The sequence below is a fragment of the Liolophura sinensis genome, chromosome 11 (genome assembly GCF_032854445.1).
Source record: "Liolophura sinensis isolate JHLJ2023 chromosome 11, CUHK_Ljap_v2, whole genome shotgun sequence".
NCBI lineage: Eukaryota > Metazoa > Mollusca > Polyplacophora > Chitonida > Chitonidae > Liolophura > Liolophura sinensis.
In genome coordinates, this window is record NC_088305.1 from 7,050,299 (window position 1) to 7,106,868 (window position 56,570).

The 56,570-nt window shown below is 39.9% G+C and overlaps 1 protein-coding gene across 1 annotated transcript; it reads right to left on the reverse strand.

Annotated features, from left to right (window-relative positions):
- Window positions 1–20,579: 20,579 nt before the first annotated feature.
- On the reverse strand, window positions 20,580–26,485 carry LOC135477804 (ryncolin-4-like). Its single transcript, XM_064758008.1, has 4 exons — window positions 26,217–26,485; window positions 23,268–23,364; window positions 22,702–22,866; window positions 20,580–21,836 (listed from the first exon to the last, which is right to left on the reverse strand). Exons 1-4 carry the CDS (start codon window positions 26,241–26,243, stop codon window positions 21,571–21,573), a joined length of 555 nt encoding a protein of 184 aa, XP_064614078.1. The 5' UTR covers window positions 26,244–26,485; the 3' UTR covers window positions 20,580–21,570.
- Between the last annotated feature and the right edge of the window lie 30,085 nt (window positions 26,486–56,570).

Below are 56,570 nucleotides of genomic sequence, written 5' to 3' on the forward strand. Positions count from 1 at the left end.
TCAACTGCCAAACGGCAAGAAAGCGAGTCACTGCATATCACAGCCCTCTGGGCACGCTCAGAAGAAATATTTGATAAGGCCAAAAGTACAGCCCTGACCTCTGCAAAAAAGTTTAAAGATGAGGATAGAAGACGAGGAAAGGTGACCCGCTGTTCTAAGACAACTTCAGTAGCAACCTTGTTCTCATCCTGCAACCCGTCAGTATATATAAATCTATAATCCATATAATTAGCCTTAATTTCTACAAAATTTTGCTGAATTATCAGAGGGTTTGTGTTATGTGAATAACTGCAGTTAGCTTCTAAATTTAGCTTGCCACTGTATGCTGAGTTCAGAGCCTGCTGTCTGCCTCTGCCTTAGAGTGTTCCAGAATACGCTCAGTTCGGGGCCTGTTTGTTTACAACAAGTGTTCAAGAATTTTCTTATTCTAGAAAATTCCACCAGTCTATATAAGACATATGAAAGCAGGTCAAAAGAGGAGAAAGGAGAATTAATGAGAGTTTTGGATGCTTTCGCTGTGTGTTACTTTAGTAGGCCTTTGTGCTGAATTTTGGTGTCTTTATAGCCTTGGCTTTGTTATATTATATCTAAACCGAGCACTTGTTCAGTCTGAACTTGTATGTTTAATTTGTGCTCATGTGTACACAGCACTTATTAGTACGCGGACTCTGTCGGTGGAATTTTGTGCATATTTCGTCATACACTCAGTTATACTGTGGACTTTCCCTCTTGTGAATATTGCCTCTGTGCATTTTTTTAAGCATTGTGGAGTATATGTGTCCGTTTGGACTTGACACCGCTGTATATGTAAGTACTTTAGTATTTGTATAAGTCTTGTTATCTGTTCTTGTTAAAGCTAATAAATTGTTGAAAAATAAAATCTGCTAGTTTTGGTTACTTTTTTGTGCGGCTAAACCGTCGTGTATTTCGAGCAAGCCATCGCTTTATAATACAGACAGTTTGGGTCGTAACAGTTTGTATCTGATTTATTATGTCGACGAAGATCCAATATCAATTCAGGTTGCGGAAGAAGCCATGAAGGAGACTTCAGGAAAGTCACCTAATCTATGTCCTCAGGGTTGATGCCGGCTTCTACAAGACCGTCTCGAATACGAACACCGAACGAGAGGATCTTGTTAGGACATTTATTATATTTGTCTACATATAATGGATTGAAAACACAGTCATTGGCAGGGTTTGTTGGGTGAGCCTTAGGCTTTGTAGCATATTGAACGTTCAGTTTTATACGCCTGTAATGTAAAGAAGGCTTGTTAGCCTCTACGTACAAACTCTTTACTGGTGAGGTTCTGAAAGCACCAAGGCTGAGCCTCAAACCTTGGTGATGGACCGGACCCATCAGTTTAATATACGACTTCCTTGAAGAACCGTAAATAATGAACCCATAGTCCAATTTAGACCACACCAGAGAACCATATAATGAATTAATGAATATAAATTAAGTAAAACTGATCAGTCAGCATTCCAGTCGGTACTGGACACGACCTTAATTATATCCAGAGCCTTTGTACATTTAGCCTTAAGCATTTTTATGTGAGGTATAAAAGATAACTTTAATTATAACCCCTAAAAATTTCTTCTCCAACAATTTTCACTGGTTTACTATAACAATTAAGTTCAGGGTCTAGATGGAATATCCGTTTATTACAAAAATGCATACCGACAATTTTAGAGGTAAAAAATCTAAAACCATTTGCAATTGCCCATTCCTCGATTTTTTTGAGACAAAGCTGCAACTGACGTTCGATGTTATTCATAGTTTTAGCTCGGTAGAATATAGGGAAATCATCCACGTATAAAGAACCCTCAGTGCCAGATGTCAATGTTTTAGCCAAACTATTAATTTATATGCTAAACAGTCTTGGTGAAAGGATACTGCCCTGGGGCACATCTATCTCCTGCTCCCGAGAGTGCGAGAGAGTTGACCCCACCCTTACCTTACAATGACGATGAGATGAAAGTTGAAATATAAATAATGGTAAGCGACCCTTTAATCCCATATCAAAAAGGTCTGTTAAAATACCATATTTCCATGTGGTATCATAGGCCTTTTCAAGGTTGAAAAATATCGAAACTACATGCTCATCATTAATAAAACCATTAGGAATAAAAGTTTTTATTCGAACAATGTGATCTAAAGTAGATCGCCCTTGACGAAAACCACATGAATATTATATAAAAGCTTGTTTTATTCAAGAAACCAAACAAACCTATCGTTAATCATTTGTGCCATAGTCTTACAGACGCAGCTGGTAAGAGCTATGGGACGGTAACCATTGGACCCCACCCTTTTTAACAATTGACCACAATCAATTCAGTCATTCAACGCAAATGCGTTTTATTTCCTAAACTGACATAGTTAATTAGTAGTGAGGTCCAGAACTATAGACTATAACCATGTCGGCCTACACATGAGATTATTCCTTTGAGATAAGGCCCCGGTGATCTGGTCTGCCCCGGAATAGACCACATACCTAAGATAATGAATTTATTACAATCTAAACTATGTCTGACGGTTTGGTCTCAGATGTTTCTAGTTCTTACTGGCCTTGCGCCAGGAGTTTTTGTTTCAGAAACTTTTTAAGGTACGCTAGTTTTCTTCTTCATAAATCCGACGTAAGGTATTAAATGAAAGAAAAAAAATTAAGTTACTTTGTTGAAACTCTGTTTCTGCTTAATGTGTGACAGGCAACACGACAGAGCACGGATCTAACTACATTTCTACTTTTCTAAATTATTACCACTTACGCCCTAAAATTCGTGTTCGTATCTCTGAAACGGCATTCATCTGCTTAGAATTGTCTAAGAGACTTAGATCTGGGCGTCGTAGCAAACATTCGTAGATCTGTCGGAAATCATGACGAGAGTAACGGGTTTGCCATTTTTAATCCCTATTTACAAACTCACCAGCCACCCACCGCCCTGCGTCACCATGTCACAGTACACAAGGAAACCTTTTCCGACTCCGAACGGAAACACTCGGTACACGCCGCTCTTTGTGTGGTTGCATTTCTGTATTACTGTACAATCAGTAGGATATGCGCATTCGAGAAAATTGCTGTGACCTGAAAAAATATCCGGGCGTGATAAAAATTGCCATTCACATCAATATACGAAACGTCGATCGTGGTAATACTCTCCAAACATTTGTACACTAAAAACACTTGACCTGTACGATATCAGCTTATGATGATGAATTCTGGACAAAACTATAACTGGATGATTCACTTGAATTACGCCAAATACAGTACTGTGCCTGTCCCTATCGATGTGAGAACTAACAAAACTGAGCGGCCACTACATCTATTCCATCATTCCTTTTGGAGAAACTTCACGGTTAAAAAGGTAAGGGCCTACCGTTTAATAAATATGTCAGTTTTTAACACAGCTCTTTTGCGCAACCTTTACTGGTGTATTTAGCCACCAGAATTACCAAAGGTACCCCACAAAGCTCTCTTGCGCAGTCTTTACTGGTGTAGCTGTCAACCACAGCTTTTGTAATATTTCTGCTTAACACGATGTAGCCCACTTTCTAACTGAAATCCGCCATTATTATGTTTTTTCTTAAACGAAAATTAGGACTGTGCTACTCATAATATTCTCTTGCCTTTCTGGTATCTAATGAGAAACAAATACGAGTAAACATCATTACCATATGTCAATGTGATCGCGTCAAGTTTATGTGAACAGTGAAAACTGAACTTGGACACGCGACCTCTTATGGCTCAAGACAGTCACAGCCAGTCGGCGCTTTAAAGAGCCCCAACGACTTATTTTCACACGTAATTTTCCGTAAACACACCACTTATGCTATGTTAGTCTGTAAACTCCATTTAAAACTATTAGGTTAACTAGTTCCATTTTAAAAAATCCATTAAACTTGGACCCTCTGTCTGTCTTGTCTACGGCCGAGCCCTGGTCGGGTGACGTCATGCCGCGCATACCTCCCTCGATTATGCACTGAAAAGCTCTGCAAAGCATAGCCGCATCTGTGCATTAGGCCTACCCACTGTACCCCTACATGTACACATCTTATTAAGCACCATGAAAATAATATAAGTTAAACGGTTGGACAACAAATGTTTTGAAAGATAGGTTACCGGAGTCGCATTAGATCCGGGAAAATCGTGTATAGCATAGCGACTGGGCAATGCGATGACCCGATTGGTTTGTCTCCACCGACTGGACATCCATCGAATTATGGCAGTATCTGTGGAGAATTTGTCACGGTTTCGCAGTTAACAAGCTATACATTTTTATAGCCATGTTGAGCGATGCCGGCGTAGACACGAAGACCCATGCAGTCGGGCCAGTCGATTGTGAGTTGCACTTACGGCAACAGTCGGTCACTCAACGCCGATAAAACTAATAATCAAGTATGCTTTATCACCGGCAAAAATCAATAAGGCTTGAATTTTACTGAATGGAGACTCATAGAAATGCCAATTTAAAATGTGTCTTGGTTACCGTTACTAGGGTTACTGGCGACTTCCTTCAGTTCGTGTCACAGGCTGCTGTTTTCATTAAGGATCTAGCTAAGCAAATTCTGCATTCAGAGAGTGTAAATGCGGACGTCTTTTTCGTTTGGATTTTTCGGGAGATATTAAAGGGCTCGTCCTTTTCTTTCAGAAGGTATGGCTGAATAAGGAAATCTCGTACTACAATAGTGCGCCCGACAATCAAAAGGCGTTTTTGACGAAATCTGGTCCACATTTTGTAAATCTGTGGTATAATAAGGCCATGTATGTAACTTTACAGTATCCTGCGTTGTGTTACTGCAGACGGAAGCCACACCTGGGCACGGAATAATCTTTAAATTATCTGTAAAAGTATGGCGATTATTTCCTGCTGTTTGTGTTGTACACATAGAGAGGCCCCAGATATCAGCACTGAATGTACCGCTGTGAGGTTAGCGCTGGCTCCATCGTGGCGGAGTAGATTTTCTGATGTTTGGTGACTAAATTCTGATCTGTTTCCTTTCCGTGTTCGATGTTTTAAACAATCAGTCTGGATTCATGGGACATCAATCTATCCATCTGCAGTTTGTAATGTTCACATGCCAGGGTGAGTTCTCTTCTACTGGATTATTACTCATTCTTATGAAATATTTATTTTATTTAAATTGGCAGGCTCAGCACGATATATACTCACAACTTGATTCACTGCATGCTCCCTCTGTATATTTATTCACTGTTTTTATTGGTATTTTACGTTGTATTGAAGAATATTTAACTTTTACGATGGCGGACAGCATGCATGGTTGGAGGAAACCGGGAGAAACGGGCTGGCAGAATTTCTCACGTACGACCGAAGAGCAAGCCAGCATGAGGTAGACTTAAACTCACCATCGAGCGACGGCATCAGTGAGAGGCTTCGGATGATTGTGCTGCATAAGCTTGCTATCTATTCCGTCACGGAGGTCTCCCATGTCCCCTTTAACAAAGGCGGACTACGCTTTTCAGTGGGACAGAACAAGTACATTGGAGTTATTCCCGTGAACTTTATCTGAAATTTAAACCCTTATTTTAACATTTGATTTTTGGTGCAATAAACAAACTTGGTATATTTATTTATAGTTTCCAATAATCTGAATCACATCTTTCTCTCTTAAGTTCGATTCACATCTCCTCAAGTGTAAACAAAGCCCAGGGTAATAGGCCTTTATCCTATATATCCAGGTGAACAACTTTAGTTCTTTAAGTGGCTCAGCTTGTAATCCTGCAGGTAAGGTTTTAAACTTCACGGCAAATTTAATCACTTCATGAAGTATCATGTGAAATTACCAGTTGCAGTTATTGTGTGCTTGACACAATGTTTCCAATACTAAATACATGTTACTTACATATTCTCAAAAAGATAACACTGACGGTTTGGTATTATTTCCTATTTCAGACGATCACAACTCTATGTGTGCGGGGGCCTCCGTGGCTCAGTCGTTTAGCGCGCTAGCGCAGCGTAGTGACCCAGAAGCCTCTCACCAATGCGCTTGCTGTGAGTTCAAGACCAGCCTACGCTGACTTCCTCTCCGGCCGTACGTGGGAAGGTCTGTCAGCAACCTGCGGATGGTCGTGGGTTTCCCCCGGGTTCTGCCCGGTTTCCACCCACCACAATGCTGGCCACCGTCGTATAAGTGAAATATTCTTGAGTACGGCGTAAAACAACAATCAAAAAAAAAATCTATGTGTGTGATCTACCGCACTGTTCTCTTCTTCCGTAAATCGAGACTAAATCGAATGAAGTTTGTATGTTCATTGTATGTTCACATAAACTCCACAGTGACTTTATATCTGCTTGCTCAAACCGGATTCGTGAGCTGTTTGGACAGCTATTAAAGCTGACGTCATCACTGCACACTAATTTTCACGATTGATGTTGAGAAAACTAGTTTAAAGACATTTTTCCGTCATAAGAAGAAACATGAGAAGCTTTTTTTTTACTTGTAACTGTTTGGACATATCCTAATTTGCATGTTGAGAAATAAAAACAAACCGTTCCGTGTATCGTTTAAAAGAGCTAATATGTATGTTGAATACTAAATCATATTCGTATCGCACACAGGGAGGCCAAGCGTATTTCCTGTCGCAGGCAAGGTGTTAAGGTGACCATAGTAAACTCCATATTATTCACCCTGTAATAAAATCTTAACTGAGAGTATGTTTTGGAGAGACCAAGTAGTCATTGTGGGCATTCTCGTTTAACACACAATTTTATTCTGGGATCGGAGCATTGCTTCGGGGTGTGACATTTGTGGTGCCTAATATGGCATGTAACATATCCTAGTTGATAATGTACACTTTGCAAATGTTCTACACGGATGGTTTAGCTCTATATACATGTATGATTTATGTCACAGCGTCCATGGTGATGTGGTCATTGTATGAGAACTGTTGGCCTGTCATAAATTATACCTTTATACTGTGTATACAGATATGTAACATTTTCCTGGTTACATATTCTATTTTACTGAATTTGTATGGGTTTTTCTCACTGGTTTTTGAAAGTATATATATTTTAGTTTGGTTTTTTGACACCCTCCTTCGAAGTCCATTTACTGCCACTTTTCAATATGTTCTCAGCACGATGTGGCCGAAATATTACCGACGTGACGTTACGTCATAATCCTTCTTTCATCCATTTCCTCCATTCTACAAACCTGTCCCATTTGTATTCCAAAATACCCATCATACATGAATTGTCCTCAAAGAGAAATCCATAAAAAAATCATAAATGATGTTAAACTTTTATAGTGTCACATCACAGAGGCTAGCAATCGGTTATAACGGCAGTGTACTTGCATCAGTACGTTGTCTCCCGTTCTACGCTTTAAGATAAAGTCACTGGAAGCCATTTCTTTTGTGACGCTGAACATACGTGATAGCAAAGATCTATATGTGGCGTTGCTTCCAGGCGAAAATATTGTTTTCTTGGCAAAGAAAGAAAAGTAGGCGGGCTTACATTTAATTAAAAAAAGCACAATTCACAGCTTATAGTTCCTTATGTACTAAAGATACAGTGCTAAATGGATGAGAACGCGATGTTTCTCTTCCATTTGGTGACATCTGACACGATCACCTGAACGACCCAATATTCGTCCTTCATTCTGCATGATTTATGAGTGCAGTTGTTAAAGTGTTCGTACTTTTTGTCTTAAGTCAGTAACCGTGTTTATACTGAGAAGAAATAGACTGACTTAAATATTCCATGCATACGGGAATTTAACAGACAACACTTCAAAGACTGTACCTCTTAAGATACTGCTGTTTACAGCTATAACGGTTTTTCCCATTGCATGGCTGACCGCCGTGGTATACGTAAAAGATTATTGAACACAGCGTAAAACACCAATGAAATAAATTAATATGTCGACAGGTATAAGTGTCTTAAAGCGGTGACACGGATCTCTACTGACATAGAGACCAAACACTGGGTATGAAGACTGCTGGAAAACATGAAAAGCAGTGGAATTTTGTAATGTAAAGTTCAGGTCCGCCTTGATCAAATACAGCGCATTAGGAGTAAGCGTACCCCCTGCCTTCAGGATCCGGGTTAACTTTAGAGCATACAGTAGGAGAACGCTTAAAATGCGTGTCACGTGTGTTTGCCATGGGTGCGACATGTGTGATGTATTAGGGATCTGCACGGGCTTATTTCACCTCGGTAAACTGACGAGTATATTTCTGTATTTATTCCGTGTTCCAGTGGCGTTGAATTTTAATCGCGTGAGAATTGGTAGAACAGAGAAGAGTACATTTTTATATTAAACTGGATGTTCGGAATTTGACGAAGTAAAATACACGTTAGTCAGAAAAAGTTAGCAAACTATACGAAATGTTTGTTCAATAATAATAGGTATAATAAGATAATGGATAATGGAATTGTAACTGTTGACATTCAGTGTGGTATTTGCTTTTGGTGTAATTAGTTTTCTAAATATTCCAGATTTGTACGTATGTTTTGTCCTTGGTGTGTTTCCTGCTGGGTATCTCCAGGTTCAGGGATCGCACTTGTTGGCACTATGTGGCAGGTGGGGAACACATGGGGTGAAGTTTTATTTTCTATGTGCCATGTCTTCTTTAAATCTTTCCTCAAATGTCTCTATTGTAACTACGAGGACTTTCTCTTAGCCGATTTCAAGTTATGACAAAAAGAGGAAGCTCGAGGTTTTGTCAGACTCAATTGATAACGGACAAGACAGTTGACCGGCTTTCATCGCTCTCTTAAAGCGTGAACACAAGGCGGCCTCGAAAATTTATCCATTTGTGTTAAAAAGGTCTGTGCAGGGCGCAATCGGTACATTAAAAAACGTTAAAAATTGCGATCCAGAAGGCATTCTCAGTGCATTTTTCCAGAAACAACAATCAAAAAAATTTATTAGCTTTAAAAAAAATAACTCATATTCCTGTTTTTACATCGCCTCACAATTCCCCGAAGATCTGTCTGGGAATAACACGTGACAGGGATCAAGATATCATTGACTTACGAGAAGAGGAACTCGAACTGGTTTGTTTCCGATGCGGAAGTGACGGTCAAGAAGGTTTCGACTGTAGCAGCAGAGGCTAAGCGCTGCTGTTGTGGTGGAGATCACATGACCTCCTCTAAGAGCTGTCCACCTTTTGTCGAAGAGGAACAAATAATCAGTATATACATTTAAAAAACGGTATATCTTATCATGAAGCCCGCAAATTAGTTTTATTCTAAAAATACTTCTCCGCAGACTTCGTTTGCCAATGTGGTCACGCGAGTAGCATCTGTTGCTACTCAAATTTCAATGACTTGGCCCATTGGAAACAACAAACCTAGGTTTACTTCTGTGCATCTTTCGACTCAACCTGCGCTTAATTCTGGCTCAACCCAATACATTCAATACAACAAATAAAACCAGTAAACAGTACCGAACAAGATGCAGCCCAATTCCTTTAAAAATAGTACGAAAAATACGTCCACCTCAAAATAATAATAATAAAAATAATAAACCTAGCAGTCCCATAGAGCATCCCTCTAGGGCCACTTGGGATCCTGTCCAAACTTTTGATACGTTTGTTTCGTTGTAGGACGTTGGTCCTTCGACATCGGATGCGGATGTGATGGATACATCACCCGCACTTGGGAGATCGTCCAGCCGATCTCCAAGGAAGGGTAGTGCTCGGTCCAAACATAAAAATAAATCTCCTATACGTTTCCTTCCGTAATGCCTATATATGACAAATTATAGGCCATAAGTTAGATTAAATTAATTAGATCATAAGGTAATTTTATCTCAATAACAGACAGTTCCATCATTAAATCCTATTGCCCTATGTCTTCAGGAAACTCACCTGCAGACATCTGACAAAGATAAATAACTTTTGAAAATTATTCATTTTAAAGCGCTTATTCAAATGAAGAAGAGCTGCAGGCAAATCTTCTGCCTTCATAAATAACAATATTATTCCCAGCCCTGTTACGCTGGATACAGAGCTTCAGGTTGTGGCCATTTGTGTTTTATTAACTGAAACAATCACATAATGTTCGGTCTACATTTCTCCGAACTCTCCTTTGTCATGGTTCTAATTACGTAACTTAATAGAACAACTGCCAAAACCGTTAATAATAATGGGAGATGTTAATTCCCATAGCCCCCTACAGGGCAGTAAGAACATAAATAATAAGGCAAAATACCGGAGGATTTCTTATCTAAGGAAGAACTGTGTTATTTCAATGATGGTTCTAATACCTATTTACACCCGGGAAATGGCACTTATTCTGCTATCGATCTCATTATCACAGACCAGTTACTTTTCCCTGATTTGTCTTGGAAGGTACATAACGATCTTTGTGGTAATGACCATTTTCCTATAATCCTGGAGCATATCACTTCTAATTCTTTAGAACTTGTATCTAGCCGGAAATTCGATCAAGCAGATTGGATCGAATTTGAGATGTTCTGTGAGGCTGATATGAGCCCAGAGACTCTCAATGCAGCAGACGATCCTGTATTAATATTCAATGAGCTTGATTTACGGGCTGCACATAGAACTATCCCTAGAATCTCGACAAATCCAAAATTCATATTTAGAGCTAAGGATCGTCGATTAATTAAGTCCATGAGACGGTCTTGATGGCGGAACTTTGTTTCAGGTGTTATTACGTCAAAAACACCCATGCGTAAGGTCTGGAACATGATTCAGAAATTTAAGGGCAAAAATAATAAAGCGAAAGGCCAACATTTGAAAGAAAAAATTCAGTTGCCCTTTACTTTTAAAAAATTAGAAGATTATAATCGTTTTTTTAATATCGAGGAACTTAAAACTGCATTTAAAAGGCAGACAATACTGCTTGTGGTGCGGATAACGTATATTACATGTTACACCACGCCACTTGAGACTCTCTTAGACTTATTTAATAATATTTGGATAACTGGTAATTTTTCACCCTTATGAAGGGAGGCGTGTATTATCCCGGTCCCCAAACCGGGTAAGGGTCATACTGATCCGTCTAATTACCGTCACATAGTTCTTACAAGCTGTGTCCATAATACTATGGAACGGATAATAAATGACAGACTTGTTTGGTTTCTTAAAACCAACAAGTTATTTTTTAATATACAATGTTGCTTTCGTCAAGGTAGATCTACTATGTATCACCTTGTTCGATTCGAAAAGTTTGTTCGTGATGAACATGTGGTGTCGATATCTTTCAACCTTTAAAAGGCCTTCGACAGAAACGGATATCTCGTCTGGCGGATATGGACCTTAAAGGCCGATTACCTATATTTATATCAGAGTTTTTATCTGATCGTCAGTTTAAGGTACGGGTGGGGTCCTCTCTTTCCAACTCCCATGAACAGGAAATGGGTGTACCCCAGGGCAGCATTCTCTTGCCTACTTTGTTCAGCATAAAAATAAATTGTCTGGCTAAAACCGTAACATCTAGTAAAGAGGGTTCTTTATTTGTTGATGATTTCCTGAAATGCTACAGTGCTAAAAATGTGAATAACATCGAACGTTAGTTGCAGCTTTGTCTCAATAAGATCGAGAAATGGACAACTGAAAACGGTTTTAGATTTTCAACGTCTCAAACCGTCGGCATGCATTTTCGTAATAAACGGAAACTTCATTTGGACCCCGAGCTTATTTTTTGTGGTGAACGGATTTAAATTGTTGGAGAAACTAAATTTTTAGGTACAATATTTGATAGTAAGGTGTCTTTTGTACCTCATGTAAACCTGCTTAAAGCTAAATGTACAAAGGCTCTAGATGTTAAGGTCGTGTCTAGCACCGATTGGTGTGCTGACCGATCTGTTTTACCCGATATATATCGTTCTCGGGTGAGGTCCAATTTGGACTATGGGTCCATTATTTACGGTCCCGTAAGGTAGTCGTATCTTACAATGTTAGATCCTGTTCATCACCAAGGTTTGAGATTCAGCCTTGGTACTTTTAAAACTTCACCAGTAGAAAGTTTATACGTGGAGGCTAATGAGCCTTCTTTATAAAACCCACGAATTAAACAGCCTTCAATATGCTACAAAGCTTAAAGCTCATCCAACAAACCCTGCCTACGACAGTGTTTTCAATCCATCATATGTAGATACATTTAATAAATGTCCTAACAAGATCGCTCCGAATGTTTTTCTTATACGGGACCATATAAATACGGGACATAGCTCCGGTGCCTATTGCGGAGTCTCCTCCATGCCATCTTGCACAACCTAAACTAATATTTGATCTACGTATACATAAAAATCTAATACAAATCCTCTTATAAGTCAGCAAGGTTTTGTTGAGGTTAAGGTTAACTATGCGCATTATAAATTTGTATATACTGATGGGTCAAAGGATGTGGACAGAGTTGGGTCGGTGGATGTCTTAGAACAGCGAGTCTCTTCTCGTCTTCCATCCGCTTCAATCTTCTATGCCGAGGCCAGAGCTATACTCATGTTTTTTCAGGTGTGCTCGTAAGGCAGTGATATGCAGTGACTCCCTGTCCTGCTTTTTGATAATACAGCATAATAAATATGAAAATCCACTGATGCTTGAAATATTAGCCTTACATAGAAAACTAATTAATGGAGATAAAGGTATTATGTTCTGTTGGATACCCAGTTATATTGGTATCCATTGAAACAGTTGTGGACAGGGAGGCAAAGGCTGTCCTAAATAAATCTATATCAAAAGTTAAAATCCCGTATACTGATTTTAGATAGAACATTCTTAAATATATTCGTCCCCTTTGGCAGGGTGAATGGGACCTTCAGGTCCATAATAAGTTGTATAGTGTTCGCCCTGTCACTGGTTTTAATTTATATACTCACGGTATGTCTCGCAGAGATCAAGTAGTTTAACGAGGTGTATTGGGCATTCTCGTCTAACTCACATTTTTGTTCTTGATGGGGGCTCTGCCCCAGAGTGTGTTGGATGTGGTGCTCTATACGTCATCATACATATCCTAGTTGATTGTTTAGATTCCAATCAAGTTTATATATGATTTGTTTGACAGCATCGGCGGCGATGCTGTCATAAAATGTTTGAGGTATATTTGAAATATATCATAAAATATAAATTTTAATTGCTATAAATCTTTATAGATAAAAAGTTATATACATATAGATTACTAGATATACTATTTTTACAATATGCTGGTTTTCGAGTTTTATCTGTTTCGCTTTTTTCTTACCTGATTTTAACCATGTCCGAACATTTTTTGTTTCGTTTTTGATGTTATTAACTACAATATTGGAAAATTCGACCGCCTCGTGTTTTCATCTTGCTCTCGCCGCGATATGGCTGAGATAATGCCCACCTGGCCTTAAGCCATAATCCATTTTCATTCATTCATTTATTCCTATCGTTAAACCACAAGTTAAGGAGATAGGGCGAACTCCAGATACATACTGGGATTCATGTCAGATGGTGTGGTTACTGGTAATGGAGTTACCTCCCCTGTTCGTACACTTGGGGACACTCGGGCTAGTCAGTCTTGTTGGCAGATGTGATTCCTGCACATTCTGATAAGGCCAACAGTCAAGTTTTGATCCAGGGCATTAATGCGAATTTTATGTCTGTTCCATTACTGGAGGTTACCTTTACTTCTGATTTGGTTAGTGGTTTAGTAACGGTAGGGGTTGTTAATACTTTTGCCCGTGGAAGATATACTATCCAAAAAAAGAAACGCATAACCCGGTTTTTTGCTGAGGTGATGCAGTCTTTTCAATTATGCAAAACTAAATAAGAATTGCTATCCTGCAAATATTTTTTTACACAGATTAAGGAAGGGTCCATATCTAGACAACAAGGCCATCAACTTGAGGTAAGACACTCACAATGAGTCTCCCACTTGAGTGGAATGTCAGTATCTGTTGTGACCACCACGGGCACGAATAACAGTTCTGACACGCCTTGTCATGGACTGGATGAGACGCTGGATAGAGGCCTGGGGAATGTTCTGCCACTCCTCCTGCAAACATGCAACTTTCTCTTGAAGCGTTTGGGGTTGAGGTTGACGTCGATCAAGTTCATCCCACAGATGCTCAATTGGGTTAAGATCCGGGGAACGGGACGGCCAGGGTAGCACATTTACATTGTTTTCGGCGAGGAAGTCCCTTGTGACACGTGCCGTGTGCGGTCTGGCGTTGTCCTGCCGGAACAACTCCCGCTGAACGTCAATGACAGGTAAGCGGTGTGGCTGCAGGATGGTGTCTCGGTAGCGTACGGCCGTAAGATTTCCCTGAACGTGGACAAGATTTGTACGACGATATTGCTGCCCACATCATCACACTCCCTCCACCAAATCTGTCCACTTGGCGTACGCAGTTAGGGGCATAACGTTCGTGAGCACGTCTGTAAACCCGGTTTCTACCATCACGTCTCTGCAATAGGAATCTGGACTCATCACTGAACCAAATGCGTCGCCAGTTGCGTAGATTCCATGCAGTCACGTTGTTACACCATCGGAGGCGATTGGCGGGATGGTGAGGACGCAGCACGATCCCAACATAGGGCCTCCTGACTCTCAGTCCATGTTCCCTCAGCCTGTTCCGCACTGTCTGACCTGATATCCTCCTCAGTCCCGGTATGCTGGCTGCTGTGCTTTCAGCTGTAGCACAACGGTCACGCAAATGGAGGACCCTTATGTAGCGATCTTGGGCTGCTGTAGTGACACGTGGTCGACCTGAATGCCGACGGTCATTTGTTGTCCCAGTATTGTTGTAGCGGCAGCAAGCCGTGAAATCGTGCTCTGGCTGACGTGTAGACGCCTAGAAATGGACGATTGGGACTCTCCAGCTTGAAGTCTTCCAATGGCAATATTTCTTGTGACAGTGTCAAGACGTGGCATGTTGAATCAGCTTGAAAACACCACTTGAAAGACGCCGATTTCCGGCCCGCAGTTGCGGTTTTATAGTCACACACTGCATGCTTTCCATGCGTAAGTTCGGCGTGTAAGACTGCACGTGATGCAGTGTGGTGCTGTATTTTTTACTTCTTCCAAAAACGGCCTCCAAACTCAACATTTTCAACCAAGAAATGTTTTGAGGAATAAAATGTGTGCTAACTGTGACTATTAACAATATTAAAACACATTTTGCTCATGAAATGAAGACAAAATGTATTTATTTCATTTTAAAATAAAACAAAACACCTATGCGTTTCTTTTTTTGGATAGTATATTTCCTGGGTAATGAGTTAGAAGGAGTAAAGTTAAAGTGTGTCCTCTTGTCTGTAGTGTTCCGATTTTGGACGGAAATACAGGAGACCTACAGAAGGAGTTTCCAGGTGTATTTCCCTCATATGTGGTTACCAGATCAAACAAAAAAGAGTTAGGGAGAAGGAAGACAATTCTTCTATTATCACTGAGGATTTAGCAGGTAATATTATTTTGTTTGAAACCTTCGTTCATGATATTGATTGTGTGGTGGGTGGGCAGGAGTTAGGCAGACCTGTATTCTCTCGATCTGATGGGGTAAAGCAAGTCAGATTCCGAATAATGGAATTAAGTAAATCTGCTTTATCACTGGGTGAAATATCTGATGTACCTGTTGGTTATTACGTGGAGGATGAGCTGTTGAACAAGTACAGACCCACTCATGTTTCAGCTGACGATGATTCGGCAATTTTTAAGTTGTCTTACTTCCGAGTTATAGACAGGAAGTACTTAGGATGGCTCATGAGATTTCGATAGGTGGACATTTAGGCATTAGAAAGACAAAGTAAAATCACTCGCCATTTTTCCTGGCCTAGGATTCACAACGATGTGGTTAATTTCTGTAAGACGCCACACCTGTTAGCTGGTAGCAAAAACCCCAGCATAGTGGAAGACATGAACCATAAATTCCCATTCCTGCTTTTGGTGAATCTTTTAACAAAGTACTCCCTGACTGCGTTGGTCCATTACCTAGAACTAAGTCAGGTTACAAGTAACACTTTTTTATTATGGATATTAGATTTTCGGAAGCTATCCCACCGAAATAGGTAGCTACTTCTCAGACAGTTAATAGTCTGTTACAGTTTTTCACCAGGTACGGAAATACAATCTGACCAGGGGTCAGGTTTTATGTAAGGCTTATTTCAGAAAGATTTGTATCAGCTCGGAATTAAGCAGCTTATCACCCTCAAGCCCAAGGGGCTTTGGAACGATACCACCAAACAATGAAGAGTGCTCTGCGAGCATATTGTATGGAATATCCTGAAGATTGGGACGAAGGGATTCCATTTGTACTGTTTGCCACTAGGGATACTTCTACTGAGTTCTCTGGGTTTAGTCCACCTTGAGTTGGTGTATGGTCATTAGGTTAGAGGTCGTTTAGCTTTGATGAAGGAACGTATCTTTGCCCAAGAAACAGAAGGAAACTTATTAGCGTGTGTTTCACAGTTTTGGGACAGGTTATATCAAGCCTGGGAGATAACTTGTGCTAACTGAAGACCTCTCGGGAGAAAATGAAACTATACTACGAAAAGAAAGCTAAGCCAAGAGGTTTATTTCCTGGGGATCAGGTTCTAGTTTTTTGTCCCTGCCTCAGAAAGCCCATAACGCCAAGTTTAGTAGACCATATCAGGTGGTGAAGGAAGTTTACGATGTTAACTACATTACTAGCTCATCTGATCATGGGAAAACTGAAAGAGTATGTTACATCAGTATGCTCAAGAAGTACAATTACCGGGACGCAAATCAGTCTGTAGCTGTGGCTAGCGCCGCAGAGGGGAGTGATGAGTTGTCTACTACATGTACTGAGTCTAAAGAACCGAGTAGCATTTATCCTATGGTGAATAACTCGGTCGACTATTTCTGCAGTTTGAATATGTGCCAATGTGTCCATTGAAGAAATGTTCACAAGAAAAACTGTGACAGAACTGAGAGAAGCTGTTGAGACATTATCCTCTGGTGAAGATGTTAAGAGCGGGAAACACGGATAGAAACTTAATAACAACGTCATAATTTTAAGGTCCATAAAATAGCAGAGGGTTCTTCACAGAAACCTCACAAGATGACAAGTTTATTGAAATTGGGGAATGTCACCAGGCGTGCATATTTAGGTCATATGAAATGTTTTTCCAGTGCCAGACACAAATGTGTGTCATGGCCATTGGACAAGCTAAGACTGCCGAAAGAACTACCAGCAGAAAACAATGTAGAAAGACTTTTGTCAAGATGTGACAAGATTTTGTCACAGGAAATAAACAGAGTTACCATAAACTTTGAGATAGCTGACTACTTGTGGCTACGTTCTTTAATTGTAATTCGTTTGACATTATTTAATGGCCGAATCTGACCCCTGGTGAGATGAAGAACCATCTCCAATGTTGTTGCAGGAATTCACAGATGCAATGGACAATGTACGACTGCCAGAAAGAAATGAATTAAACGTTATTGACGAAGCCGAAAGATACCCAAGTGGACGATTCCGTCTGGTTTATTTCCACGGAAAAAAGAGAAAATGTTTACCAATTTTACTACCGGAAGACCCCCTTGGTCCTATACACATTCTCACTGATAACAGGATACCCCATGGTATATACGCCGGAAATCCATTTGTCTTTGTCACAAAGCATTCTAAACGCCATTGCCCTGCCTGGCATGCTGTGAAATATGTCTGATGCTACAAAGGTATCCAACAATGCCACAATGACACAGGATATCAACAGTGTATGCAGGCTTTCACATGAATGAAGCCAAAAGAGAAATATGTTTTGATCACATGGGACATGATTCATCCATAAGTGAGGAGAATTATCAGTGCCCTCAATGTGTACCGGAAGTACGTGTAATGGAACATCTTCTGCAGGATTTTGACAAATGTGCAGTATGTGGGACTAATCTGTTAATTGTTCTCAAAAGATTTCACCTTTGGGCTTTTGTTTTCCAAGATCTTAATTACCCTGTAACCTAGTAACACACTTGATTGGCATGTACTTTTAAGTTTGTGTTACTGTATAAACATGCTAAACATTCGTAGGGTATGTATGGGTTAATATAAGACTATAATAATTTTGTTATGTTCTTGCTGACCAGCTGCCTCAACAAGAAATACTAAAAAGCTTGGTAGGTTTTTAAGTCTGCTGTTCTGTACCGATAGTTACATAGATGTACCAGAGTGTGCATCATATCCTGTCCTACAATACTGTATGTTCTATTGTACGTGTGTTCAGCAGCACAGGTCACTTGTGTTTTCATAGCATGTAATGTGCAATGAATTGATCCTGATTTTGTTCGGACATGTGTTTCTCTGAAAGGGAATGGAAAGAAACAGATCCCCAGTGAAGCAGACAATGGCGGGGATGGCAGCTGTGAAAAGATCAGCTCTGGTATGTGCGTTTTGGGGTTTTATTAATGTCAGGCCGTCTACACTTACTTAACTTAACATGTGTAAACTTACATACATCTAAGAGTGACTGCTGTCATTGTCAGCAATATAAAAGTTTAAAACCAATAGTTTAACGCACTCTGGAGCTAGCATGCCCAACATTTGACCTACATCTTGTTGTCTCTATCAAGAACAGGAAAGTAACACAATGTTTTGCAGAATGACGTCATCCTCCTGCACATCCCTGATGAGCTCGTTGTCGATTGGATTATGACCGAAAATAGCATGGTTCCTGAGAAGTGCGAGTGGGGATAGGGAGCTCGGCAGGAAACCATTACTGGCATCGACGACTTGTATAACCTGAGTGCCTCTTCGATTGGTGTATGGGTTAATATGGGATTCGAACCATTGCAATGTTTTTAAACCGGTTTTAAAACATTCCATTATCCTACTGAGCTATCCGAGAAAACCACACAATCTTCTCCCTTTAGACGACTTTAAACGTTTGTTATGAGGTTAATCCTTTGTCTACCCGATCATAAGAAAGTTATATATGAACGGTACATTTGTTTCTGATCAATGTGAAATTTATTTTCTAACAGTTTCGTTCTTCGCCTTCATTTCAAATACTCCAAATGCTGCCAGTGTGAGAAAAGGTAGAGTGGCGTCATCAATTCTCTTAGGCACAAATATGAACAGCAAAACAGAGATTTTACTAAGGTAAGCTGGTGGGTCTAATTTGTGGCATTCTGATTACGAACATTTCGAATATTTCCACGCCTGGTTATGTCAATGCGACAGAAATTGTATAATCTACTATCAGTCTTCCCCCAGATTACATGTTAGCTTCAATCAGTTCAGTCTTACTTCCCACCATAAAGGAACAATAACTACAGACACAGCTATTGTTTCTTGAAAAATAATCCACAGCCGTTTCTGCGGTTAAAGTTGGGTAAAGCACTCGAAACTGTGGATTCTTTGAAAACGAGCCACCTGACGCATCGCGCCACGTGGCTTTTTTTCAAGGAATCCACGGTTTCGAGTGCTTTATCCACTACATAAAGGCTCCATCGCTGATGCGCTATGATCACATTAATTACTGTAAATTACCAAATTCACGATTTCAGTTCTTTATGCATTGAACTGAAGTTGTGCATTTATGTGTCTCATACAGGCGAGCTATTTGCTAGCTTTGCTACCAATTTTAAGTTGCCGTATGGAAGGCACACTAGGGAGAAAAATTACTGGCAAAACTGACGCGGAACAACGTTCTGTGTGTTTATGTTCCAGCTTGTTACACTGACAAACTGCGACCTCCAGACATGAACAATGAGTTCAAAGGCGAACTGAAGAGCAGTTCCAAGGCTGGTACGCTGGGAAAGGAAACTCACGTGGACACAAAGTGACAACCCCGGGGGTACTTCAGTAAATTCTTTATCTTTATGTCGAGACTGTCAGTACAATCGTTATTTTAGCTATTTTATTCCGGTGGTCCACTTGTTCTGACATTTGTGTCGTGTTGTCACGTTTTCAAGTTATCGTTGGTGAACTAATCTGTTTGCTGGTTGTGCTTTGAACGATCTTCATTGCTCTGTCGTCCCGATGTATGATATATCTGTACTTAATTTAAAGGTAATTAGTGTATTAAATTTACAGTTGCACTGTAATTGCACTAAACACCTCTACGGCATTTCTATCAGGGCTTCTGTCTCCGGTAACGGTTTGGTTGTTAATCTCCCTTGTCTTTTGCACATAGATATATTAGATTCAGCTGTGGAGGAAAACTAGGATGGCTAATGAAAAATCAAGATGTCAACAACATCATGGATTTCTCTGTAGCTAATTCCACGAGGAAAGGAGGTGCACGAACAGATCGATAAGCGAGGATAGAAAAAAGGTGAAAGGCAAAAGGTGATAGAGCTGTAGCAAGCACTAGACCAGATTAAATAGGAGAGGCGTTGTACAATGCTGTCGGCAACGTAAATGTTGCTATACAGCCATTCAAGATGAGGGGAATTCGATATATATATATGCCATATTATTAAACACTTGGATCATAGAGAATAAAACCACATAGGCGACATCTGTGTGATAGGAGACAAATGGTCACACATTGGCGATTCAACACGCGCAGTCAATTTCCCCTAATTAAAGAAGACTTTTTATTCTGTTTATGTAAATGGTTAAATAGAAGCAAATTACACACTCCACAGCATAATGGCTTAAGTAGAATTAGGTGCAAAAATGCAGTGATATTAGCTGCAATTTATTACACGTCACTGGTCTAGAATTACTTAAAATGCTGTAATGTCATCATGTTTAACATACAATAGCATTATAACTGTACAAAGAAAATTCATTAACATTAAAACAACGCAAAACTGAAGTGTCTTCAGAATTCTGTACACTGCATCATCAACAACTTCCTGTAACAAAACGCATTTCATGTAATGACAACTGTTGCAAGTAATGGAAGAAGAAATGTGTAGGAACAGTCCACAGCAAGTCTGTAATTGTTCTGATAGGGTTAAACAATAGATATAATGAAATTCTATCAATTAGATTTGTGTGCAGAATAGTAGTATACAGATGTCCTTATACTGTACGCGTATCTGAGCCTCCAGTTCTACAGTTCTACAGACGTTTGGAGTTTTGAAGAACCCACATACAGCTGACGTCTGAATTTTGGGCCATTGCACAACAGTACTTATTCCAAAATTTCATCTTGCAGTGCCTGTGTTAAAAGACACGGATCTTCCTGTAGTGCCTTTAAGGGAGAAGATACAGGTTTGGGGTACAGCTTCTAAACCCCGTAATAAAGCGAGCTTTGTATGGGGATTTGTGGGCTCTTTGTGATACAGTAAGATTGTGCTTTACCCGTGTGACGGCAAGGTATGGATATACTCCTCTTTTCGTTGAAGGACAGATGTGAAGTCACGATATTGTCTGACCAATGAATTTTTTTTCAAGAATCCACAGTTTGGTGTTAGCGGTTGAAAACTTGCACCACCTTAGTGCGATGTAAGGTAGAGCGGAATTCGAACCCACGAACAAAAGCGCTAAATCATTCTTACAACCCACTGAGCTATCCGACTATTCAGTCTTCTCCTTTTAGGCGACTTTAAACTGGTCCTCTTTATGCGTGGCCGGATATGGCATCCAGAGGGTTTGGCTCACTAGATTTACACCGCCTTATACCAATGACTTTTTGCTGACATAACAAGCCTGGCTGCACAACAGTTACGCAGCTTCACATGCAAATTGACTTGGTTTTTTTATACGAAGATTTTCACCGGGCGTATCTTCATCTCGCTGAACTGAAGAGGGAGATATTTAGACGACCAATGGTACCACGTGACTGTTGAAGCTGTTACCTTGGACTTATCCTGCACATGAACATACAGCCCATTCAGATTGCTGTAATGACATTTATTGTACCACCAAGACCCATGATATGTCGCAGCACAGTTCGTGTTGTGATAGTCGTTATCTCGGTCATATGTGGTAAACTCCAAGCCATTTTGGTAAGTCATTGAGTCACCTGAGAGAAAAACAACAAAAATGACACATAGACTATTGCACAGCTCAGATTGGCTGGATTTATTCATTTGATTTGTGTTTACTGTAATAAGCATCTGATCGATAAGTCTAAAATGAAATGTCGACTCAAACAAAACTTACGCGGTCGCATTTCTTTCCTTACTAGAATTAACAGGTCCAAGCCAGCATTGTAATCAAATTGTATTATATTGATTGTTCTGACATCTGATATAATGGTGGCCCATGGTTACCTTCACCACAAATGTCTTAATACGGACATTTTAGTGCTGTATGTGGTCAGGGTATCTAGTGATACTCACACACGTACAGTGTATATCACAGGTACAGTGTATATCACATGATGTGATCTAACATAAAAACATCAAAGATGACCAGAAGTGATCAATATATTGATATGTTCAGAATGACCAGCTAGAAAGCATACGTCTACAAAGGTTGATTTATCAATTTATGGGTCTATCAAAGGTTTACTATAGGTATTCGTGATGTCTATAAGCAAACCATACATTGGACTGTTGTCTGACGTCAAATTTCAGACCCATTTCCAAGTCCACTTAGGGTGTCGGCCAGTCTTTCCAGTTTTGAGAGTAATCAGCCACGAGAATTTCTCTACCCCTCCCATCTGTGACTATATATTTCATTCCGCCAACCATTCTTTTTTTATGATCAAAATTTTTCTTTATTTTGGTCGCTTCTTTTCCACCTTTCGCCCAGAGTTTGTCCACCATCATTCCTATTGCAACTTTTTCGGGATAACTTTTTGGCGGATTTTAGTTAATATGTTTTTACAATTTTTGTTCTAAGCTAATGTTTCTCTCTCAAAAAAAACGTGTAGTTCAGCTTACCGACGTTCCCAATGAACACGCCCAGTAAAAGTCGGAAGTTTTGAGTCTCGTCTGCCACACGGAATCTGCTGTAGGAAGCGTAACCCGTTCCATTGGTGTAGTTTCCCATATTCACGAGGAGTTCAAAGTACGCCTGAGAGGTCAGGAGGTGAATCTTCTGCAGGCCTGGAGAGACACAATTGGAACTAATGCACCTGATTTTCAATATCATAGGCCATAAGATCACTTGTCTGTTTCTTGTTTAGAATGGGTTAGGGATTTTACGCATAATACGACAACAGTACTTTATATATTGTTTTTTTTATATTGTATATAGTTCTTCTGGTACATTATATCTAGAATAATTTCCCTAAGGTTGTGCCTGGCTCCCACCACGGCAATGCTGACCGCCGTTTAATAAACAATTAGAATAATATAAACATAGTAAAACATACTTCTCGCCAAAGCCGGTACACAATGAAAAATCTATCGTTACTTGGTGATATAGACTCGGTGATATTACTTCGACGAACATTGGTGAAGTGAGATTTACTGCGTGACCTTTGTCCTGGTCATTTGTAACGTACCCAGCCAGAACTCCCCGTAGAGGTTACCAAAGCCATCAGCGTAATTCCGCCAGTTACGATAGAAGTCCACAGAGCCGTCTTGTCGTCTTTGGAACACCTGGAAACATCAAGCTTACCATTTACCAAATACAGGCATAATTACTTTATTTTGGTGTTTTGCGCAGTACTGAAATAATCACTTATACGACGGCGGTCAGCAGTTTGGTGGGAAAAGCTCAGGGGAAACCCACGAACATCACAGGTTGTTGCCTCAGGAATAATTAAAATATGAACTACAGCTTTGACATATTTCCGGCATAAGAAAATCGTTCTGCGCTTTTTGTAAGGACGTGGCCACGCGTATTTGTATGGGTGTAGGAGTGGTTGACACATATTGGTGTAAGGTGGTTTTCAGACTAGAAACTTTTTCCTGCAGTATGTCTTTTAAATTAATGCATTACTGTTATTGAAACGGCAACTTGTGATACGGTCATTTCCCATGTCAGAGTAATTTTCACTCCACAGAAGCATATTGTCACTTATTGGATTTATTACCACACGCTCGCCTTCAGAATCGACGGGTTTGTCAAAGCCCAGGATTTCCAGTATCATTTCTTAAAGTGACGAATACAACCCGTTTATAGTAACTCTTCGCAGAGCTGTTTTCTTTTCATAGCAGTTATCTGGATACTTTATCAGCGCAAGCAGTATGGAGTATGATAATCTTAGGTCGTGTTTATTTATTTATTGCATAGGTTCTACGTACGAGGTCGCTTTGATCTCATACTACACTGTTGACCATAAAGTTGGAATAAATTAATTCGACGACTGAATTCGGAGTTATTCTAATTGTACGCGGTATTGAATGCTTGATTATGGCGTAGATATCAGCATAACACCAAATGTTCGTCTTTTCTACACATATCAGCCTATTGTAATCTTTAATGGATCGATTATAGGCTGTAGAACGGCGTAAAAACAAAAACTGGCATTTCAAGACGAAAGGATTGAAGGCTTTACTGCAATGTCTCCATATCACAAACATAAACGTATTTGTTCCCTTCGTATTATAAGTTACAGACAATACAGTTTGTAAGAGAAACAGTCATTAATATCTCGTATGACCACCCCTGACACGAATCAATGCGTCAAGACGTCGTTGCATGCTGTCGACCAGATTGTTAATGAATTCAATGGGCAGAACGTTCCACTCATTGATCAGAGCCTGTGCCAGTTCTTGCAGATTTTCAGCAATATTGTCACGTGCGTTGATGGCTCGCCCTAACTTGTCCCAGGCATGTTCTATTGGGTTCATATCAGGGGAACACGATGGCCAAGGTAACTGCTCCACCCCTTGTGCCCGAAGAAATTCTCGTATTGCAGCGGCCCTGTGTGGTGTAGCGTTGTCGTCTTGCAAACGAAAATTGTCTCCATAAACCCTTCGTGCGTATGGAAGGCAATGGTTTTCAAGGATATCAATGTTCACGACGGCGTTGACGTTTTCGTCGGGCACCACCAACGGCGTTTTTCCACCATAGTGAATACCGGCCCAAACTATTACTGAACCGCCACCCCCTTGATTGTTTTCCTGCACACAGTTATCTCGAAGGCTTTCTCCTCGTAAACGACGAACCCTTTGCCTTCCGTCCACAGGTTTCAGGAAGAAGCGACTCTCATCCGTGAAGAGCACATGTCGCCAATGCCCTAACTGCAGTTGTCTGTGCTCCCTAGCCCAGCGAAGCCTTTGGGCTCTATGTTGGGCGGTTAGGCGGGGACATTTGGTCATACGTCTTGCTTGATAACCATGCTGAAGTAATCTGCGATTCACCGTTGTTCGGGAAACATTGATTCCGTAATGCCTCCGCCACAAACGGCGAAGATGGTTCGCAGATATTTTCCGGTTTGTGCGAGAGAGATTGAGCAGTCGGCGGTCATCCCGTCTCGTAGTCAGTCGTGGTCGTCCTGGAGTTTGACGTGGCCGCAAATGACCCACGTCTCGATGACGTCTGATGATTTTGCTGACTGTACTTTGCGATATGCCTACAAAATTGGCAACATCGGACTGTTTGTAGCCTTCTTGATGGAGGGCAATCACTCTCCGGCGTATTGGCATTGGAGTAGCACGAGGCATAGCCGGAATCCCCGCTACACTACTTTTTGTTCCATGCGAAACCGAGAACTCCGTTATGCGCGAGGTAATTTGACCTCTCTCTGAATGAAGATCACTGGAGAAGTACCAGGCACAGGGCTTTTTATCACTACCATCAGAGCCTCTTATGTAATTCTCATATTAGCATAGAATAAAACATTTTTGTACACGTAGTAGAGAGAGATTATGCGTCAATTCGTGTCGGCTTATATTTTTTTTGAGGCGAAAAACAATATTAAACTTCTGGGATTGTGGCTAAAATATTTTATTCCAACTTTATGGTCAACAGTGTATTTATTTATTTATTTATTTACTTGATAACTCGTTTACGCCGTACTTTCCCTTATGCAACGCCGACCAACACTAAGCTTAGAGGAAACCCTGCAGAGCCCGGGACAAACACAGGACCATCCACACGCTGGCACGCTGGAAGACTTCCCCACGTACGACCGGAGAGGAAGCCAGCATGAGCTGAACGTGCACTCAGAAGGACCGCATTCGTGGTGCATTTTTTACCATTAAAATTTCAAATGAAATCAGAAAAAGTGCTTCATTTGTAGAAACTTTGTCATTTCTGTTGAATATGTAATAGGCTGCATTACAGAGCACGGATCTTACTACATTTCTAAGTATTTTGTGTAAAATTATCACCATTTACGCTTTTAAAGTAGTGTTGATCGTATCTCTGAAACATCATTCAACTGTTTACAATTGTCTAACAGACTTAGATCTAGGCGCCGTAGCAAACATTCGGAAACCAATCGTAAATCATGACGAGCGTTAGAGGTTTGTCATTTTATAATCCCTATTTACAAACTCACCAGCCATCCACCGCCCTGCGTCACCATGTCACAGTACACAAGGAAGCCTTTTCCCACTCCAAACGGAAACACTCAATACACGCCGCTCTTTGTGTGGTTGCATTGCTGTATTAGTGTACAATCGGTAGGATATACGCATTCGAGAAAATTAGTGTGATCTGGAAAAAAATCCTAGCGTAGTATTAATTGCGATTTACATCAATACACTAAACGTCGATCATGGTAATACTCTCCAAACATTTGTACACAAGAAATACTTGGCCTGTACGATATTAGCCTATGATGATGAATTCTGGACAAAACCATAACGGAATGATTTCCTGGAATTGCGCCAAATACAGTACTGTAACTGTCCCTGTCGATGTGAGAACTAACAAAACTGGGCGGGACACTATATCTGTTCCATGATCACTTTTGGGGGAACATCACGGAGAAAAGGTAAGGGCCTACCGTTTAATAAAAACGTTAGTTTTTAACAATGCTCTCTTCCGCAGCCTTTACTGGTGTAGCTGGCCACCACAGTTTTTGTAATATTCCTGCTTCACACAAGATACCCCCACTTTCTACCTGAAATCCGCCATTGTCATGTTCTTTCTCAAACGAAAATTAGGGCTGTGCTAATCATAATATTCTCATGCCTTTCTGGTATCTAATGAGAAACAAGTACGAGTACACATCGTTACCATATGTCAGTATGATGACATCAGGTTTATGGGTGAACTGATGGGCCAGAACGGCGAAAGCTGGATTCGAACACGCGACCCTTTATTGGTGAAGATAGTTGCAGCCACTCGGCCCCGTAAAGAACCCCAAAGACTTATTTCCACCCTCAATTTTCCTTAAACACAATATTTATGCTATGTTAATCCGTATGGTGCATTTAAAAATAATACATTATCTAGTTCCATTTAGAAAAAAAACCATTAAACTTGGACCCTCTGTCTATCTTGTCGACTGCCGAGCCCTGGCCGGATGACGTCATGCCGTGCATACCTCCCTCGATTATGTATTGAAAAGCCCTGCAAAGCATAGCTGCATCTATGCATTAGGCCTACCCACTGTACCCCTACATGTACACCTCTTAATAAGCAAATTAAGCCAGCCGATTGTGAGTTGCACTCACGGCAACGGTCTGTCACTCAACGCCGGTAAAACTAACAGTCAAGTTAATCCTTTGTGTTATATCACAGGCAGAAATAAATAAGGTTTGAGTTTTACTGAATGGAAACAACGATAGCAGGCTCATAGAAATGCCAATCTGAAATGTGTCACCGTTACGGGGGTTACTGGCGACTTCCTTCAGTTCGTGTCACAGGCTGCTGTTTCAAATAAGGATGTAGCTAAACAAATTCTGCATTCAGAGAGTAAAAATCCAGACATCCTTTTCGTTTGCATATTTGGCGGCGGGGAGGGGGGCGAAAATTATCGGGCTCGTCCTTTGGTCTTTTCTTTCAGAAGGAATTAGCAAGTTTCACACAACTACGATTGTGTGCCACGTAATCAAAGTGCGTATTTCACAAGATCTGGTCCATATTTTGTAAATATGTGGTATAATAAGGCCATGTATGTAATTTTACAGTATCCTGCGTTGTGTTACTGTAGACGGAACCCACACCCGAGCATGGAATAATCTAATAATTATGTGTAAAATTATGGCAATTATTTCCAGCTGTTTGTGCTGTACACATAGAGAGGCACCAGATATCAGCAGTGAGTGTATCCCTGTGACGTCACAAGGTCAGTGCTGGCTCAATCGTAGCGGAATAGATTTTCTGATCTTTGGTGACCAAATTCTGGCCTGTTTTCCTCCTGTGTTCGATGTTTTAAACAATCAGACTGAATTCATGGGATATCAAACTATCCATCTGCAGTTTGTAAATGCCCAGAGCTGGAGATCTATTTTCATTATCTGAGCCAGTGAGGCCACCGTAAGTCATATTGACATGCCAGAGTGAGTTCTCTTCTACTAGATTATTACTCATTCATATGGATTATTAATTTAGTCAAATTGGCAGGCTCAAAACGATATATACTCAAAATTTGATTCACTGTATGTTCCCTCTATATATTTATTCATTGTTTTCATTGGCATTTTACGTTGTACTGAAGAATATTTAACTTATATGATGGCGAATAGCATGTAGGGTGGGAGGAAGCCGAGGGAAACACGTAGGCAGCAATTCCCACGTACAACCGAAGAACAAGCTAGCATAAGCTGGACTTGAATTCACAGCCACCGCATTGGTGAGAAGCTTCGGATGTTTGTGCTGCATTAGCACACTAACTATTTGGTCACGGAGGTCTCCCATATTCCCTTTAACAAAAGTGTACTACTCTTTTCAATGGGATAGAACAAGTACATTGGAGTTATTCCCCCCAGCTTTATCTTAAACTTAAACCCTTATTTTCGCACCCCATTTTAAGCTGCAACAAGCAAACTTGGTATATTTATTTATGTTTTCCATTGATCTGAATCGTATCTTTCTCTCTTCAGTTTGGTTGACAGCTCCTCAAGTGAAAACACAATTCAGGTGAATGGTTTTAGTTCTTTAAGTGGCTCAGCTTGTAATACTGCAGATAAGGTTTTAAACTTTGCGGCAAATTTAATCACTGCATGAAGTATTATGTGAAATTACCAGTTGCAGTTATCGTGTGCTTAACAGAATGTTTCCAACACGAAATAGACGTTGCTTACATATTCTGATAAAGATAACACTAACGGTTTTGTATTATGTCATATTTTAGTCGGTGACAACTCCATGCATGTGAACTACCGCACTGTTTTCATGTTCCTCAAATCGAGTATAAATAAATGTTATCAGATATACATACCGGTCCACGTGGAAACATCGTCTTCATCGGCTTGTTCCACCAACGGCTGAACATCAAACTTCTTCAAAAATGTGTTATACGAAGACGCCACAAAGCCGGTGTTCAACAAAAGAAGTCCACACATAACTGACAACATCTTGGATTGTTAGAATCTGACAGCTCTCGACTGCAGACTGTATGCTCACATACGTTCTACAGTGATTTTATAGCTGCACGCTCAAACCGGATAAGTGGGCTGTTTTGACAGCTATTAAGGCTGACGTCATCACTGCACGCTACTTTTGCCGACTGATGTTAAGAAAACTGTAATTTAAAGCCATTTTTACGTCATAAGAAGAAATGTGAGAAGATTTTTTTTTGCACTTGTAACTGTTAGGTTATTATATATCCTAAATTAAATGTTGAGAAATAAAAACAAACCGTTTCGTGTATCGTTTAAAAGAGCTGATTAGTGACGTAACACTTTGTTGAATATTAAAATCATATTGGTATCGCACACAGGGAGGCAAGGCGTATTTCTTCTCTTAGGCAGGGTGTGAAGGTGACCATAATAAACTCTAAGCCACTCACCCTGAGTTAAAATCTTAACTGAGCGTCTGTTTTGCTGAGACCAAGTAGTTTTAACAATGTGTCGTTTTGGGCATTCCCGTTTAACACATAATTTTATTCTTGATGGGAGCAGTGCTCCGAGGTATGTAATTTGTGGTGTCTAATATGGCATGTAATCCTGGTTGATAATGTACACTTTCCAAATGTTCTACACGGATGGTTTAGCTCTATATACATGTATGATTTAGGTCACAGCGTCCTTGGTGATGAGGTCATTATTTGAGACCTGGTGGCCTGTCATAATTTATACCTTTATATTGTGTGTACAGGTATATAACATTTTCCTGATTACATATTATATTTTACCGAATTTGTTTGGGTATTTTTCACTCGGTTTTGAAAGTGTCTGTATATTTTAGTCTGGCTTTTTGACGTTCTCTTTCAAGTTCCATTCACTTTCACTTTTTAAATATGTTCTCAACACGATAAGGCCGAAATATTACCGACGTGACGTTATGTCATATTCATTCTTCCATCCATTTCCTCCATTCTACCAACCTATCCCATTTGTATTCCAAAATATCCAGCATACAACTATTTTCCTCAAAGACAAACTTGAGAAAAAATGCCATAAATAATGTTATAGCGAAATAGTGTCACATCACGGAGCCTAGCAACTGGTTATAACAGCAACTCACTTGTACAATAATTACGTTGTCTCCAGTTCTACACTTTAAGGTAACGTCACTGGATGATATTTCTGTTGTGACCCTGAACATACGTGATAGCAAAGATCTATACTAGTATGTAGCGTTGCTTTCAGCCGAAAATATTGTATTCTTTGTAAAAAAAAAGCACTCAGCGGATTAAAATTAAGTAGGCCGTTTTACTTTCAGTTCAAAAAGTACAACCCTAAAAAAAGAAGATCAGAACATGTATGGTCCCTTATAACAAGATATAGTGTTAAATGGAGGGAAAGAGCCTAGTTCGGCAAAAGAGGACGTGATGTGTCTCTCACATTTGGTAATGTGTGACACGATCACCTGAACGACCCCATATTCTGCCTTGATTCTGCAAGATTTAGGAGTATATTGGTTAAGTATTCGTGCTTTATGTCTCATGTCAATAACAGTGTTTATACGGAGAAGAAATTATACTATATTATACTATACTGTATTGCTGGGCGCTGTCGTATAATTGATAGATTATTGAGAACAGCGTATTACACCAATCAAATAAATTAACAAGTCGACATCTATAGATGTCTTAAAGTGGTGACACGGATATGTACTGAAACAGAGACCAAACACTGAGTATGAAGACTGCTGGGAGACGTGAAACGTAATGGAATTTTGTAATGTAAACCTCAGATACGCCTTGATCAAAACCCTTATAGAGTGCACTGGAACTAAACGTACCCCCTGCCTTCAGGATCCGGGTTAAGCGAAACTAGATATACACACTGACGCACCTGACGTAAGTCTACACCAAATGAAGGAGTCGGTTTAAACCAGATTACATCTATACTTTCACGTACACGTATCAAAAGCCTCACGGCAAGATCGACGATGAAATATCAAACCCAGTATGTTTTGCACGTCGGAGTGTAAAATTTCTTGAGACGTAACGTGAACTGATTTATGGTCATGTGGACTCCAGAGCATACACTAGAAGAACGCTTAAAATGAGTGTCACATGCGTTTGCCACATGTGTGACATGTGTGATGTATTAGGGACCTGCACAAACTTTTTTCACCTATATAAACTGACGAGTTGATTTTTGTAATTTTTTGTATGTGTGTTCCAATGACGTTGAATTTAAATCGCGTGAGAATTTGTAGAACATTGAGCAGTACATTTCGATATCAAACTGGATTTTTGGTATTTTACGAAAAAACAGTATCCGTTATTCAGAAGAAATTAGTCAACTTTAGGAATGTTTCATTATTGTTAATAATAATACATGTAATAAGATAATGATTAATGGAAGTGTAACTGTTCACATTCAGCGTGGTATACGCTTTGGTGTAATTCGTTTTCTAAATATTCCAGATTTTATACATATGCTTCTGTAAACTGCTGCAGTCTTTATTTCTTGCGGATAATTCCGTGTAATTAGTTTTCTAAATATTTCAGATGGATGGTCTATCATATTTAATTGCTCTAAGGCTTGTTTTTAATAAGTTTCTACATGTAGAACTATCTTCACGTGTGAAATGGTCATTTTAATTTTTTACATAAACATAGAACCACTGCCACGCTGGTACTAGTCATTTTATAGCCTATATGAATGTAAATACTATAAAACCACTTCCATGTGCGGATTGGTCATTCTAATTCCTTATCTACACAATCTTCTTCACAGGGCTGGTAATTCCTATAGCCTATATAGGTACTGTAGAACCCCTTCCATGTGGCAACTGATCATTTTAATTGCTTATGCAAATACTACAGAATCATCTCCACGCTGGGGCTAGTAATTCTTATAGCCTATATAGATACTGTGGAACCACATCCACGTATGGACTGGTCATTAGGATTACTTATGCATGTACTACAAATCTACACTGGGGCTTGTCATTGTTATAGCCTATATAGGTACTGTGGAACCACATCCAAGTATGGACTGGTCATTAGGATTACTTATGCATGTACTACAAATCTACACTGGGGCTTGTCATTGTTATAGCCTATATAGGTACTGTGGAACCACATCCACGTATGGACTGGTCATTAGGATTACTTATGCATGTACTACAAATCTACACTGGGGCTGGTCATTGTTATAGCCTGTATAGATACTGTGGAACCACATCCACGTATAGACTGGTCATTAGGATTACTTATTCATGTACTACAAATCTACACTGGGACTGGTCATTGTTATAGCCTATATAGATACTGTGGAACCACATCCACGTATGGACTGGTCATTAGGATTACTTATTCATGTACTACAAATCTACACTGTTACTGGTCATTGTTATAGCCTATATAGGTACTGTGGAACCACATCCACGTATAGACTGCTCATTAGGATTACTTATGCATGTACTACAAATCTACACTGGGACTGGTCATTGTTATAGCCTATATAGGTACTGTAGAACCACATCCACGTATAGACTGCTCATTAGGATTACTTATGCATGTACTACAAATCTACACTGGGGCTTGTCATTGTTATAGCCTATATAGATATCATAGAACCACCATACCACAGTCTCAAAAACAGAAACTGAGCCTCATGCATGTGTGACGAAATTCATAAATGTTTTGTTTCCCAATTATTTTCAGTCAAGAATCGTTCAGCCTGAAAAGATTAATATACATGTAATTGTTTAAAATTCTGAAAAAAAAGTAACGCTCCATAAAACCGTAAATTGATGTTGTATTTTTAAAGTCCTGGGCAATGGCACCCTGGTGTGTGATTAAGGCTGCTGTTTTTGTTAACATATGCATACACTGTATGTAAGATCCACACTTCAAAGGTCTTCACAAGCAGTTGTGTACAGATTATAGACAAATGTTTGCAGGAGACATCCTCCTAATCAGTGTGTGCTAAGAAAACACTGGGATTAGGACAGGTCTTAATCCCAGAAAAAACACTAATACATGTACCTTGGTTCACAACAAGCTATACATTTTGTTAACTCCGACGTGAAGTAAAAGGTCAAACCATCCAGAGTTGGATTAGAACCAGCATGAATAACAGAAATGATCAAGGATAAAGAACGTTCGATGGAAGCCTTTGGGTCCCTTAGCTTTGCGAGAATGTATGTTGAACTCTGTATATTAGCGTACTAATGACTGGTTGCAGTAGAAATATATTTTAAGATATTAACATCAATTTCGAAATAACGAGTCAGTTTGAAAACTCCTTAAACTTTTTTTTGAAAACACTAGTAATAAATAAGTTTTCGAAACCTTCGTCGCCGAGGTGGTTAGCGTGCCAGCGTGGCGCAATGATCCAGAAACCTCTCACAAATGCAGCCGCTGTGATTTCAAATCCAGCTCAGCCTCGATTCCTTTCTGGCCCTAGTCCACGTGGGCAAGTCTGCTAGCAGCCTGTGAATGGTTGCGATTTCCTTTCCCCATCATACTGGCCACCTTTGTGTAAGTAAAATATTCTTGAGTATGGCTAGAAACATCAATCAAATAAAAGAGTTTTCAGGTACTCACATATAGTGCGTGACACATTGACTGTAGAGGAAATTTTGAGAAAACCTTATGTATACAGAACAAAACTGAATTTATTGCACATTATTATTGACTTTGTCTTATTGGTGTTTTACGCCGTACTCAAGAATATTTCACTAATGGTATGAGAAAAACCGGGCAGAGCCCAAGGGAAACCCACGACCATGCGCACATGCGACCACGTACGACCGGAGAGGAAGACAGCATGAGCGAAAATAAACGGATATAAAACCGATGTCTTCAATGGTGAATAATTTTTAAACGCAAATTTCAAACTACCAAAAGTCATTAAGGATATAAACAGTGCAACAAAAGTGAGTTCCACCGCCCGCCCGCCCAAAAACGTTGTTTGATATATCTACTAATGTATAGCAGATCGCAATGAAATTTTGCACACACTATCCCAGTAAATCAGGCGGACGCCGTATATCAAGGATTAACGTGCAGGTGCAGTTGTGCGCTAATGAGCAAGCGCAAACTGAAAAGCGGTCGATTTTGAAAATTTCATGAAAAGCCTGATTTACAGCGGTGTTAGCCTCCAAAAGGCCAACTGCAATCGCCCTGTCCGTATTGCATAATCGAGGCATGGCATACCACAGTCACAGAACGTGCAACATTGAATGTCCAAGATTTGTGGACAGTAATGTGGGCAATTTAGGTCCGAGAACCTTTTATTGATCATCTCGGACCTGATGCAGGTCATGTTTAACCGCATGAATTTCTTGTGGTGTGTGTCATGTCCTTAACGCCCACCCGCACGAATATTTCAGGACTGGTAACATAGGATTGGTCAGAGCAAGTGGACCTCCAGAATAAAACAGCTGATTGAAAACAATTTTCCACTGTTGAAGATGAGAACACAGATGTATGTATGCTTGGCGCTTTACGTCGTACTTAACACACACACATATATATATATATATATATATATATATATATATATATATATATATATATATATATATATATATATATATATATATATATATATATATATATATACTCCCTTGTGGCAGATTCCGTTCCGCCAAAGTACTGCACCACGAATGGCCCTTAAACAAGTTGATATGAAGCTAGACCAAGCGACGTAACGTCCTGCCATTTCATAAGATTTTCTTTTTTTAATTTATGAAGTGTTGGGAGATGGAAGAGTATATTTCGGACCTTCCGATTCTAGTTTTTCATATCTCTTTGATCTATTTTGTCCGTCTGAAATGCCATTTAGGGGAACAATGTTCAGCCATATGTCACTTTAGTGTCATACTCATCAGACAGCCATGAAAGATGAAACACTGGACAAATTAGTGATAATAAGACTGTTACCTTTGACACCTCAGAATTCATAGAGGAGATTTTTGACAGGAGAGGTTAAATTTCCTTCACAATCGAGTTACCCTACACAGACTGTGCCAGTTAAACTGTTCTTGTTGGAGCAACCACATGTTCATGTACAGGTTCTAGTGTTGAATGTTGCCTCATTACAAACTGTGACATTCACAATTGGTAATTGGTAAGTAAGTGTATGGTCAAATAGAACAACAGACTCTGTGATGTCTGAACGCCACACCTCAGATGGGGAAATTTTTCACTCAAGAAATAGTACTTCCCTTTAACATTTTAGAAGATATAAAAACAGCGCCATTTTGAGACTCCACCATCCCGAATTTTTCAACCCCTCTACCGCTTGCCTTCCGCAGTCCTACTGTATAGACGTTTATCCAAGGTCCTCAACTTAAAGTGTTTCTGATATGCTTAAATTAATGTAACCTAAAGGCCTGGCTTTAACATACGTGGAAGGTTGTGCTTTTAGGAACAGGCTGTGAGTGATTACAAATAAGTAGGGATGATTTCATTTTAGGATTCCAGGTGGCTGAAGGATGTGTGGTACCTTGAGAAGAGAGAATTCTAAATTGTGTATACTTAGATGTCATTCCACTCCTGCCACAAAAGGTGAACAATACACCCCATAAAATATGGATGGCAACAAAGAAGACCGGAACTGTTGCTAATGCCAACTGCACTTGTTTTGCAGGGTAAGTTTTCCATTTCCCTTGATAAGATTGCAAAAATTCATTCAAATTATTATGATTGTTGAAATATTAACAAATATTCATTTTCGCTGTACTTATGTTTCACACCTTTGCATTGTTATTATCTTTAATTACTTCGTTCTTGGTGAAACATAGTCATAATACAGCAACATTTTATAATTTCAGAAAGTTAGAAATATTACTCAAAAGTTTATGAACTTGAATTTTGTATTTAATATTTTCTGTCACACAAACTTTGTGTTTAACTGATGCACGTTAAGTGAAATTGACGTTGCATGTTAGTATTTTTTCTTCTTGTTACCCATGTAAATTAAATACCTCAAGGTAAAATTTGATATTCCATTAACCTATGTTTTTTTAGCGTGATCCCCAATGGTTGACAAAGGTATGTACATGCTGGTAAATATACCCCGACAAACTTGAGAACTTTATGTAAGCAACATAAAGACAGAGGTATTTTTTGCATCAGTTTTTCAAATCGACAAGTGCTTAGAAAACTTCAACAAAAATATGGTTTTTAAAAAAGGTGTCGCGTGGGAGTTTTCCGACTGGGATAGCAACGGGCAGGACAGATCAGGACACGCGTTTGATAATTGACTGGTGGTATTCCATTGTGTTCAGTTGTGCAGGACAGAACTACCCGACGAGTGAAGTTATGACAACTAATGGTAGATAGGTTTGATTTGCACTTCCAATACGAAAGAGTGAGTGAGTGCGTGCTTTGGGTTTAACGACGTACTTCACAATTTTTCAGTCATATGACGACGAAGGAATCCTTATAATGCATGTAATGTGCCTCCTTGTTGCAGGACAGGTGTCCACGGCTCCAAAACGAGAGAATCTGTGGAATGAAATGCGACAGTTAGTTGGAATTTCAGCTGTAGATTGGACTCCGTAAGTATCTGAGTATTATGTTCTGGTCACCATAGTGTAATTCAGATGTTGTGAAAGTATGTCTTTAGCTCATACACTACTAAACACAAATCAAATGTGAAGAAAATGAAGATTTCAAAAATATATGGATTAATAGTTGAACGCGATTCTCAAATCGCAAGGAAACGCAACAGAAAGTTGATGTCAACATTTCCTACCTATTTTTGTTACCTGTGACGTCACGTTAGCCACCATTCTCTTATTGTGACGTGAGGATAGCAGTCGTTATCCTTGCTTAAACACATGTCCATTAAAGATGGCGTGCGCCATGTGTGGGTGTGGCGTCATGTCGGGTTCGAATTCAAGCCCTTTAATCTAGTTTTAACAGTTTTACATTTTTTGCTTCTATTGCTCTTTAAGACGACGCTTTTTGTTCTGCGATGGACACTGTTGAACACTAGTAACTTAGTGTGTAGGCATACAGAACATACACTTTTACCACGGCAATAATTGTTTCAACTCTCCTTTCATAAACACCACTTTGTAGATCAGAATGGTAAAAACATAATCTATTTTGTTTTCGGGAAAAGAAGACTGGCATTAATCCTAAGACAAGACAGATCCTTACTTCACGCAGTAACTCCACTTCACAGAGGGTTCCTTTAATGTAGGGCATAATGGCTGCCATGTACCCAACTTGTCCACAAGCCAGTAATCTCCACTGTCTCCCACTGCCCAGTATCCTACAGCTGCAGAGTTTAATGTATATCATACTGCTGACGTGGCTACCTGTGTTCAGATTCGTCTAAGTTTAGTTGAGATGGCTCTTGGTGAGACTGATCTGGAGGTTTAAAACTACCAACATTCAGTGAAGCTGTTGTTAATGAGGTGGAGAAAATTACGCAGAATCAAAGTGACAGCGAAGAGTACAACCGGTTGGTCGTGTGATTAGTTCCCCGGGTTGGTCGTGTGACCAGTTCCCCGGGATAACAGTAAAACTAGTTCAAAGAGTTGGTCGTGTGACTTGTATCACGGGTTGGCCGTGTGGCTGGTTCCAGGGTTTTGGTCGTTTGACTGGTTCCAGGGTTTGGTCGTGTGACTGGTTCCAGGGTTTGGTCGTGTGACTGGTTCCAGGGTTTTGATCGTGTGACTGGTTCCATGGTTTTGGTCGTGTGACTGGTTCCACGGTTTTGGTCGCGTGACTGGTTCCACGGTTTTGGTCGTGTGACTGGTTCCACGGTTTTGTTCGTGTGACTGGTTCCAGGGTTTGGTCGTGTGACTGGTTCCAGGGTTTTGGTCGTGTGACTGGTTCCAGGGTTTTGGTCGTTTGACTGGTTCCAGGGTTTGGTCGTGTGACTGGTTCCAGGGTTTGGTCGTGTGACTGGTTCCAGGGTTTTGATCGTGTGACTGGTTCCATGGTTTTGGTCGTGTGACTGGTTCCACGGTTTTGGTCGCGTGACTGGTTCCACGGTTTTGGTCGTGTGACTGGTTCCACGGTTTTGTTCGTGTGACTGGTTCCAGGGTTTGGTCGTGTGACTGGTTCCAGGGTTTTGGTCGTGTGACTGGTTCCAGGGTTTTGGTCGTGTGACTGGTTCCACTGTTTTGGTCGTGTGACTGGTTCCACGATTTGGTTCCACAGCACAGAGTTCCACAGCACAGAGTTATGATCATCCTAATCGCACACATTTAAGTCTGAATCATTCATGTCACATGACACTTCAGTATTGATAAATCAAATTATGGGCGAAAAAATCGATTATATACCTGTCCTTAATATGGTAAAACAATGGAGAATGAAGCTAGGAATAAATATGTCATTAATTTCACCAGGTCATTCCCATGTGTGTCTTCCTGGAAGTGGGCTGTGCATATCCAAGAACAAGATTTTCATAGCTACCGATCCAGACGGTTTTGTGGAATGTCAGTGCTGTGGTCAGGGTTAAGAACAGATTAAGTGCCCACTAAATGTAAATCTGTTCTATTAAACATGAAAATGTTCAACCGTTTATGAATAAAAATCACATATATTGCAGACAGATACAGGGTCAACTTTGTGTTACTGAGAGACAGTGGTGTGATTTCTGTACATATTCCCGTCATGGTCGACTGCTTCGATGGTCTAGTGGTTGGAGCGTCCGTCTCGAACTCGGGAGACTTATATATATGTGATATATGTACGACGGCGGTCAGCGTCATGATGGGAACACATCCAGGGCGAAATCCAACACCATCAACAGGTTGTTAACACATGTGACAATATACAGAACAGGGGGAAAATCAATTACTTAATCTGGTCTCTCTCTCATACCTAAGCCTGTATCTTACTAATGTCTCTCTGCATTGACTTCGAACAAGCCAGAATCTGACGAAGAAGGCTGTTGATATCCTGGATTTCTGTGGACGACAGAATTCCCAGGCGGTGAGGGAACTTCTTTGTTGTGGACAGGTATTAAACTCTCGGTCAAACTCCGTGAACCATCGATCAAGTAGGAGCTTCCAATCAGTCAAGCTCGCCAGCTGAAGTTCAGGGAACACTTTGCTTTGCCCCTCGCGTACTTGATCCTCTGCAAGTTGTCTCGGATGGAGTGTGCAGCCAACTTTCCACCATTAGCTGCAGGGCTGCGTTGATGCGCGTCACAATTTCGTCCACCTCGCTGCTCAAGGGGCGGGTTGTCTCTGGCTTCATACGTACTGAGGCGCATCCCATTCGGGGTCTGGTAAAGTCATGGGGTGACTTGCTGATTCCCTCCCCGTGGAAGGAAAGGAAAGAGTCAAACTCGATGGCACTTGAATTTGCCGCCAATGCGCTCTCGCTGTCCGACACCTCGATGACTGGCAGGGAAAGAATGAGAAGGCAAAGTTAGAGCCTACGTCTATTCTGTAATAGTAAAATCATTATTAACGGGCATACTGTCAAAAGCTATATTCTAGAAAGTATACGTGTCTTCAACATCATTTAAATAAAAGACAAAATCAGGATTGTCCGAACTATCCACTAGGGCATTGGCTTTATCCTCGTTACATACGTTCTCCACCCCATCTAAAATATTTGCAGGAACAGTACTGTCTTTTTCCTTAACTGTGTTCCACACAGGTTTAATGGTTTCCGTAGAATATAAACTGGAACAAAAAGCTCGCCAATACTCTTTCTATGTCCGTTCAATATTACGTTGTGCAATAGTTTTAACTTTCTTATACAAAACAATATTACTACTGAATCTGATATGTCGTGCTCACTTGGCGCTCTTTAATAACACTTGTACATTCATCCGTCTATCCATGGCACCTGCATCCTTCGAGAATGGTTTGGGGAGCGATTTATTGGTTACGGTGGATATAGGAGCAAGTAGATTAAGTATATCAGCATCGTGATTAAAGGTATTGTTAGTACACATTATATATGACCCAATCGGCGTTATGAACATTTCATCTTGGAGGGTTACCAAGACTACTGACGTTTTGTGATAAATTATACACAGGATTAATACAGTGGTGGTCTCTGGCTAAAAACGCAGGTCAGTGTCAGAGTACGATAAGCTATTTCTGAAGAAAACAGCCAACCCACCCTTTTCACCTGTATCGTTATCTCACCAAAGTCCAGTGTATCATATAGATGGAGGGGGGTAATAGTCAATATACACGTTCATCGTCAGATGACAAAGCGGATAGCACACCAATAAGACGCTCGGAGTTATCATGCTAAGTACTAAAGCCGTCTTCAGCTATTTGAAATACAACCCTCGCCCAACATGCAGCATCTGAAATTTCAATATCTGTGAGCATTGCTTTGGTAAAAACTGCAAGTAAATGAGTAACCATGTTATGAGATAGGTCTTCAGCCTGAGAAACGCAACTTGCCTTCCTTTAGGGTTGAGAGTCGTTTCATTGCGGGCTTAACAGGCTTAAACGAAGGTGGAGGTTGAGACTTTCCCCTACAATCAGATGAAAAGTCTCTTGTTAGTTAATATCATATGGAGGGAGAGAGCGTCCAGAATCTCTCTGCTTCATGATTGTACTTGATTCCGCTTAACCAGGGGTAGGGGCTGTATGATCATCGTGTTGAATTAGATCGCCACCTTGCGTATAGGAACAGTGGCAATCAAAGCACAACTGAGATACATATTTGGTTATCGACAACTGATATTCTAGCGTAGTACACGATTTGAGCGCTGATTTCACTCCGTCGCCTAGAACATACCTTGCGTCTTTCCAACATCACTAAAAACTGTTAACTGCTTCTCTTTGCACGATTCCGTCCTATTTTCGTACTCTATATACTTCTTAGTTCCTTGCTGGTTTGTGTTATACGTCGTTTTGTGGAATTTGCCTTACGCCTTCATGCAGTTTGAAGCAGTCATTTTGAAAGCCCTTCTTTTCACTGTCGCGTCACACATCGAGTGAGTGTTTCGTCACCCAGTATTCTTTCGTTTGAGACACCTGTCTTGGGTTATTATTGATCAGTGTCTCTTTGGGCTCTGTGACGTACATGACCTTGTATCTGAATCCCACTGGTGGTTCCGTTGCTCTGGAGGTCACTTTTCTTCAAGACCCGCGGATAACAGCTACCGAGGGAATTTGGTGGCTCGCATAGGGATTGGGTATCAACCATTCGTCGATGTGTCTTTGAGCGCGATCGATTGTCACCTGTATGACAGTGTTATCTTTCACCTATTTTACCTATTTCTGTGGACTGAGACTTTTGAGACCCCGTGTGTTTGGACCGGAAGTATGCGTGCTGTATCTTCGTAAGGATTTATATGCTGTTGTTGGTTACATTAATTTGCATATTGTACATAAGTTGTACTGTTTACATTAGAATGTTCAGTTATATGTATTGAATTTATCTAAATGTGTTCGTGTTTCTGTGTTTGATCTTGTGTAAGGGAAAGCGCTGTCTGTTAGAAGACGTTTCCCAGAGATCCTTATCTCTGGGAGATAGAATTCCTGTGTATGACAGGAGGTTAAACGCTGAATCACTTTCCAGTTCGGTTGTAACGGTTCTCATCCATGATTCCTTTTCAGAACTTAAACAGACTCGTTATAGTTATCATGTGTTTTTTCTGACATTTTGAATGTTCACCAAGAGCATTCACTTCCTCCCTCGTAACAAGACAATAACAACCTTGGTGCTTAACATTAGTAAAGGACTCCAAAACCTCACCAGTATCATGACTATCAAGGTTATCCGCGAATATGAAGACTCGTGCAGCCTTTATACTCAATATTTTTATAAATCAACTGTACTGCCATTCTCCTCCCAAATCTTTTAAATTCTCAACAAGATGAAAGAAAGTTCTTGAAATTTTTTTCTTGACATAACACGTTGTGTGGCATCATTTCTTTCTAGCTATTATGACGATGCATATGTCCTATAATGTCAAGTATACCGCCAAATTTATCTACTTCGTTTTTGCAGCCTTAAAGGGATTAGCCACTTGGAAAGTAGGTTGAAACAAAATCAATTTCAGGAGTTCTTTGAAGAAAGGGTTGATTTTATAAACATCCCCAGCTGTGGTGTCTGACAGGATATTAGGATTTGACGTCTTCGATGGATTTAGATGCTAGCGGACAACATTCGGAGCACTGAGTAATGCTTTTCTTCTGTCCTTTATGGGATCAAAATGGTAGAATCGATCTTTGTTATGTTCATCAGGACAAAGTCGAATGGCTAATGGTGGCACGTGATGGAACTAGTCATACTAATACTTTTGGCAACAATGATCGTTATGTAACGTGCACCAGTGTCAAGAACTGCCATGAACTTGTCAACTGATGCAAGCATACGGTGATTGGCTGGCTCTCGGTTTATGTGTCGTGGTTTCCTCTACCCATGGAAACAAAATATACTTCAATAAGGCCTTTCCCACCAATCAAATAAATAAGTCACACGAACAAAGGCGAATTTCAATTTTATATGTATTCTGTATTGGTATATATTGATGCTGTTGTGTAAAATATTGGCCAGACGCTGGGGATCTCGTGAACTCTCGGAGTCTGACTCGTGGGCTTTGTTGTCCTAACCGGCAACGTGAAGATGCTTGAGGCATCTTCATGAGCAGTCACCTTTGCAATGGCGTGGAGAATTTCTGGGTGGTGAATGAGGTAGTCAATGGTGACAGGTGTCAGGCCGAATGTTTCCAAGAAACTCTTCACAACAGCCATTTATTCAGATGTCCCAATCGACTTCATAGTAGAGTCCCAATTGTTCCCTCGGAAGCGTTCAGATTCTTCAGCGAGTCATGGCTGTCATGGTTTCAGCAAGTAGGAAGGTGGAATGTTTTTGCCGCTGGGCGTTGTCCGCGACGAACATCAATGTATGTGAAGAACAAGTGCGTGCGGTGCAAATATACTAGTATTTGGTAAATAACTGAGGTAAAATTGCACAGAATGTATAAGACGTGAAGGGTTTAATTTGATTTGAGGAAATACAACAGTTAATATGAAAACAGATCTCTATAGTTCAAACTACACGGATCTAAATATCCATACTAGAAGAAAAAACACATGGCAGCCGTTGTTGAAATGCGCATTAGGATTGCAGTTAATTTCAATATGGATTCGTATTCCTGAATACGACTTCCTCAACTCCAATCATACAAATAAACGTTCGCCGTTTGCGTTGTGGTAAGTTGTGACACTGTTCGGTATGGATGTATTAAGATGTGGCAGGGTTCGGCACCTTTGATGCAGACAATTCATCAGCCATTAGCAATAGGCAGTGAATGAGCTGTTCCTACATGGGTCCACTTATTTACAGAACCACGGCTGATTGCTCCTTGGATCCGAAGAGGAGTTCTTTTCGTAATTTTCAGATTCCCTACCTTGGATCTAACTTACGAATTAATCCAAATTTCTGATACACCTTTCAAGAGTTAAGATTTATTTATTTTTTTGTAAGCCGCCCCGCCCGAGCCATTATACCGATACTGCTCAACCAGTCGTTGCACTATCCCCTTCATGCTGAACGCCAAGCGAGGAAGTTCCTCTTTTAAAGTCTTAGATGTGACTCGATCAAGATGTGACTCGATTGATCCTAGATCTACTCCTCCCGAAGCGGACGCTCTACCAACTGTGCTAACTGGGCCGGTCCAAGAGCTAAGAAGGCAGAGGACAAAGTCTTGCTGGATTAAGGTCTGGACATGCAGATAGCAGACTTGTCTCAGGTCGACTATCCCAAACCAGTGATTTATATGAAACAGTATCCCCAGCTGTTCACACGTCACTCAACAGCTTACAGAGGTTCTTACGTGGATTTGTAATAAATTCTCATCAGTGGTCACAGCCAGGGTTACCCGCCCCTGCTGAGCTGAGCTATTCAATATGGTGGCCCCTGTCTGGCTTGACTTGTCGTTTATTGCCACATATTGATCTTATCCCTGATCCCTAAGTATGATTAATATTCTCATTTGTTTGTGTTCCAGTTTTGTCTTGGTGAGCGTTAATATTATATATGAGTTACAAATCAATGTATTTGTTTCTCAAGTGACATTGTGAATCATTTTAAAGAGGCCTGTGATGCAAGTTTTTTAAGTTGTCATTTTTGTTGACAATACAGTCTCGTGACGTGATGACAGCCATTGTGATCTGGAAATATGTCTTTCAAAATTGACCATATGAACTGAAATTATTTTTCTTTATTTCCTTGGAAATTGTGACAGAGGTTCAAAATAATGATTCGTGCCGCCAAGCTCCATGTACAATCTTTAAAATTTTATCTGTAGAATTAGGATAGGACATTTTTGTTCAAGTGGTCGTATGCTGACGTTATTTTGACTCTTACATAATTTTGATGAATTCAGTATTTCTGTTTTTGTGTGAAAATATGAAGGACCAACATATGCAATGTTTTGTGAACGAATGTGTGATAGTGTAGACGACGCCTTGGATGACAGCTGTGAGGCACAATAGGTTGCATTCCACTGATATGGCATTTGAATGAAAAACATATTTTAAAAATACATGTATGTCCCCGAGAATCTACAAAAAGCTGGCGTTATTAATACTATAATTTTATCATACAGCAAAACTATTGGCAAAATGTAAAACCTCCTCTCTACAGTTAGAATAGGCACTACCGTTCAACAGGCGCTAGTGTCCTAACACAATCTGATGCCATTAAAATATGTCAGGTAGAGCGTGTTCAACGTAAAAAGGTTACAAATTGAATTATGTTGTTAATTTGCTGTATTTTGTGTCAGTTCCTACATTCATCTCAAAACAGTATTCTCTCAGTAATTTTCGTCGTTAACTGGTGAGTGATCTACAAGGTAGACATTCCTCTTCTTTATCTTCATTGTAAACAGTGCTGACAAGTTAAAAACAAGTAAAACAAGACAACACGTTAATTCCAACGGTTTGCATATGTGTTACGTGGTAAACCTACAAACAAGTGCCAGACATCAGAAAAGGGCGAAGTCATCCGGCATACAGAGGGTGGCGGTAAGTTGGTAAATAAATATAGCTGTGAAAAGATCTACATAAGGCTGTACGTTTTTTGCCTGTGTACTGTAATTATGTGTACTTTTTTATTTCCATCATTTCATGATTTGTGTTGTATGTACTGTGTGATACTATCATAAGAATTACGATTTATTCTGACCAGTTTTATCCCCGCTAACAACATGTTGCCTACGTTATGGTTTATACCTTGGTGCTTCTTGAGATATAACGTTGTATCACATCAGTTATAAAAATTAACAACACACGACACAAAGCGTAAAAGTTTGTTATAATCTTTTGGTTTATATTTGCAGGATGAACCGCATTTACAACAACGATTTTAAATGAGACTAAAACATAATATATGTTTTGTGCCAGGCTGGAGGATACACAGTCTGTTCGTAGATAGCACTATTTGTACATATACGGGCACCATTGAAACCAAAGCACATGCAATATTACCTCATGTATAAATCTCGCTAGTGTGAGAAAGACAATCAACATGAGGCAAACCTTTAAAATAGGAAACTGGCAAAATCCTACTACACCGCAGGCTGTCGACTCGTCCCACATCGGAGTTTGGAAATTACGGAAACAAAAAACAAAGTGCCCTTGACACAATGTGAATTGTGGTATTGAGCTGGAGCTTACCAAATCACAAGGTATGGCCATTCTTGTGACTCAACAGATCCACATTTGGTATCGGAGAAATGACATCGTGAACAGGAGAAAAATAAGCTCCAGACACCTAAATTACTAAACCTTTCGACAATGGATTATGTGCTGAAAAACTTTGAAGAAAAATGAAGGGACTCTTCATCAGATGAGCAGAGAAATGCCTTGTCCAGTGAAAAGTCGACAGAATACACCAAAGGCGATTGAGATCTGTCTTTCGTCGTCTGCTGTGTAAAATCTCGGGCCAGACGCTGAGGATCTCGCCAACTCTCGGAGGCTGACTCGTAGGCTTTGTTTTCCTCACCGTTAAGAGGCGTAACTGAGGAATCCTTATCCGCAATCACCTTGGCAACGGCGTGGAGAACTTCCGCTTGGTTTATGAGGTCGTCAATGGTGACAGGAGCCAGGTCGACTGTTCCGGAAACACTCTTTCCAACAATCCTTTGCCCACACTTCCCAAGCGACTTCAGAGTGGCGTCCCTTACATTGGTAGCCGCGGATATTGTTCGCACGGAAGCGTTCAGGTTTGGCAGAGAGAGTATAGCTGTCATCGTTTCAACATGTAGAGAAATGAATTCTTTTTGTTGAAGGACTTCCTCGGCGTGGTCGGCGATGAACATCAACATCTGTGAAAAACAAATGCGTTCGGTGCAAATACTAAACGTTGTAAATTCACTTCAAAAAACCTTAGGTTCAATATGACACAATTCAAATCAGTTAAACCTACAACATAATGATCTTACTCAGACCGTCTGAACTTTCATGTTGTAAATTATCATAGAATTTCTGGGCCATGAAAGACTTAACTTAACCTGAATAAATATCACGGTAAATATAAAAACAATGTATCCAAATTTTTACACTTCAGACTATACGAAACTAACTGTTTTTGCGAGTTATCCTTGAGCATAAATCCCACAGTTTCCTCCCTCCCAACATGCTGTCAAATTGTCAGTTGATGATGTATTTGCCCACCTGTTTACGGGACTAGAGGTGACTGCTTATTTGATACTGAAGAGGAGCTATTTTCAAAATGATCAGATTTCTTACCTTGGTTCGTAACTTATGAACTAGTCCAAATTCCTAATACACCTCACAAGAGCTAAGAAGGGAGAGAACAGAGTCTAGCTGAATGAAGGTCTGGGCATACTGATAGCAGGCTTCTTTCAGGTCTGCGATCCCAAACCGGTGAGAAGCAATCATAACCCCTGCACACAAGAGCACCTGGTCTTATATACAGTGGTATTAAGTTGAACATGTATTTCATTTCAGTTTTTGCGAATGAAATTCGGAGAAGAGACGAATAATCAAAGATTTTAAGAAACAAAGATGCCGAGTGTAGTTCGGTTGTTGTCAGTCTGTGTTCGTAAATGCATGCGTTGAGTAAAGCGTATATCTTACCTATGACGCAGTCAACGTTTACGATGGTATTGCCTGTCATTAAGAACTCAATCATTTTTTTGAAAGCCTTTGGTTCGAACTCTCTCATCTCAATAGTGAGTTGTTTTGAGGGGGGACTGGTCGATTGTGGTTTGTTTGAGTTTGATAATTTGTGCAGTATTAACCGAACTTTGTATCCAAGACGCTTTTGTTTTCTTCTCTGTTTTGCATGGACTCTTTCCTGTGCCAGTATTATGCTGTACAAGATCCTGTGAAAATTGTAAAGAAACAAAGAATTTAATCAAACGTGCAAGGCACATAATCTTCTTGTTTAGGACCTTATGGTCGGAACATTTCACTCACCACAGGATTGTGTGTAGATTAAAGGAAGATAGTCTGCATGACATGGGTAGAATAGAGCGTGGTGGCTATTTACCTTGCCAGAGAGACCTTTGGTTAGAAGTTACAAGTTGAGTGACTTTTAACTACAATAGGTAAACTAATTCTGCTTTGAAGATGAACTTGTAACTTCTAACTAATGGTCTCTGTTCCCGATAACTGGATTGGAACCCCGATGCTTTTAGCTTTCCCCTGCCGTCAGGTGTTCCGGTGGAGTAAGCTGAAGTTACCACCATCATTCGCGCATCTGGCGAGTTAATTCTCGTGTTTTGATCCATATAATTCCTAAACGGCGATTAGTGACGAAAACTGAACTGGACACCATTTGAATGAGAGGAAATTGCAGAACCTTCAGTACATAACTATAATTTGCACGCTGATAATGTGTCGTAATATTGTGTATATGCAAACATATAATGTGTTAACCACCCTCTCTCCGTCTGTTCTGCAACTTCCTTTTATTCAATCATTTCAAATTATGAAGATTGTAGTCTTTATGATTAAATACACGAAATGATTGCATATACTTCTAACACTGTGAATAAAAACTTAGCTTTTATGTTTTATTATGCAGTGTTACGATTAGTAAGAAGACTCAAGTTTTACCTGTTTCTTGTAGAAAGTATCGACTTTACCCCGTACACGGCAGTTTTGTCTTTGCCGACGAGAAATTTCACGTCACACATCTCGGGCATTTCCGTCATATTCCGGAGATCCGTGATGAGAGACTGGGAGTTCCGGAATCTCATGGAAATCTGCGTTTTGCTGGACGTATTCATGTTTGATCTCTGAGGCAAAGCTGTAATTCGGTCTGCCTGTGCTATATTGATACGTAACGAGTGGTAATGATCAAAGGTGAATATCCAATATTTTATATAAAAAACAGTATCCCCAGCTGTTCACACGTCACTCAGCTGTTTACAGAGGTTCTCAGGTGAATTTGAAATAAAGCTTGACATCGTCCTATCAGTGATCACAATCAGGGTTACCCTCACCAGTCCTGCTGATCTGGATTATCCAACATTGCGGTCACCGTCTGTTTCACTCGTTGTTTATTGCGACATTTTGATCTTGTCACCAGGATTAATGTCCTGATTTGTTTGTGTTTCACTTTTATTTTGATCAGTGTCAATATCATAAGGTGTTACACATCAATCATGACATAATGCTTGTCGTAAGTGTTTCTCAGATTGCAACCTTGTACATCATCTTAACCGAGCCTTCGCGAACCTTGTCACTGGGACTATAGTATTATATGACCAGGATCTCCGTGTTTTGTTTTTGGAACAAAAAGCATTACTTCTATCTATGTTGCAAACTTGAAAATTGTGAATGTGACAAATTAGTTTGTGTGAATATTTTGAGCAGATATGAAGTAACCTACTAACCCCTGGGCCCTTAATAAACAAACTGCGGATGGTCGCGGGTTTTCCCCGAGCTTTGCCCGGTTTCCTCCCACAATAAAGCTGGCCGCCGTCGTATAAGTGAAACATATTTAGTTGGGCGTAAAACACCAATCAGATAAAGAAATAAATTGCCTCTTAATATGTTCACCATTAAAGAGACTGTTTTACATACATGCGATAGGTCTTCTCTCACGCCCCCCCCCCCCCCCTAGTGGGCGTAGTCATGTTATGCATATATATATATATATATATATATATATATATATATATATATATATATATATATATATATATATATATATATATATATTGTTAGACTCTTGTTTGAAATTTGATCGCTGATTCGACCGACTTATGCGATATTGGAACGTAACGAATGCTAACGACGAAAGGGTGAATATCCGGTGATTTATATGAAACAGTATTGCCAGCTGTTACACAACAGTTGACATAGGTACGTGAATTTGTAATAAATATTGACATTGTCTCATCAGTGATCACAGCCAGGGTTACCCGCTCCTGCTGAGCTAAACTATTCAACATGGCGGCCCCCGTCTGTTGGACTTTTCGTTTATTGCCACATTTTGATCTTATACCTAGGATTAATATACTGATTTGTTCGTCTTCCAGTTTTGTCTTGATGAGCGTCAATAATATGAAGAGTTACAGATCAATATCAACAATGACATAGGGATGGAAGTATTTGTTTTTTTAAATCAAGAGGCCTTTGACGCAACTTTTTAAAGTTGTCATTTTTATTGCCGTGATGACAGTTATTGTGTTCTGGAAATATGTCTTTCAAATTTGACAATATGAAGTGAAATTAGTTTTCTTTATTTGTTTTGAAATTGTGAGAGATGTTCAAAATAATGATATAATAATGATTAAAACCGAGTAAGACTCGGGCCATATAGCAACACTGTTGGCAAAACGTAAAACCTCCTCTCTACATTTACTCTAGCACTACCGCTCAAAAAGTTGTACTGTTCTAGGACAATTTGATGCAATTAAATTTTGTCAGGTGGAGCGTGTTCAACGTAAAAAGGTTTGATTATGTTGTTAATTTGCTGTAGTTTTTGTCATTTCCTGCATTCACACCAGTATTCTATCGGTAATTTTCGTCGTTTACTTGTGAATGATGTACAAGGTAGACATTCCTTTCCTTTATCTCTATTGTAAACAGTGTTGCCAAGTTAAAAACGAGTATAAAAAGACTACACGTTAATTCCAACGGTTTGCATATGTGTTACCTAGTAAACTTCCACACAAGTGCCAGACATCAGAAAAGGGCGAAGTCATCTGGCATACAGAGGGCTCCGGTAAACCGCAAACTGGTAAATAAATAAAGCTGTGAAAAGATCTAATTAACGCTGTATGTTTTCTGCCTGTGTACTGCAATTATGTGTACTTTTTTATTTCCATCATTTCATGATTTGTGTTGTATGTACTGTGTGATACTATCATAAGAATTACGATTTATTCTGACCAGTTTCATCCCCGCTAACGACAACATGTTGCCTACGTTATGGTTTATACCTTGGTACTTCTTGAGATATAACGTTGTATCACATCAGTTATAAAAATTAACAACACACGACACAAAGCGTAAAAGTTTGTTATGATCTTTTGGTTTATATTTGCAGGATGAAGCGCATTTATAACAACGATTTTAAATAAAACTAAATACATAATATATGTTTTGTGCCAGGCTGGAGGATTCACAGTCTGTTCGTAGATAGCACTATTTGTACATATAGGGGCACCATTGAAACCAAAGCACATGCAATATTACCTCATGTATAAATTTTGTGTCTTTGACACAATGTGAATTTTATACACTTTAAATCTCTCCATGTTAAGAAAGACAATCAACATGAGGCAAACCTTTAAAATAGGACATTGGGAAAATCCTCCCACACCCCAAACTGTTGACCCGACTCACAACATCGGAGTTTGGAAATTACGGAAACAAAAAACAAAGTGCAATGTGTGGCCACTCTTGTGACTCAACAGTTCCACATTTGGTATAGGAGAAATGACATCGTGAACAGGAGAAAAATAAGCTCCAGACACCTAAATTACTAAAACTTTCGAAAATGGATTATATGCTGAACAACTTTGAAGAAAAATGAAGGGACTCTTCATCAGATGAGCAGAGAAATGCCTTGTCCAGTGAAAAGTCGACAGAATACACCAAAGGCGATTGAGATCTGTCTTTCGTCGTCTGCTGTGTAAAATCTCGGCCCAGACGCTGAGGATCTCGCCAACTCTCGGACGCTGGCTCGTAGGCTTTGTTGTCCTCACCAGTAAGGGGCGTAACTGAGGAATCCTTATCCGCGATCACCTTGGCAACGGCGTGGAGAACTTCCGCTTGGTTTATGAGGTCGTCAATGGTGACAGGAGCCAGGGCGACTGCTCCAGAAACACTCTTTCCAACAATCGTTTGCCCACACGTCCCAAACGACTTCAGAGTGGCGTCCCTTACATTGGTAGCCGCGGTTATTGTTCGCACGAAAGCGTTCAGGTTTGGCAGAGAGAGTATAGCTGTCATCGTTTCAACATGTAGAGAAATGAATTCTTTTTGCTGAAGGACTTCCTCGGCGTGGTCAGCGATGAACATCAACATCTGTGAAAAACAAATGCGTTCGGTGCAAATACTAAACGTTGTAAATTCACAGCAAAAAACCTTACGCTCAATATGACACAATTAAAATCAGTTAAACCTACAACATAATGATCTTACTCGGACCGTCTGAACTTTTATGTTGTAAACTATCATAGAATTTATGGGCCATGAAAGACCTAACTTAACCTGAATAAATATCACGGTAAATATAAAAACAATGTATCCAAATTTTTACACTTCAGACTATACGAAACTAACTGTCTTTGCGAGTTATCCTTGAGCATAAATCCCACAGTTTCCTCCCTCCCAACATGCTGTCAATTTGTCAGTTGATGATGCATTTGCCCACTTGTTTACGGGACTAGAGCTGACTGCTTATTTGATACTGTAGAGGAGCTATTTTCAAAATGATCAGATTTCTTACCTTGGTTCGTAACTTATGAACTAATCCAAATTCCTGATACGCCTCACAAGAGCTAAGAAGGGAGAGAACAGAGTCTAGCTGAATGAAGGTCTGGGCATACTGATAGCAGGCTTCCTTCAAGTCCGCGATCCCAAACCGGTGAGAAGCAATCATAACCCCTGCACACAAGAGCACCTGGTGTTATATACAGTGGTATTTAGTTGAACATGTATTTCATTTCAGTTTTTGCGAATGAAATTCGGAGAAGAGACGAGTAAACAAAGATTTCAAGAAACGAAGATGCCGGGTGTAGTTCGGTTGTTGTCAGTCTGTGTTCGTAAATGCATGCGTTGAGTAAAGCTTATATCTTACCTATGACGCAGTCAACGTTTACGATGGTATTGCCTGTCATTAAGAACTCAATCATTTTTTTGAAAGCCTTTGGTTCGAACTCTCTCATCTCAATAGTGAGTTGTTTTGAGGGGGGACTGGTCGATTGTGGTTTGTTTGAGTTTGATAATTTGTGCAGTATTAACCGAACTTTATGTCCAAGACGCTTTTGTTTTCTTCTCTGTTTTGCATGGACTGTTTCCTGTGCCAGTATTATGCTGTACAAGATCCTGTGAAAATTGTAAAGAAACAAAGAATTTAATCATACGTGTAAGGCACATAATCTTCTTGTTTAGGACCTTATGGTCGGAACATTTCACTCACAGAGTTGTGTGTAGATTAAAGGAAGATAGCCTGCATGACATGGATAGAATAGAGCGTGGTGGCTATTTACCTTGCCAGAGAGACCTTTGGTTAGAAGTTACAAGTTGAGTGACTTCTAACTGCAATAGGTAAACTAATTCTGTTTTGAAGATGAACTTGTAACTTCTAACTAATGGTCTCTGTTCCCGATAACTGGATTGGAACTCCCATGCTTTTAGCTTTCCCCTGCCGTCAGGTGTTTTGGTGGAGTATACTGAAGTTACCACCATCATTCGCGCATCTGGCGAGATAATTCTCGTGTTTTGATCCATATAATTCCTAAACGGCGATTAGTGACGAAAACAGAAATGGACACCATTTGAATGAGAGGAAATTGCAGAACCTTCAGTACAAAACTATAATTTGCACGCTGATAATGTGTCGTAATAGTGTGTATATGCAAACATATAATGTCTTGACCACCCTCTCTCTGTCTGTTCTGCAATTTCCTTTTATTCAGTCATTCCAAATTATGAAGATTGTAGCCTTTATGATTGAATATACCAAATGGTTACATATACTTCTAACACTGTGAATAAAAACTTAACTTTTATGTTTTATTATGCAGTGTTACGATTAGTAAAAAGACTCAAGTTTTACCTGTTTCTTGTAGAAAGTATTGACTTTACCCCGTACACAGCAGTTTTGTCTTTGCCGACGAGAAATTTCACGTCACACATCTCGGGCATTTCCGTCATATTCCGGAGATCCGTGATGAGAGACTGGGAGTTCTGGAATCTCATGGAAATCTGCGTTTTGCTGAACGTATTCATGTTTGATCTCTGGGGCAAAGCTCTAATTCGATCTGGTTGTGCTATATTGATACGTAACGAGTGGTAATGATCAAAGGTGAATATCCAATGTTTTATACGAAACAGTATGCCCAGCTGTTCACACGTCACTCAGCAGTTTACAGAGGTTCTCACGTGAATTTGAAATAAAGCTTAACATCGTCCCATCAGTGATCACAGTCAGGGTTACCCTCACCTGCTGAGCTGGATTATCCAACATTGCGGTCACTGTCTGGTTTCACTCGTTGTTTATTGCGACATTTTGATCTTGTCACCAGGATTAAAGTCCTGATTTGTTTGTGTTCCACTTTTGTTTTGATTAGTGTCAATATCATAAGGTGTTACAAATCAATCATGACATAATGTGTGTCGTAAGTGTTTCTCAAATGACAACCTTGTACATCATTTTGATCGAGGCTTTGCGAACCTTGTCACTGGGACTATATTATTATATGAACAGGATCTCCGTGTTTTGTTTTTGGAACAAAAAGCATTACTTCTATCTGTGTTGCAATCAAACTTGAAAGTTGTGAAAGTGACAAATTTGTTTGTGTGAATATTTTGAGCAGATATGAAGTAACCTACTAACCCCTGGGCCCTTAATAAACAAACTGCGGCTGGTCGCGGGTTTTCCCCGAGCTTTGGCTGGTTTCCTCCCAAAATAAAGCTGGCCGCCGTCGTATAAGTGAAACATATTTAGTTCGGCTTAAAACACCAATCAGATAAATAAATAAATTGACTCTTAATATGTTCACCATTAAAGAGACTGTCTTACACTCATGCGGTAGGTGTTCACTCACGCCCCCCCCCCCCCTAGTGGGCGTAGTCATGTTATGTATATATATATATATATATATATATATATATATATATATATATATATATATATATATATATATATATAAATATTTTTAGACTCTTGTTTAAAATTTGATCGCTGATTCGACCGGCTTATGCGATATTGGAACGTAACGAATGCTAACGACGAAAGGGTGAGTATCCGGTGATTTATATGAAACAGTATTACCAGCTGTTATACAACAGTTGACATAGGTTCTTACGTGAATTTATAATAAATCTTCACATTGTCTCATCAGTGATCACATCCAGGGTTACCCACCCCTGCTGAGCTAAACTATTCAACATGGGAGCCCCCGTCTGTTGGACTTGTCGTTTATTGCCACATTTTGATCTTATACCTAGGATTAATATACTGATTTGTTCGTGTTCCAGTTTTGTCTTAATGAGCGTCTATATTACGAGGAGTTACAAATCAATATCAACAATGACATAGGGCTTGAGGTATTTGTTTTTCAAATCAAGAGGCCTTTGACGCAACTTTTTAAAGTAGTCGTTTTTATTGCCGTGATGACAGCTATTCTGTTCTGGAAATATGTCTTTCAAATTTGACAATATGAAGTGAAATTAGTTTTCTTTATTTCCTTTGAAATTGTGAGAGATGTTCAAAATAATGATATAATAATGATAAAAACAGAGTAAGACTCGGGCCATATAGCAACACTGTTGGCAAAACGTAAAACCTCCTCTCAACATTTACTCTAGCACTACTGCTCAACAAGTTGTACTGTTCTAGGACAATTTGATGCAATTAAAATTTGTCAGGTAGAGCCTGTTCAACGTTAAAAGGTTACAAATTTGATTATGTTGTTAATTTGCTGTAGTTTTTGTCATTTCCTGCATTCACACCAGTACTCTATCGGTAATTTTCGTCGTTTACTTGTGAATGATCTACAAGGTAGACATTCCTTTCCTTTATCTCTATTGTAAACAGCGTTGCCAAGTTAAAAACGAGTATAAAAAGACTACACGTTAATTCCAACGGTTTGCATATGTGTTACATGGTAAACCTCCACACAAGTGCCAGACATCAGAAAAGGGCGAAGTCATCTGGTATATAGAGGGCGGCGGTAAACCGCAAACTGGTCAATAAATATAGCTGTGAAAAAATCTACTTAACGCTGTACGTTTTCTGCCTGTGTACTGTAATTATGTGTACTTTTTGTTTTCCATCATTTCATCATTTGTGTTGTATGTACTGTGTGATACTATCATAAGAATTACGATTTATTCTGACCAGTTTCATCCCCGCTAACGACAACATGTTGCCTACGTTATGGTTTATACCTTGGTGCTTCTTGAGATATAACGTTGTATCACATCAGTTATAAAAATTAACAACACACGACACAAAGCGTAAAAGTTTGTTATGATCTTTTGGTTTATATTTGCAGGATGAACCGCATTTACAACAACGATTTTAAATGAGACTAAAACATAATATATGTTTTGTGCCAGGCTGGAGGATACACAGTCTGTTCGTAGATAGCACTATTTGTACATATACGGGCACCATTGAAACCAAAGCACATGCAATATTACCTCATGTATAAATCTCGCTAGTGTGAGAAAGACAATCAACATGAGGCAAACCTTTAAAATAGGAAACTGGCAAAATCCTCCTACACCGCAGGCTGTCGACTCGTCCCACAACATCGGAGTTTGGAAATTACGGAAACAAAAAACAAAGTGCCCTTGACACAATGTGAATTGTGGTATTGAGCTGGAGCTTACCAAATCACAAGGTATGGCCATTCTTGTGACTCAACAGATCCACATTTGGTATCGGAGAAATGACATCGTGAACAGGAGAAAAATAAGCTCCAGACACCTAAATTACTAAACCTTTCGACAATGGATTATGTGCTGAAAAACTTTGAAGAAAAATGAAGGGACTCTTCATCAGATGAGCAGAGAAATGCCTTGTCCAGTGAAAAGTCGACAGAATACACCAAAGGCGATTGAGATCTGTCTTTCGTCGTCTGCTGTGTAAAATCTCGGGCCAGACGCTGAGGATCTCGCCAACTCTCGGAGGCTGACTCGTAGGCTTTGTTTTCCTCACCGTTAAGAGGCGTAACTGAGGAATCCTTATCCGCAATCACCTTGGCAACGGCGTGGA

What these genes read in the sequence shown, in the direction of transcription:
- LOC135477804 (XM_064758008.1), bottom strand. Translation starts at nt 26,243, where the DNA reads ATGGTGACGCAGGGCGGTGGATGGCTG. An exon ending in CGCAGGGCGGTGGATGGCTG is followed by an intron (nt 23,365 to 26,216) that starts GTGAGTTTGTAA and finishes TGATGTTTCCAG; the next exon opens with GTGTTCCAAAGACGACAAGA. An exon ending in CTACGGGGAGTTCTGGCTGG is followed by an intron (nt 22,867 to 23,267) that starts GTACGTTACAAA and finishes GTGTCTCTCCAG; the next exon opens with GCCTGCAGAAGATTCACCTC.